Source organism: Danio aesculapii, chromosome 2, assembly GCF_903798145.1.
Source record: "Danio aesculapii chromosome 2, fDanAes4.1, whole genome shotgun sequence".
NCBI classification, from domain to species: Eukaryota; Metazoa; Chordata; class Actinopteri; order Cypriniformes; family Danionidae; genus Danio; species Danio aesculapii.
Genome location: NC_079436.1, coordinates 37,136,799 through 37,203,877, shown reverse-complemented (window position 1 = coordinate 37,203,877; position 67,079 = coordinate 37,136,799). Strand labels below are relative to the sequence as shown.

At 35.8% G+C, this 67,079-nt stretch overlaps 2 protein-coding genes across 2 annotated transcripts in view; one reads left to right on the top strand and one right to left on the bottom strand.

Moving 5' to 3' along the window:
- phc3 (polyhomeotic homolog 3 (Drosophila)) overlaps positions 1-23,976 on the bottom strand; it is a 25,126-nt gene extending 1,150 nt beyond the window's left edge. Inside the window, exons 1-15 of the mRNA XM_056478535.1 lie at positions 23,914-23,976; positions 18,590-18,753; positions 18,286-18,450; positions 15,478-15,567; positions 13,254-13,409; positions 13,060-13,149; positions 8,701-8,932; positions 6,472-7,022; positions 5,470-5,635; positions 4,180-4,424; positions 3,764-3,902; positions 3,158-3,272; positions 2,315-2,453; positions 538-793; positions 1-5 (exon numbers count right to left, since the gene is read on the bottom strand). The exon at positions 1-5 is cut by the window's left edge and continues 1,150 nt beyond it. Of these exons, the coding sequence (XP_056334510.1) occupies positions 1-5; positions 538-793; positions 2,315-2,453; positions 3,158-3,272; positions 3,764-3,902; positions 4,180-4,424; positions 5,470-5,635; positions 6,472-7,022; positions 8,701-8,932; positions 13,060-13,149; positions 13,254-13,409; positions 15,478-15,567; positions 18,286-18,450; positions 18,590-18,733 (2,493 nt within the window). The 5' untranslated portion in view covers positions 18,734-18,753; positions 23,914-23,976. The remainder of the gene's footprint in view (positions 6-537; positions 794-2,314; positions 2,454-3,157; positions 3,273-3,763; positions 3,903-4,179; positions 4,425-5,469; positions 5,636-6,471; positions 7,023-8,700; positions 8,933-13,059; positions 13,150-13,253; positions 13,410-15,477; positions 15,568-18,285; positions 18,451-18,589; positions 18,754-23,913) is intronic.
- A 3,457-nt stretch (positions 23,977-27,433) lies between these two features.
- Positions 27,434-65,434, top strand: prkci (protein kinase C, iota). The gene is made up of 18 exons (XM_056478514.1): positions 27,434-27,776; positions 35,212-35,333; positions 38,283-38,372; positions 40,896-40,946; positions 41,090-41,175; positions 41,283-41,420; positions 43,492-43,549; positions 44,475-44,530; positions 45,469-45,645; positions 51,922-52,019; positions 53,726-53,812; positions 53,924-54,059; positions 55,242-55,329; positions 55,794-55,919; positions 56,004-56,083; positions 56,487-56,576; positions 61,756-61,871; positions 63,846-65,434. The coding sequence occupies exons 1-18, from the start codon at positions 27,697-27,699 to the stop codon at positions 63,931-63,933; spliced, it is 1,767 nt and encodes a 588-aa protein (XP_056334489.1). The 5' UTR covers positions 27,434-27,696; the 3' UTR covers positions 63,934-65,434.
- The last annotated feature ends 1,645 nt before the right edge of the window (positions 65,435-67,079 follow it).

The following is a 67,079-nucleotide window of genomic DNA, read 5'->3' as shown; positions in this document are numbered from 1 at the left end:
ACAACCTGAGGACAAACAGAGAAACGCAGAGATAAGCAATATTTTACATATTATTAATACATTACAGGTTTTCATCTTTCTTCAAACTATCTTCAAACTATACAAACACTCGTGCTCAGGTATACCAATCTACTCATAAATACCACAACAATGGTGGAGCTGAGAGACGAAAAGTTCTATAAACATTTACTCTGCTACTTGACTCCCCATTTTGTTCATGTTGTTGTTGTTCTCCTGTCTGACTTTCATGCAATAAGAAACGAAATGGGAGCTAAGTAAACACACTCTAAAGAAGGCGGATATCCAGAACATATTCACCGATGGCATAAACGCAATGGACCAATAGTAGCTCAAAGGTGTTTTGGAGTCAAAATGCAATCACCCCAAACGTTTGCTTTGATGAACAGATTCGAACAGCTAAAACGAACTTTGTTTTGGCCATATTTCGTTAAAAATTACGTAATTAGTTTGTAGTATACTGGAGCCTTGAGTTTAAAGGGCTCTCCTCAGCACTATCTAGGGTACTGCGCTTGAGACCTGGTAAAGAGCTGATGAAGGAGCACACTTGCTCCACACTCCACTGTGAAGGACTGGAGTCCAGAAGAAGCTCAGAGCCACTGCTGCTCTCCACTCGGCTCTGCTCTCGTTCTCTGTCCTGCTCCTTCTCTCTTTCAGCTTGTAAACGCAGTCTTGTTGTCATCGGACCTGGTGGATCTTCCTCCTCCTCTCTCTCCATCCACACTGAATTGGACACCATCTGGTTGTCACTGGTTTGATGGGAGCCTTGGAGCTGCTGAAATAATGCATCACAGTAAGTCACGAGATTTTATTAATTATGAGATTTCATTGGTTTGTAGAGCTCGGTTAAAAAGATAGTTCACCCAAAAAGGAAAAGTCTGGCATCATTTACCCAACCACCTCTACCTGCTCCAAACCTGTTTGAGTTTCTTTTTTCTGTTTGACACAAAATAAGATATTCTGAGGAAAGTTGGAAGCAGTGGTGTAAAGTAACAAATTACAAATACTCAAAACTACTGTAATTGAGTAGTTTTTCTCAGGAACTGTAATTTACTAAGTAGTTTAGTTTTAAAGATGTGTACTTTTACTTTCCCTTGACTACATTTTTAGTGCAGTATTGGTAATTTTACTCCACTACGTTCCTTTAACCTGCAGTCACTGCTTTTTTTTTTCTTCAGTCCTGTAATTCCTGTCCAATCAATTCGCACATAGAAGGTAAATCGCATCATAATGAACTACCTCAAGACATGGGCCATTTGTAACTGCAGCAAACTGTTTGGAAGCATTAAAAGTTTCCAAGTAGATGTCCAAAATCTTTACACAGATTGACCCAGCGACTGTTTAGATGCATGTCACTGATGAGAAGATGACGGATGTTTACTGTATGAAGACAGAAATGGCCTTAAATACCCAGCAGACACAAGACATCAACATGATGTCAGATTGAACTAGTACCCCATTGTCGTGGGGACGTTGCATTTTGTTTGGAAATGAAAATCGGGTTGACGTCAGAACTCAATGTCAGGCCGATGTCACTGTCCAATGTCTAACCTAAAATCAACCAAATATCAATGTGTAAGAATACAGCTTGACGTGTGGGCGTTACCATTATGACGTCAATATGCAATATACGTTGGATATTGGTTGCTATACTTGACAAATAAATGTCAGTGTTTCACGTCAATATGACGATGGTCACCTTTTAACACAACCTAAAATTAATCAAACATCAACGTAATTTGACATCGTTATTGGACATCAAAATAACGTCTGTGACATGGTGGCGCAGCAGGTAATGCGGTTGCCTCACAGTAAGTAGGTCGCTGGTTCGAGCCTCGGCTGGGTCAGTTGGCCTTTCTGTGTGGAGTTTGCATGTTCTCCCCACGTTCACGTGGGTTTACTCCAGGTGCTCCAGTTTCCCCCACAAGTCCAAAGACATGCAATTGGTGAATTGAGTAAGCTTAAATTGTCTGTTGTGTATGTGTGAATTAGAGTGTATGGGTGTTCCCCAGTGATGGGTTGCAGCTGGAAGGGCATCCGTTGCGTAAAACATATGCTGGATAAGCTGGCGGTTCATTCCGCTGTGGCGACCCCAGATTAATGAAGGGACTAAGCCGAAAAGAAAATGAATGAATAACATTGTCCTTAGACGCTGACTAGACATTGAATTTTGGTCACCTGACATCACAACCTAAATCTAACCTAATATTAACGTCTTATGAGGTGGTGTGTTTGCTGGGCAATAACTAAATGTACTACAGATTGCATCTCTTTAAAGTGATTAGTTTTTACTGACCGGCCTGGGCAAGTGTTCTCTAGCACTGCCGTTTAAGCATCTGGATAGTCTTCCTCGCTTTCCCATGGGTCTGTGGGGCCAATAGGCGACCTTTTCTTCTCTCAAGCGGTTTAGGCGCTTTTTACATCTCAGGTTGAATCTGTGAGAGAGGAATAGGGCTGTGTTTGCAACAGTATAGTTTTATGAAATTGCTGAATTAACATAATTATATTAAAACAAACAATAAGTCTACACGAAATTTGATTAACAAAAAGGGAATATCCCTAAGGTGTTTAGGAGTTTAAATCTTTGTATCTATTTCATATGAGCTTGTAAAAAGTCTGGACTCAGTAATAATTATTTCAGATTAATTATGTTTATCTAAAGTTTCTATTAATCAAATAACATATCAGGGGATTGTTTTTTTTTAGACAAATACCTTGCTGGTTTTTTTTGCCTTTATTGTGACAGTACAGTAGTTAGACAGGAGGTGAAGTTGGAGGGGGGACTGGACAGTTACATGTCTATGTACTGCCCATAAGGTTATCAGCGCAGATGTATAAAAAAATATATATATTTTTAAACATAATTATATCATTTATTTTTATTAAACATAATTATGTTAATTGAGCAGCAAATTATCATTTTATAATGATCACAGAAAACTAGAGAAATGGCTAACAATCAGCTTTTCAGTCACAGAATACATTTTCTTTTAAAACATTCAGAAATCGGCTGTTTTACGTTGTAAAACTGTTTCACGGTATTACTGTTTTTTATTTTTTATATATATATCAGTGCACCTTCTGTGACAATAATAGACTTCAAAAACATATTTAAAAACACTTAACCACAGCTCTTTACCTTCTGGCGCATGTCATGGAGCAGAAGCGTTTGGATCTGAGGAAAGCCTGAGCCAAGCCTCTTTTCCCACAGAACTCACATTCCAGGACATCAGACAGCTTTTCAACTGTCTGTTCTGAAAGCAAAAGAGGTCCGGATAGAAAGATATTTACTAAATAAATTAGCTGTACGTAATTTTTTTTGTCTGTATACTTTTTTATGATGACCAAAAAATATGCAATTGAAACAAATTTTTGGGTATGCTCTGCGTATGCACTAGACACTTTCTTATCAACATGTTTCTGAAAACATTGTGCAATTCCCAGTGTACTTCACGCAGGTGAGTGGGCTTGATAAGCCACCTGTAGGTGACGCATGATCTTTTCCTCTCCGTATGCACCAGACACCTTTGTATAAGCACCCTGAAAATTCTGTGTGTGCTCCACACTCAGTAAAATAGATTTCTCCTCTCCGTATGCTTGAATAAATAAATAAATAAATAACCTAGACTTGCCATAGCATGTATAAACTGCAACTCTCTTATGATTTGAAACACGTTTACCTCACTTGTAAGCTGCTTTGGATAAAAGTGTCTGCTACGTGAGTAAATGTAAACGTTAAGCCTACCATCTTCTGCTGGTGGGTCATCAATGTCGGAGTCACTGGAGTTGTCTGGATGGTCCGCATCTATCAGGGCGGATTCTCCGTCTTCTCTGTGTTCTGGCAGTGTGGCCTGCAGGTTCATCTCTGAGGAAGCACGTCTCACCTATGAAAAACACCAGTACATCAATAATGGGCTCACCAGACAAGCTTTTTGTGTTTCGACTTCTGAAAGAGTGAAGCACTTTACAACCGGTCCCAAAGGTGATTTTAATAACTGGTTGATCAGCATGTTTGGCCACAGACCCTCACCGTCCATCCTAATCTCTTCTGTCAGAGATTGAGATCTTTGAGCTCATGGCTCAAATCTATTAGAGAACCACGGGCGTCATTAGGGCTTCATGGCAGCTGTGAATTGCTACATGGTCAACCAATGGACATACCGGGAACGGCTCCAGGCCCTCTCGGATGACGAAGCCCTCAATGAGGTGTGTGAGGATGTGAGGTCTACTGATGGCCTGTGAGGGCTGACCCTCAGGGCTCTCTGGAAGGCTGGCCGAGGGGAGCCTGCTGGAGCTTCTTACCGCAGAGGAGAGGAGGGGTGGGGGAGAGCTGGTGGCATGTGTGGGCTCCTCCGGTGACCGGATCGCTGATCTGCTCGATGATACACATGGCTGCTCCTGATCAGCTGTAGACAGAGGAAGTTCAGGTTAGACCAGTTGTTCCCAATTGTTTTTCCAGGAGACCCCTTTATGTTATCCTACACCACAAAACCAGCCATGAGTGTCAATTTTATGAAATTGAGATGCATCACATGAAAGCGAAATAAATAATCTTTCCATTGATGTACAGTATGTTGAGATTGGACCAGCCAATATTTGGCGAAGACACAACTATTTGAAAATCTGGAATCTAAAGGTTCAAAACATTTCTTTTGAAATATGTCACTGCCAAAAGCTTAGTGGTTAAGTGCATCAACATATAGCACTGAGGTGCCCCATACATTCCTGCGTACTCTCTACTGTCCTATACAGTAATGCTAAAAATAATTATACAAAGAAAAATACTAAGACCACTGCCTTTAGGTTTGTCTAAATGAAGCGCTTGGCAATCCAAATTACTAATCAGAAATGAATCAAAGTTTTGATATTTACAGTAGGAAATTTACTAAATATATACATGCAACATGAGCATTAATTAATATTTTAATCATATTTGGCATAAAAAAATCTATAATTTTGACCTATACAATGTATTTTTTTTAATTTTGCCACAGTTATTTATGTGCAACATGCATGTTTTGTGGTCTAGGGTCACAATTTGGCATTCAAAATCAACCCCTCACCCCAGAAAGAATCTGAGAAGAGAAAAAATGACCAAACATCAATTACAAAATTATATTTAAAAAATGATAAAACATTCTTTTATCTTCAAATGATCATTTGTTTACATTTTCATAATGCAGAATGTATTTATTTTCATTTAATGTTTGCAATAATCTCTGACAATAGGTGGTGTCTGGAGCTGGCAGAAATAGAGCTTTCTTAATATCCTTCAGGTTGGGACCACAAGGTTAGCGTACTGAAAAAGATAATTAAGGGTCTGATACATTTGTGAACTGAACTGAAAGGCAATCTGGTGTGATTAAACCAGGTGAACTTTTGGAAAAGCATGTAGCATATACTGTGGCCTTTATGAGCATTTTGTCAGGCTTCAATGTATGTTCAGAGTACCTGTCAAGTTTTCTGGTTGATCGGTTACATCATCAGAGCTTCTCTGTGGTTCGTCTGGTTGGGAGAGTGTTGGAGAAGAGGACGTTCTGCTATTCTGAGGAGGACTCACATGTTCTGCATCTGTCACCAGAGTCAGGTTTTCACTCTCCAACAATGGCGTCACCTGCTTAATGTCACAATAACTATGAGGATAGAAGTACTATACTATATTCACATGAATAGTTCAACCAAAATATTGTCATTATTTACTTATCCTCTAGTTCTAGAGTTTTTTTGATCAACTATTTTAATGGAATGTAATAATATTACATAATAATGTTGTTTCTAAAGAATAAGTTGCTCTTTTCCATTCAATAAAAACACAGTAACACAATTACTTTGATTAAAAATAAAAATGCTTTCTATACTTGTCAATTGTATAATTGTTATATCACAGCTAAATTTCAGAATCATTATAATCTTCATTGTAGCATGATCCTTCAGAACTATTCAATTACACTGATTTGGTGCTCAGTATACATTTTTTAATACTTTTATCAATTTTGAAGTCTTCGTGTTTTCTGGAAACAATGACAACGTTTTAAACCTTAATTAACTTTTAGATTAATTTGTTCCACGTTTGTTTTATTTGTTTGCATTAAAAATTCAATCTTGCAGACTCCATATATTTGAAAAGCAAAAAACTACAATAAATATCGTAAATGTCTAATAAATACTACGAGTATATTACTGTATAATATACTACTATATATTACGAGTCTATAGACTATAATTTTAATACTCTATGCTTGGACATTTTTAAATCATTCATCATGTTTGAATGTTGTTCGATGGAAAGAGCAGCCTGAACACTCAGATTTATATCTCCTTTTGTATTTTACCATCAATAGAAAGTGTGGTTTTAAATGAAAAGTAGCTACAACACGGTGATAGAATTTTCATTTCTGACCGAATTATGCTAGATTCCAGTTAAGCTGCATTAATAATTCAACTAGGACTAACCATTGCTTCAGGTTGTGTTGTCGGCTGCACCTTTAGATCCACAGCCACAGTCTGTGGTGGTGGCAGACTCTGAAAGGGCAGCTCCTCTTCAGACAGCAGCATGTGGTCCGACTGCACCTCTACAGTCTGAACTGAGCGCAGAGCCAGTCTCTGTGGCTGGACCAGCCTGAGAGGAGGTGGGCATGACAAAGGGGTATACTGGGATACCGGCTCCAGCACCGGGCCCAGATGAAGAGGTGGAGGATCGGGCAGCACTGCTGGCGGAACTGTGGATTTAGTCTGATTGGCTGGTTGGTTTGTGGAGGAGGGCACTGAGAGGAGTTCAGTGTGCTGGGATTGGACGGTGGCTGTCGTGGGTGTGGTTCTGGTGTGCAGGGTAAAGGGTGTAGGAGAGCCATCCTGGGCTGTGACCCTCAGAGTGATGGGATGGACCTGTCTGTGAGTGCTGGAGCTCTGCTGGATGATCAGGTGCTGCGGTGCCACCCTCGGGCCGCATGGGCAGTGCAGCTGGTGTCTGATCAGTGGATGAGACTGGACGGGTGTGAATGTTGCTGCAGTAGAGACAGACAGGAACAAACAGAAGGTCAATTTGAACTGTTCAGAACTGTCTAAATAGAGAAACATCAGTGGATCTCAACATTTCTTTAATCACATGCTACACTGAAAAAAATGGTTCATTGCAAATTGTTGCAAACAAGCTGAATTTTAACAAACAAATTAAGTTGAACATTAATATCGCACTGCTACGAGTGTGATATTGCATTTATACAACAGTTCGACGGCATAAACGTGTATATAAAAAAGAAAATCAAACATGTAGAGTCTCAAAACACTTTTGTTAGAGGAACTACTTTCTTCCGCCATTCCTTCTCATCTACAGGTGACGTCAGAACAGCAAAAACAGTTGCTCATTCACCAACGTCACTTTAGAGCTAGTGTTTGAATGATTCTCTAGTCTAGCGTAATGTCTAAAGTGATGACAAAACAGGTGATATTGCTTATAAGGCTGAACGACATGAAATGCCATCAATCTACAGAGATTTCTCAGTATTTCTCTGTTGCATTTGAGAGATCTCAATATTACTATGGTAGAAATACAGCACTACAACATACAAAAGAGAGAGATCGACTTAGAAAGTCATTTACCAATTTAATAATGATTTGATCAGCTGGAAAATGAAATTACACAGTTTTTCTCTTAGGGCTTATTATGCGGCCTCTGTCTCCATCTTTTGGATTAACATCGTCTCTCAGAAATTATGAATATTTTAAAATAGGCACTATCCTACATTCTCGCCTAAAAAGTACATTATGTTGCCCAACAGCAGCAATATTGGTCAAACTGTAGAGTGTCCTCTGCTTGTTTATTTATTGGCATCGATGTTGAAGAATCTCTCGCATACATGGAACCTTTTCACAGTATGAATTATAAAATCGCAATCAAGGTGGTCGACTGTTAGTTTGTGTAATACATGCTTCAGTAAATCATGCATTTACTTTTAATTACATCTAGTTTACTAATAAAATGCATTTAAGTTTTGAGGGATATTTAGTGTATTCTGACCTACAGTGTTCTCTGATCAGCTATTTCAGATGTTACTGTAGGTTAAACTACAAACTATCCATCTTATTTGATTTTATTTTCAGGCTAAATATAGATGCAAACACCTATTTTACGAGAAAACTAAGTCTTGTGAACACGATGTCTATTGGTGCTCTAGATCTGCCGCTTTCAGACTTTTTTCTGATTGGCGCTATTATGCATTAACATTGGAATGAACCGTTTTAGGGGTGGTCGAATGTATATTTGTATTATCTATTATTTTAATTATTATTTAAAATACGGATCAGAGTGAAATATTTCCCAGTATTAAAGAACTAACCCCCCATACATGTTTTGACCTCCTTCAGGGGGATCAAGCGTTAATTAGGGGGGGTCAATCCCCCCAAAATGCTCCTGTAATTTACACCCTGTCTGTTCATTCAACAAAAGGGTTTTTTTTAACTGGATAAAGGCAACTACTCACTTAATTGTGGAATGTAAAATATTTCTTTGAAGACATCACTGCAAAAACACTTTTGGAAACTTTTAAGAGTGTGGCTTAAATAAGATTAAATATTTAACAATTGAAATGATCCTGGCATCTTCAAGAGCTGATATCTACTACATTACTTCATCCTGCATGGAAAAACAATGAAAATAGATAGAAAAATGATTTTGTGACTTACAAGGAGGAATGGCTGGTTGGGCTGATGGTGGCTGAGCCATGTTGCTCAACAGTGACACACTTCTAGATGTTTCTACCAGGTTCTGGGGCAGCTGTGTGGACTTGAGTGGGCAAATGGACATCTTGGGAGGGGGAGACACCAGAGTCTGACCCTGGAGAGGAGGCTTGATCTGGATGTTCTGTGGAGTGGTGAGAGCTCCAGGAAGATGTGTGCGGAGAGACAAACTTTGAACCTTGCAGAGGACAAAACATACGGTATGAACCTGGAGCATTTTTAATCTTTTTATTGATACTGTAGATAGAGGGGCGTTCTTTGTGTCCATGACTCAGTACTGATATAAAGAGAGCTGGAGTTCCATCAGTTTGTGTTAAAGCGCTGTGGGAAATGAGTGATTGAAAAGACAAATTTCAGGTAAAATATGCGAAAATTTTAAAAGATTTGGACTTGTGGGGAATAGAGTTAAAGGAAACGCATATGCCATATGCGACTAATCATCTGTTTATGTTGATGGTGCCTACTGTTGGTTACTAGTTACAAATTTTTTTGACAGCAAGAACGAAAATAGAAGTGTTGTCTGATTGACAAGCAGCACCAACATGTGTTCAAAAGAATCTAAGGCCCCGTTTACACTAATACGTTTTAGTTTTAAAAAGCATAAGTTTTGCTACGGTTACACCATCCATCCACACTACGCCGGAGTTTTCGAGCGCTGAAAACGGAGCGTTTTGGAACACTCTTTAAACAGGTTTAAACGTATTCGTGTAAACGGGGCCTAAGTCGCCAAATGGGACGAATTTATGCCACATTTTCAAAAGTAAGCATTTTCAACGCGTTTACGGGCATTACATATTTGATCATGTACATATTACTGTAACACATTTTATTCAAGAACATTTGAGCTGGTTTCAGTTCTTAGTTCATTCATTTTCATTTTATTCAAAATATCAAACAGTCAAATTGCATGTTAATTTGCTATGCGAAGAAAAGGAAATAATTTATTTTTGGCATGCTGATTTATGTGAAGTCATGAATATATAGTCAGTTCATAAGATCAGTTCAAAGTTTTATGAAGTTTTTAAAATAAAATCAATTGTTTACTGTATAAAAATACAACATTTTGAAATATTTCTATTAATTGGCCGAAAAATCCATATCGGTGCATCCCTACTTTTTTTGCGAACTTGGATTAGCTTCAGGACTGCATGGTGGCTCAGTGGTTAGCATTGTTGCCTCACAGCAAGAATGTCACTGCTTCGAGTCCTGACTGGACCAGTTGGCATTTCTATGTGGAGTTTATTTGTTCTCCCTGTTTTCGCGTGAGTTTCCTCTGGATGCTCCGATTTCCCCTACAGTTCAAAGACACGTGCTATAAGTGAATTGGGTAAACAAAATTGGCCTTAGGGGATGAGTGTGTGTAAATGTGAGAGTGTGTGGGTGTTTCCCAGTGCTAGGTTGTGGCTGGAAAGACATCCACTGTATGAAACATATGCTGAAATAGTTGGTGGTTCATTTCGCTGTGGCAACCCCTGATTAATAAGGGACTAAGCTGAAGGAAAATGAATGAGGATGAACAATTAGCTTCATCTTAGGATGGAAACCTGGCTAATAAGTTATTTATTTTTTTTTTTTTGGCTTTAGTTAACAAGATAAATACTAAAGAATTAAATAATCTTAGGATTAACACAAACAACAAAAAACTGTAATAATGTATAAAGATTTGTTTTATAATTATTTTCTCAGAGCTTTCACCTTTAATGGATAGGAAAGTGTAGAGTATTGACAGGAAAGCATGGGGAGCAAAGAGAAGGATCAGCACAGGACCACGAGGCGGGAATCGAACTCGGGTCGCAGTGAGCATCAGAGTGCACATGTCAACCACTACACCACTGGCGCCGACTAATGTATAAAGATTTACTATTTAATAGACCTGATATTATAATAAACTAATAATGAGCTTAGAGATTTACTGTGATGTAAATTTTGGCTGAAAACTAATAAGCCTTCATATTTGGAAGCTGATTCCCAATATATAGACTGATAAATCTAATAAGTAAAATGTATTACATTATTTATATTTAACATTTATTTTATTTGATAAGTAAAATTTTCTTCTAAAATGAGCATTTTTCTCAACTTTCTACGTTTATGTTCAATTATTTCACTTTAAAGGGAATAAAAAGAACCTATCCATTGCCATTACAGTGAAATTACTGAAACTACACACAAGAGCCTGATGAAAATGCTCATTTTAGAAGAATGTTTCACATGGAAATTCTGAACTCTTTAATTCTTGATATAATTGTTTTCTAATGGCCCGTTTTCACTGAGTGGTACAGTTCAGTTTGGTACGCTTTTAAGGCCGTTTCCACTGTCAAAAGGTACACAAAAGTAAAACGTACCGTACCACTTTTTGGGTACACCTAGCAAAACAAAATGGTACCAAAAGGTGGAGCAAGACGCGCAGCTGAACACTATTGGTTTACAGAGATACCTCACTTGCTCGTGCAACAAGTGAGAATGAAAACAAAGGAACTGCCATTTTTAAAAACACAGTTGAGACATTACACCATAATAATATATACATATAATAACAAGCCATGGTCGACCCAAGCTCAAACAAACCTTGTCGTCGTCTTGATGAACAGTCCCAAAGCCAAGAAGAACAGCAGAATCTACCTTGTGCCTTCTAGTTTGTTTACAAGGCCATGTAAAGAGAGAATGGTTTCGCTTTCTGACTTGCGTTTGCCGCACGTCTATATTTTTAAATAGCGAACTTCTTGAATTGATAATAATCTGCATGAGAATATTTAAGTGCTTCTGACATCCTTTCAGAAAGGGACAAACACGAGACTGACGCATGAAAAAACAAAGGAGAAGCCGGAAAAAACAAAGGAGCAAATGATACTTTCAGCAACCTAAAACATGAACAAACTGCCATGTTTAACTATTATCCATCGCCTTTTGGACTATTATGAACTCGGAATGATGGAATTACTCTCTAACAAGAGGCTACATGTGCTACTGAAGAAAAAAGATAAAGATGAGAGGTTTGCACTGACTGGGCTATATGTTGCATGTTGTTTTTGAACCCAAATAAGGACTAAATGTATGCTGTGTGTAATTTGTCTGTAACTGATGACATATTGGGGGACTGTAAGGGTCTGTGTGTGTTCATATACAGTTGAGATCAGAATTATTAGCTTTGAATTTGTTTTTCTTTTTTAAATATTTCCCAAATGATGTTTAACAGAGCAAGGAAATTTTCACAGTATGTCTGATAATATTTTTTTCCTTTGGAGAAAGTCTTATTTGTAATATTTTGGATTTTATTTATTTTTTAATCCATTTTAAGGTCAAAATTTTTAGCCCCTTTAATCTTTATATTTTTGATAGTCGACACAACAAACCACTGTTATACAGTAACTTGCCTATTTACCCTAACCTGTCTAGTTAACCTAATTAACCTAGTTAAGTCTTTAAATGTCACTTTAAGCTGTATAGAAGTGTCTTGAAAAATATCTAGTTAAATATTATTTACTGTCATCATGGCAAAGATGAAATAAATCAGTTATTAGAGATGAGTTATTAAAACTATTATGTTTAGAAATGTGTTGAAAAAAAATATTTCCGTTAAAAAGAAATTGGGATAAAAAATAAACAGGGGACTAATAATTCAAGGGGGCTAATAATTCTGACTTCAACTGTACATTGCATTTATTTATTTATTTTATATAATTGCAGACGTTACATTAGGCTATTTCGCACTGTCATTGATCTGCAGTTATAATCAAATCATTTTCATAGAAAGGTTAGTAATGAATATTTATACACAAGTATTTATGTGTATAAAGCATCTGTTTTGTGAGAAGTGCTCGACTGAAACTTTTTGTCGTACACCACGCCCACCAAAAGGGTACCATTGGTACCTTTTTAGCAGTGGAAACGCAAGCCTGATAAAGGTGACCTGGTCCGACCCGTACTGTACTGTACCACTCAGTGGAAACGGGCCATAAATACATTGGACAACTGATTTCATTCTAAAAACTGCAACAAATAAAAGAAAACATGGAAATTGCAAGGAAGCCTTTAGATTTTCTTATCTCAAAAGCATTAGCAAATTGTGCATAATCCATAATTTATTATCTTTTTTTCCCCCATATTTTATTTATACAATTCAATGTTTATGTAATTCATAATCAAATACGTAATATCATTATTTCCAATATACATCAGCAACCCTGTTAAATGCACAAAATACTATGCATAAATAAATGCAACAGAAACATCGTTTATTAGACTATCATTCAATCCCAAATATATCTCCATGTGTATTTATACAGTAGATACTCTTTTTCTTACCTGTGATGATGCTGATTGAGAAGAGATTGAGCTCACAACAGTCAGATCAGGCTGGACGGCAGCTACAGTGGCAGCAGGAGTAAGAATCAGCTACAGGTTAAGAGACAATGACACAACATCTAGTCAAGTCACTGGAGACTTGAGAACACCAAAGGACTCAAATAGCACAATGCTTTGCGTAAACAGTTGCTTGCCATCTGAGTGCGCAGGTACATCTGGGCCTGGCTGCCTGTGGGAGAGCTGTTTCCTAGAAGCATGGCCTGCTGGGAAATGGCCCCTCCTGTAGTACTGGAGCTAGTGACCTGAATGCGACCCATTTGCTGAGTTACAGGAGAGGTTGGGATGGTGATCTAGAGGAGGAAAGAGATTTTCCTTCATTCACAGACAAAATGCTTAAATGTTTGGTTTTCCTTTTATTTGTTTTTAGAATAAAACAGATTTGTTGGACAGTAAAACATGCTGGGATGTTGTAACCCAATGTTGGGTGACTTGGGTCAAATATGAACAAACCCAACCATTGAGTTTTAGACTCTGCATCTATGACAATGGCATCACATGTCAGTTCATAGTTCTTTTGCTTCTGGAGCATTTCAACTCATTTAAAGCCTGCTGTCCATGATACTGGACACTTTTCATCAATGTAGATTGTGTCAAAGCAGCTTCACATACATAGATTTTCTAGTAAATTGAAACTGTTAGCCCAGCTTTCAGAGTAGAAGTTCAGTTTACTTGAGTGTGGTTGAATTTTCACTGCTGAAAGTCCAAACACAGAAGAGCAAATCCATCGACTTGCAGCTCCACTAGTCCCAAATCAAGCAAGATAGTGGCGAGGAACAAACTTCACCAATTGACGAAAGTGAAGGGGGGAAAAAAAACTTGAGAAAAACCAGGCTCAGTTGGGCACGAACATTTCTCCTCTGGCTAACTTCATTTAATATCCACTAAACTAAGATTTGTTTTTAAATACCGTCTATAAAGTATAAATATATAAATTTAAATGTTACAATTTTCAGGTTTGTAATGTCTAGAAGACCAACAATGTGTATCTTTTCATTTTTAATTTCATGTTGGTAAAATGTTTTAGCAGAAATGTATTCTTAACTGATAAAAGCCAATTTAACCGAATGTTTTGAACTCATTTTGAACCCATTTATTAGTGTATGTTTATCATAGAGTGTAAGAAGCGTATGCCAAATTAAATTGTGGGTCTGTTTAGACTTGTTGTTTTTTTAATCTAATGGTCGATGCTAAATACATGGTATGAAATCTTTGAGCTTGTATCTTTGAGCAAGGCAGTCAAAAAGATATTAATCTGGATTGCTTTCAAGCTGTATAAGCTTGCGATTTAATGTGTTCAAAGAGTCAACTAGACTCTAAAAATTCTGAGTTGTTTTAATTCCATTAATCCAAAAAGTCCAAACAGTAAAGAGCAAATCCATCGATGCACAGGTCCACTAGTCCCAAACCAAGCAATACAGTAGCGACAGTGACGAGGAACAAACTTCACAAACTGACAGAAGTGAAGAAAAAAAACCTCATGAGAAACCAGGCTCAGATGGGCACGACCATTTCTCATCCAGCCAAACTTCTTTTAGTATCCACTAAACTCATTTGTTTTTTAATACAGTCTATAAAAACTTCAAATGTTACAATTTTAGGTTTGTAATTTCTAGAAGAAACTTCAAGTAAAGACCAACAATGTGTATCCCAAATTAAATTGTGGCCCTGTTAAGACTTTAGGTTTTTGTTGATCTAATGACCAATGCTAAATACACGGTATGAAATCTTTGAGCTTTTCCATTTTTGACTACAGTTTTTAGAGGTAGTAAAAAAGAAATTCATCTGGATTGCTTTCAAGATGTATAAGCTTGTGGTTTAATCTGTTCAAACAGCCACCTACACTCTAAAAAAAAGTTGTTTTAACCAAGTGATTGGGTCAAACATGGACAAACACAATGTTGGGTTTTTCAATTTCACTTTTTAACTGAATGGTTGGGTTTGTCCATATTTGACCCAGTGTTGGGTTAAAACAATCCTGCTTTTTTTTAGAATAATTATTTCACCTTTTGACATGTTGCTGAAGCACACAGGCAACACAGGATTTAAGCTTTTATTTCTGAAATTGTAACTTTCTTTTGAAAACAAAACTAACATAAAAAGCACATTCTTTAACCCTTCATGATTTTAACACAAACTAGTTTTGCTGCTTTAAGAGCAGAAATGAAAGCTTTTGCTCTCCTTATTCCATTGTTGCATTTCACATTTATATGCAAATTGCATGAGTCTATTATGTAATATTTGATTTAAAAAAACAAATTTAAAAAGGGGGCCATATACATAGACCTGTTCATGGACCCTCCCCACATATATATCTCATATAACATAAAAGTACATGCTAAAATAAATGAAAGCACTTACTGATGTTTGGGACACACTAGCCAACTGAGGCCCATTTCCATTGGATGATGGAGGGGACGAGGTGAACTGCCTGCCATTAGTCTGTGCAGCCTGAGAAGCAGTAGTAATGATTATTATATTATATTATATTATATTATATTATATTATATTATATTATATTATATTATATTATATTATATTATATTATATTATATTATATTATATTATATTATATCTAATCAGCCAATCACATGGGACCAGCTGAATTCATTTAGGCATGTAGTGGTTAAGGTGGTTAAAACAATCTAAAGAACAGTCTTGTCAGAATGGGGAACAAAACTCAGATGGGCATAAACAGCAAAAGCATGCCATTCATCCACCTAATTATTAAGGACAGCCTGTCAAATGTACCTACAGAATCAGTAGAGACCCAGCTGTTCTTTTAAACTTAATTGGAATTTAATCTTGAAAGATTGTTGAAAAATATAAATATGCAAATCTGATAGCCAATCACACTATTAGGCATTTCCTTCTCAGTCTACTAATCTACCACATCTATGTAACTTGTATACGGAGAGCAGAAGCAGCGTGCAGGCGTTTGCCTTTCACACCGTCTGCAGCGCATCAGCAGCTGCTGCACAGATCAATCTAGCTCTGTCTATTATATCTAGTTACCTATGTATCTTCAAATACACTTTTTTTTGTTTCCATAACCTGCAAGTCTTTATTTTATGAATTATATAGATCCTAAAGAACTGAATGCTTCTCACGCTCTGAGGAGTGTCATTATGTCTTTTCTGGTGAACAATCGCCTGTGAAATCATGTCATTTTGTTTTTAATTGTCAGGATAATGTAGGCCTATAGTTATAATAATATTTATATGATATAGTTATAATGATATTTATGCATGATCAAACTAGTGTGCAACTTACTAAGCAAAACTGATACTAAAATTGGTTTTGTAGTTCGGGCCCAAATAAATATTAGTTGCTGTTTTTAATCGCTTAAGTTAATTTGATTGAATATATAAAAATTAGTGGATATTATCGATGCATTTATTGGGTAAAATTGCTACCTTTTAATGTCATTCAATGTGTCTTTGGTCATTATCAATGCACTGTCACTTTAATTGAGCGTGAGAAGCACGGCAAAAATAGACCCAGCCCCGAAACTATCACAGCACTGCTGCTTTAGTGACGCTCACGCCTCGCGCTTATGAAAGCTCTAATCTGTTAACATGGACCCCGAAATAAACACGCGCTGCTCATGCTCTGCTCACACTTGTGGTGTGAAACAGGCTTAATAGACATCGAAGGCTTGGCTAAAACAAGTTTGAATTTGGGATGTCATTAAAAATCGAATAGATGCACTAAAAATAATAATGGGGGGGGGGGGGGGGGGGCTTCAATAGTGTTATGTTCAATCCACTTAAATTTGTTAAGAAAACTTAATCAATGTGGGTTGGGACAACATGAATGAATTGTGTGGAACCCAGCATTTTTACAGCGTGTCTAAGGCTAGCTCAACATTAGACAGGAATGAATGACTTGACATGAAGTTTGTCTAATCTGTCCATTTGATAGTCCAGTTCTGGACTATTCATAGATATCTATTAGATTTTCACTGACAACCCAAATTTGGGCCTGTTTTAGTCAAGACATCCATGTTTAGATGTCTATTTAACGCAAAATACCTTGGTGGGCTTCTATATTTTGGCGAATTGCAATTTTTGACATACAGAATAAAAAAAGGCCAGTTAATGATTCATTTAACAATAATAATAATAATAATAATAATAATAATAATAATAATACATTTTATTTGTATAGCACTTTTCCTACATGCATGCAACTCAAAGTGCTTCACAAACAACGAACAAGCATTAAAATAAACCACATAAAAATGTATAGACAAATAAAGCATAATAAACAACAAATATATACTCAGATAAAAGCATATATGTACACGCATATATGCATATATCCACACAATAACACACACAATAGTCCTCACATTTGCATCCACACACACCATACATGCATACACCTACACAATATACATGCATTATACACTTCACAAATGATTGTATTCATACGCAATTTTAAAAAGATGCGTCTTAACAAGCTTTTTAAAAACATGAATGCTGGGGGATTCTTTCACTTCATTTGGGAGACAATTTTTTTTCTTTCACTTCATTTGGGAGACAATTTTTTGGAGCATAGTGACTAAAAGAAGTGCCGCCAGGTCGCATTAGGTTTACAGAGTGAAATTCGAAAAGTCCAGCGCTGGAAGAGCGTAGCAAACGGTTTGGATTATATTTTGATAAGCAGTCGGAAATGTAAGAAGGTGTCATGTTGTGTAGTGCCTTATAAACTAATAAAAGAATCTTAAAATCTATCCTTTGGTGCACTGGTAACCAGTGTAATTCTATTAATGCTGGTGTGATATGTTCTCGTTTCTTCAATTTCATTAAAACTCTGGCTGCTGCATTTTGTATCAGTTGCAACTTCCTTATAGAACCCTTAGGTAAACCAGTATAAATAGCTGAGAGAAAACAAAAGCATGAATTAATTTCTTAGCATCATCAAAAGATAAGAAAGAACGAATTCTGGCAATATTTCTCCGATGATAAAAACATGTTTTTGTAACTTGATAAATATGAGATTTAAAATTAAGATCACAATCGAAAATAACACCCAGGTTCTTTCATTCTTTTTTGGATTTAAGGGATTTCTGAAGGATAAAGATAGTTCAGTTTGCTACTAGAAAGGAGGCCAGTGAGTGTATGCTATATTATGTTGCACATACTGTCATGTATATCCCCATACCGTATCTGTAGTGGTCAGGATCTGCGTAGAGGTGAGGTTTTGTTGATGCTGCTGCTGTTGTAGCGCTGCTGTCTGCAGCAGGATGTGTTGTTGTTGAGCTGCATACATCTGTTGCAGGTACTGAGCTGTCATGCTTTGTGGTCTGTGCAATGTCTGCTGGATTACCTAACAAAACATCACATCGTAAGTCTCATAAGTACTAGAGGAAATCGACTGTTTCTCAACCACAACAAAGAGATGGCAGCAACGTTCAGACAGTATCAAATAGCTTTTTTTCTGTTTATTCTTAATGTCAAATTAAGACCTGGACTGCCTGTCTGTCTGACGAGACGTTTCCCAGAGGAATGGAGGTGCCTGTGGGGGTGCTGGAAGTGGTGGTGGTGGAGGCTGTTGTCACACCGCTGTCTCCCTCCAGCTCCTCCTGACTCGGTTTATCTGCATCACCCATTAGAGTGGTGTTTTAGCCAACTGAGAAAAGACAATGAAGAAAAGAAATCTTAGGGGAAATTATTTTTTTAATGCTCTATTGAGTGATTAAATGATTCACTTTTATTCTTCGTGAACTGAATGGTTACTGACTGATTAACAATGATTTGATTACATATTATAATTACATTTTCATTACATGTACACTACATAATACTACTACTAATATTAATATTAATAATAATAATAATGGTAACACTACAATCAGGTGGTATCAGTTAATGTTGGTTCATGTTTTTACCAGTGATGGACAAAAATACATTGAAATGTATTTTAAAATAGAATACAAAATACCTCAATTTTATGTGTATCAAAATAAACTACAAATTACAGCAGCCACAAAAATATCAAAATAAAATACTGTATTTTGTAATTTGAAAATACTACAAAATACTTTCATAAGGGAGCATGATATTTCTTCACAAACCTTCTATCAACAGGCCTATTTGATCAATCCTCTTACCATTAAACTGACTTAGTAAAGTAAACAATGATTGACAGCAACAGCATTTCTCTGAGCAAGTTTAAGTCCGCTTCTCTGCCAACTCATTCACCTCTACTGTACATGAATAGGTGTTCATAAACGTTTGTTTCTCTTTGACTTTAGTATAAATTTTGTACAAATTTCTTACATGAAGGTCTGTCTTGAAGATGATAAAAACTCACTGTAAAAACCATCTAATGCAGATAATGAGTTGGAACAGTACTATATCTCTTCATTGTCTTGTTATCTATTGCGTGGCCAGTGAAATTTCCACCATCTCTTAACACTCTTATATTTTAAAAGGGTGATATATGAACAGGTTATTTTAATTTTCATTCATTTTTTTGGCTTAGTCCCTTATTTATGAGAGGTCAACGGCAGAATGAACTATTCCAGCATATGTTCTTACACAACGGATGCCCTTCCAGCCACAAGTACTGGGAAACACCCATACACACTCATTCACACACACACACACACGCACACACTCATACACTATGGTCAACTTAGTTTATTCAATTCACCTATAGCGCATGTCTTTGGACTGTGGGGGAAACCGGAGCACCAGGAGGAAATCCACGCCAACACGGGGTGAACACGCAAACTCCACACAGAAATGCCAACTGACCCAGCTGGGACTTAAATCAGCGACCATCTTGCTGTGAGGTGACAGTGCTAACCACTGAGCCACCATACCGCCCTCATTTAATTTTTTTGTTCACATATTTTTTTTTTTATTAAATCAATTTTTTTTTTGCAAATAAAATCTTTCATACTTCTGAAAACTACTAACATCTCCAGTTTTAGTCATTTCCATAAATCATGTTTTTTTGCAATTTAACTCTTCAATGCACAACATAAAACACGTTATCTCTAAAAAATTGAGTAATCAGTTTTTGTAAATAAACTCTTCATATACATCCTGCTGCTGTGTTTTTGACCAGTCTATATAGACTGGAGAATTATTAAATATTTGTGTCTCGTATACTGCATTGTGCGACTTTAACATCTTTCCTCTTTATTAGCTGTAAAGAGCACCTGCAGATCAGCTACTGGCATTTGAAACAGCCTATAAAGTATTGTAGGTATCGCCACTGTAGGACTTATTTGCATGTTGTTTGTCTTATTTTCTTGGCATCTACATCAGCAATCCATCCAAAACTACTATTATTTGTGCAGTTTACTCATTCTGCCAAGATGTTTTCAGCTCTTCTTAAACTGGAGAAGTCTCAGTTTACTTCCTTTGTGAACACCAGTACACTATCTTTAGATGTTTTATTATTCTAAATTTCCTCTTCATTTCCATCTGTAGCCTTGAGGCTGACACTGAGGATGTTCTGAAACTACTCATCCTGTTCTTAAGGACTGATATTTTATTCTATCTCATTTCTGAAGCAAAGATGCTGATGCAAAATTGTCCACTACACTGCCATTACATATTAGCATTGACCACCTGCTTAATTTTCTGTTTTGATCTCAGGCCTAGGCAAATAACTGAGAAAGCACCAATTTGAGGCTGTGTTTTTATGATGTCATCATGTAGACTTCATACAAATCTTTTAGAGTATTTTTAAAATACAAAATACAAGACACTAAAGTATTTTAATACAAAATATTTAGCCATTTTCATAAACCCCATAAAATACTAATTACAAAATACTATTTTGTATTTAAAATACATGTATCATAAATACTGCCTATGCCTGGCGTTTATTAACATGAACAAATAATGAGCAATACATTTATTACAGAATTCACGGTGCGTTAAACAATGTTAACAAGCATGAATCCGGATGTTAATAATGCATTAGTAAATGCTGAACTATGATTAAGTGATAAATGCTGTACAACTATTGTTCATAATTAGTTCATGTTGGTAAATACATTAACTAATGAAACCTGATTGTAAATTGACCATTATAATAATGTAAGAGGTAACACTTTACTTGAAAGGGGCATTCATACGACTGTTATGAGACCTTTATAATCATGACATAGCACGTGATGAATATGAAAGAGATTTTAAGCATGCTTATGACATTAATTGTCAAAAGGTCAGTTCTCATTTTTTATGCAAAGCAGGAATTGTTTGAGATGTCTTTACGACAACTTGACATAAACAATGACAGATTTATGACAAGTTTTATTGTCTTGATAATGTTAAGTTTTCATGGCAAAGACGTGTTGTGATACATTTGTTTATGTCAAGTTTTCATTACAAAGACATCTTTTCATTTAAAATGACATGACTGTATTCATTCATCCATTTTCTTTCCGGCTTAGTCCCGTTATTAATCTGGGGTTGCCACAGTGGAATGAACCGCCAACTTATCCAGCGTATGTTTCACACAGCGTATGCCGTTCCAGCTGCAACCCTTCACTGGGAAAACATATTTTTTAACCAGAATTATGTTTAAATGTCAAATTAATTAGGCATTATTACATTTAATTTAAGTTTATTTTAAGTTTTCAAAATTTCAAAAGCATAAAATGTTATTAAAAAAAAAACTATTAAACAATTGATAAAAATGTACAATCTAACTATATCTTCAGTTCATTTTCATTTCATAATTTAAAAACTTTTTCTTTCATTCATTCATTCATTTTCTTGTCAGCTTAGTCCCTTTATTAATCCGGGGTTGCAACAGCGGAATGAACCGCCAACTCAGCCGCAACCCATCTCTGGGAAACATCCACACACACTCATTCACACTTATACACTACGGACAATTTAGCCTACCCAATTCCCCTGTACCGCATGTCTTTGGATATGTGGGGGAAACTGGAGCACATGGAGAAAACCCACACGAATGCAGGGAGAACATGCAAACTCCACACAGAAATGCCAACTGACCCAGCCGAGGCTCGAACCAGCGACCTCGATTTCAATTTGGATTTAACAGAATGTACATACTGTATGGCTCTTTTATTCTATTTAAAATAAGAAAGGCATATTTATTTCTTCTGGAGAGTTTTTATATTACAAAGATTTAAATTCTGTTCTCATTCGGATTAGGCTACATATCTGTATAAACTTCATATCTAAACAGTAGCCATATAGTTCATATTATCACAATTTGTCAAAAGGTTGGGAATATAATTAATTACTTTACTGGCTCGTAGCCAGGGGGTATTCGGGTGGTTCGAAGCACCCACTCCCCAAGGACAAAGGTCCAAAATTTGCCCCAAACATGAGCTCATTTGTCCTATTTTGATTGCTAAGTCATCATAAATTGTGAAAATACCTCATCAAAGACCAAGCGGAATCTGACGTAAGGGAAGTCATCTTTGGCTACTGTATTGTTGTTAAATTTTTAAAAAAATTTACAAGAAACTTTTATTTTAAATCTTGGACCTTATTCTTGAAAGAAAAAATTACCAAATTTGAATACAAATTAGGCTATTGTTGTTATCCATCAATTTTTAAATGTACTTTTCACGAGAGGCTATAAAAATTGTCAAGCTCTACATAATTATTCACATGTTTTGATTGTTCAATATTCAATTGGCCAAATTCTGACTGAGGAAAGTTGAATGAGCTGCTCAATTTGTTATTTGCCTAATAAATAACAACAGGTTACAGTTTTTAATTTAAAACTTTATTTCATAAAGGTATTATTTATGAAATAAAAAACTCTTTCATTTTTAATAATGATATATGATGTTATAGATTTGTATTTTAAAAATAAGTACTTTTTTCTGCATATTTCTTTATTCTAAATCTTCAGGAAATATGTTCTAGTAGGCTACATTAAAAAGTGTGGTTATAATGATCATCCGACTAGCTAATCCTCCATAAAATAGTGCCTAAAATGTCACTAAATGCAGTATTTAAACTTTATAATAAAATAGAAAATGAAGCGAATAACTGCAAAAAGGTCCACTTTTTAAGAAAAAAAAGGCCTAAGGACCTGCTTTAAATAAAATAATGAAAGCAGCTGCGTGATCTCCGTTTTTCCAGTGAGGTTATTTCTGTTAAATGACTAAGGCTAGTTTTCATTTCTAAATTTTATTCTTTTGTATTCACACAAGCTACGAAATTGGAAATAGTTAATTCGGCTACATAAGCGATTCTAAACATCCCTTTCTCTTTTTGTAGCCTGCAACCATAATTGTTCGCAAAATAAATAAATAAATAAATAAATAAATAAACAAACACGTATTTTAACAGTTATGCCAAATTAAATTACCAAGTAGCCTATGACAAACCAATTAAACTTGGAATAATACACAATTTATTTAAAGGCAAATGTAGCCTATATATATATATATATATATATATATATATATATATATATATATATATATATATATATATATATATGTGTGTTAGTGTGTGTGTGTGTGTGTGTGTGTGTGTGTGTGTGTGTGTGTGTGTGTGTGTGTGTGTGTGTGTGTGTGTGTGTGTGTGTTTTATGCTATTGTTATAGAATAGTAGCCAGAACAGAAATGAGAAAGATATCTAATAATAAGAATAATTTAGGGGGTATTTTGTATTAAAAATCAATATAATTGTGTTTCCTTTCCATAACGACACAGGCAAAAAAAATGGTTAATTAACGTGTTATTATGAAATTTATAAAAACATCTCTAAACTTTAGAGAATCATTTTTATCGAAATTAAATCAGAAACACTTAATAAAACAACGAAAACTTACGAAATGCGCTGTGGAATATTTGGTCAGGCCGATGGTTCATGCTGCCTCAGTCAGTCATCATCTAGTGGTTCATCTCAAAGTGCTTCTAATAACCCAGTGACAGAGAAACGCCCACCTTTGACAGCTTCTCGCGGGACACTGATTTATCCTAAAACCCGATTTGACGGGAATCTTGTTCAACATATGTTTTTATTATTATTAAGTGTGTACGTCTCCAGCTTTGGCCGATGATGCGATCATGACGCGTGTGTGTACTGCATGCAGTGTTAAAGGCACATCAGCGGGGGTGTGTGCGCACCTGCCTGGTCATATGAGAGCTGCGCGCTGCTGCTGCTGTCTGTGTGATTCAGTCATGCTGTACTGCGACATGGAAAAGATGGAGATAAAAACACAACTCTACACACACTCAGACATTTCTGAGCCAGCAGCACCACTTGCTGTGTAGGAGGACTTCGTGCAGCGCTTCATAACCAAAAGTGTATATAACAGTATAAATGGCCTTATGAAAATGTTTTTTTTATTAGCTAATCTTTATTTTGAATATGTGACCCTCGCAACCGGGGGGATACATATATAACTATTACATACAGGTCATTAAGAATGTAAACTTTTGGATTTCATACAATTTTTTGAATATTACAAAATTGCATGCTTCATGGAGATATTTTCTGAATTTACTACTGTAATTAAATGAAAACACACTTTTTATTAGTCATCTGGATTGCACTTCTTTTAGTCAACTTCTATTCCTCAGTAGGCCTTTATTTTCTTTTTGAGCCCTCAAATATTAGATTTTCAAATCGTATCTTTGCGAAATATTGTTTAATCACAACAAAGTCTATATGGAAAAGTTTATTTATTCAGCATTCATGTGATGCATAAATCTCAATCAGTGGTGTAAAATAACAAATTACAAATACTCAAATTACTGTAATCGAGTAGCTTTTCTCTGTACTTTTAAAGATGTGCACTTTTACTTTGAATTGAATACATTTTTACTGCAGTATTGGTACTTTTACTCTACTACTTTCCTTCAACCTGCAGTCTCTACTTTATTATTTCCTGTCTGTGGGGATTAGAAAAATCAGTTCTGTGATTCCTGTCCAATCAAATCGCACATAAGTCGCATCATACTGAACTACCTCAAGACATGCAGCAAACTCTTTGGAAGCATTAAGTGTCCAAGAAGACAATTTACACGCAATTACCCAGAGTCTGTTTAGACTGAATGTCACTGATGAGAAGATGACGGATGTTTACCGAAATGACCTTCAGCAATCACTAAATGCAATACATTTACACACAAACGCACAAATGATGTAAAAGCATCAACCTTTCCCAGCATAATACTCACTACTTACTTCTCTTGAATACTTTAAATTTACTTTTCACATATTTGCGTAATATTTACAACAGATACTTTAACTCACTTGCACTACATTTTTGGGCAAGTGGTATTTTTACTTGAGTATGATTTTTCAGTACTCCACTGATCTCAATTTCCATATATTGACACTTAATTATGACTGGCTTTGTCATCAAGATCTTTGAAAACTGTTAGGATGCTCTTAAGTAAAATGCTGTGATGATTAATTAGCGACATGTCCTGTCTATACAGGGTAAACAATGTCTTTATAAATCTGCATTTGCATAGAACTAATTGAATTAAACTGAATTAAACTTCAAGAGTGACATTTGCTACACTGAACTGAATCGATTTCATTTTAACTGCGACTCCACCAGCATTCACTGCTCTCCTGCCTGCCTGATTTGCTGGAATGTTCTAGAAACTGAAATACAGCTATGGTTTTATACGGTTTTCTTCATCTATGTTAAGCTGCTTTGTTTGGTACAATCTATAACTTCGGATCGCCGACTATTCCGATGGCAGCTGGTGAAAAGTCTCTGATTGGTACTGGACACAGAGACATCCTCCTCCCCTCATATAATGTTGGCAGGTATGATATATGAAGTTTTTAAAAAAAAATTTATTGCAATAACAACAGGCAATTACAACAGAAATACAAACAGATAGAAGTATAGTACACGCAATACAAATTTTTTTGCAACAAGAGAAATGTGACAATTTTAAAGAAATATTATAAAAGTAAAGCAAAAGAAAGACAACGAGAAAGAAAAAGAAACAATAAATAAATAAATGAGGGCACATGAAAAAATAATACAAAATAATGCAGAATGTTAAATAAAGCACATGTTTTATAAGTTTTTAGAAGCGATCCGATAGTACCAAACAACTGAGGACCGGGGGAAGGCGGTGAAATTCTGGTCGTTTTCCGGGAGAAATGACAAAACGGGAGATGGGTCTGAAATACGGGAGACTCCCGGGGAAAAACCCGGAGTGTTGGCAGGTATGTCAAAGCCATGTAAAAACGAGTTTTGACTAATCGTGACACTGTTACAATAGCAGTGATTTCGCCACTAGAAGGCGTCTTACACTGGAGTGTGGCACTGCAAAACGATTCTGGGGAACAGAAGATTCGATTCACAAACAATTGACTCTTATGAGCCGGTTCTTTTATACCTAATCTTTTTTATTATTATTTTTATATCAAGCCCATAAACAGTGTATACAATATAAGCATATACATACAACAACAAAAAGGCTAAATAATTATCTTTAACAATGAAGAAAAATAAATGTAAAAACAAATAAAACATAAAGAAACAGCTAAACACAAGGGGTATAAAAATAGATATTGATAAAGCACAAATTACTAATTTAACATATGAAAAGAGCTGCCGACAGATAAAGATTTTAGAGCCTTTTTGTTATGGGAAAATTGGATCAATAATAGGTATTGTTTAAATTCGTTCAGAAAAACAAACAAACATAGGTCTGGAGTTTGAAAATTTTGACTGATGAATTTGAAATGCGAGCAGCAAAACTAAGTTCACCATATACAATTGTCAATACTCAACAAAGCCCAACCAACCTCTTTCTGATACAAACTATATCCAATCTTGAGTGTGTGATTTTATGAGACATGTGTTGAGGGAATAAATTTTAAAGTAGACTGCTTGAATTTATTTGCCTGTGTTTATGAGTTAAACTGAATCAAGAGCTGTCAGTGTTGTGACAGTACACAGTTTAAGACACTGGACTTAATTAAAAGGCTGAAGTCTTTGCGGTTGGATTTTTTTCTCTCTGGAAGTAGAAGGTCAGAACCAAACAGAAGCGTTCATTTGCTTATTAATCGCATCCCTACAATTGTTCAGAGACCCACAAAAAGCAGTACAATGTACTTCCTATAAAAGCTGCTCTTCTCCACCCTCTTCAATTTCTGTGTGGTATAATCGGAATGTTACCAGACTCTCCCATTCAACTGAACCTATTGAACCATATTGCCACAATACACCATCATCAGTAATATAGCAGATGCTTAATATTTGAACCTTTTTAAAACTATCTTTTCAAATTTTTTTGTGTGACACAATCAGTCGCTGTTACTGTTTAATATTTTTTCTTCTGGAAATCCCCTCTCATCCTCCCCCTCCACATTCCGCTGTTTGGATCAGTCCGTCTCGAGGCCTGCGCGACAGAAGAAGGGAGTGTTTCCCCGTCAGACAGAACTTCTAGTAGTCCGCTTAATTTCCGTCTGAACTTTACTAATTATATTTCAGTCAGGCTGTTTAATCTACCGGGGACAGCACTATTGTTGTCCAAGGAATACATTCAGTTTTAAAACTCCGGTAGTTTTTCCTCGTCAGACGATAGCTGGCTAGCATCATTAGCTAAGCTAGCGGGAATACGGAGAGTCCATAATGCCCACGCTGCGGGACAGCACCATGTCCCACCCCGGAGAAAACCCGCACCAAGTCCGGGTAAAAGCCTACTACAGAGGGTAAGTAGCCAGCGAGACCATTTTATATATAATTGCATTCTTACTCATTCTTAACAGTGCGAATTTTCAGAAATTATTGAAAAGCCAGCTAGCAAGCTGTGTTAGCTAAGCTCAAAACAAAACTCTGACAAAGTTGTCAACTGAAACCAACCATAACAAATGAGCTGTATCTTCATTACTCTTTCTGTTGCTTGTCTTTCCTCTTCACCTATAGTTGTTCACTAAACACACTTATATATTGTTAAGATAATAATGGTTTATATGATGTGTTGTTTTACCTTGGAGCTTTCCCTGTCACTGAACCGATTTGCAATCTGTCACATTTAGAAGATTCTGTATAACAGTGAAAATTAGGGAAATATGAAGTGACCTTTAGGAAAAAATATTTTTATTTCTTTTGAATTAAAAAGCACAATTATGTATAACTGATTTTCAGTCAGCTATTTCTTTGTGGTGACGCTTCTTCTTGTCATGCACCTGAAAAACTTGTATGACAAGTATCTTTTGTCAGACCTGTTGGAGACTGATTGCTCTTTATACTCTTCATGAATTCTATAGTATATGTGCATTTGTCTTGACTCTCGTCAGTTTCTGTTTCAGGTGAATTTGTTGATTAGAGATTATTTACTATTAGGCATGGGCAGGTATAAGATTCTGACGGTATGATAACCTTGGATAAAAATTTCACTGTATCACGGTATTGTGTTTACTGCACTAAAATATATTCCTTTAAAACGTCTGGGTAAAAACAAAAACTTCTTCCCCTTTGAAAACAATAGATTTTATTTTTTGAAAGATTTATAATATTTTGGAGAAGTCAACATGTCAGGCTAAATAATTCAAATGAATCATTGACTTCTGCTGTCTTGATTGTTTTCAAAAACACAGATTTATTTACAATTTTAAATGGCATCTTCAGATATTTTTTTCTGCTGAAGATACTGTTGTCCAAAAAAAACGTAAATAAAAAATCTTTTTTTTAGGGGTTTTCACCTTTATGTTGACAGGACAGTAGAGAGAATTGACAGGAAAGTGTAGAGAGCAGAGAGAGGGGAAGGATCGGCATAGGACCTCGAGGCGGGAATCGAACCCGGGTCGCCACGAGTCTTGCATGTGTCGGTGCACTTTCCATAGGTACCGACCTTTTTGCCTTTATTAGATAGGACAGTATTGTGACAGGAAGCAGTTGGAGAGAGAGGGGGTAGGGTAAGGAAATGTCCTTCAGCCGCGATTCGAACTCGGGACGCTCTGATGTGCTACTGCACCATATGTTGGCGAGCTAACCACTAGGCTATTGCGCAGACGATTTAAGACTTTTTAATACCTTTTAAGGGCCTTAATTTTCTCATAATTGATTTTTTTATGACCCCGTGGACACCCTGAATAAAGAAAAAGCCTTTAGGATATGTAATCCTTTCGAAAACTCTGGAGTGAGCATGAATTGATGGTCTATGCCGTATAAAAATAGACGCTCAATTTCAGGGTGTGGACTATCTTGAAACCCACCATTTGTGTCTGAATATGTGTTTTCTCTGGTTTCTGTTGTTTTTCAATGGGTCATTTTAGACAATCTTTGAACCAGTTTCAACCCCCCTTTCTGTATAAACTTCTGCTGTGGACGTGATTGAGGCGATCAGGGGTTGTGTGGAGGCCTTAATGGCAGGTTTCTGCCTGAATGCAGTAGAGCAGTGGTTCTCAAACTTTTTTCACCAAGTACCACCTCAGAAAATAATTGTCCCTCCTAGCACCACCATTATGACCAGTATTAAAATACAGTCGCATAGCAGGCCTAATTAAGCAGCTACAGCTCTGCACAGTTCAAAAACGAGGCAGATTAATTCCTTTTATTATGAATATTTATTATTGTCAGCCACGTTAAACATTATAAATAGTTTGGACATTAACACTGCACTGTGCTTACATATAAAATAAATAATGTTTAAATTAAATGTGCTTTTAAAAGTTAATTAAAAATGGCATTTTTCTTAAAGTAAAAAGAAAATTGTTGTATTAAAATGTAAAGTATTAACATATAGTAGCCTCTGCATCAAAACCTGGAAATGTTCTTTGGACCTCTTAAATATAGGTTATATGTAGGCCCACGCATAATCGGCACGCTCAGAATTCCGCAGATTTTTAGGCCATCATTAATTCTGTTTATTTACTTGAGTAAATGTGTGTAAATCTATATTTATTCAGTTTTTAAAATTAATTTCAGTAGTATTATTTACTAATATGAAAATGTTCATCTGATTTATGTACAATGCAGTTTTCTGTCTTTTAGTAGATATATTATATGAGAGACTTGCTTTGTTTACCAAATAAAATGAATCTAATTGGATTTGCATTATAAACATTAAATAAAAGTTAAAAAGATATTATTTTTTATTTTACTTATTAAGGTTTTAGTTATGATATTGCCAAAATAATTCCACAGAAATCTGCAGATTTCTATCAAAATTATCCGCAGAAATACCAAAAAATGTCCGCAGATTCTGTTTGGCCCTAGTTATATGTCATCATATTCATGTATAAACTCTTTTTCATAAATTATGAAATGTATGTTACGTGTATTTGTATATCTTTGAAATCAAAACATTATATATATATATATATATATGTATGTATGTGTATATGTGTATATATATATATATATATATATATATATATATATATATATATATATATATATATATATATATATATATATATATATATATATGTATATATGTATATATATATATATATATATATATATATATATATATATATATATATATATATATATATGTATGTATGTGTATATGTATATATATATATATATATATATATATATATATATATATATATATATATATATATATATATATATATATATATATATATATGTATGTATGTATGTATGTATGTGTGTGTGTGTGTGTGTGTGTGTGTGTGTATGTGTATATATGTGTGTGTGTGTATTTATGTATATATGTTTTTTTTTTTAATATGATTTCGATTTACAAATTTAAATTAGCAGTTAGATCTACTTACTGCGTGTTAGAGTAGGCTTTGTGGTCAGAAAAGCAAGTCAACATTGGGATATAAAAATATGGGATACGCAACTGTTACAAATATGGGGAGAAGTTTAGCTTCAAATGATAGAATCCATAACAAACATGAGAAAATTAAAAATAAAATAAAAGGTTTCGCTTATTAAAACCAATTTACTTATTTCATCTGTGTTATTGTATGCGTCAAAGGGTTAAAAGTGTGTTCTTTTTTAACTAATTATTCAGCGATTGCTCTGTTTACCACTCGAAGAAAGCCTGCGTACCACTAGTGGTAAGCGTAGCACACTTTGAGAACCACAGCAGTAGATCACTGAATAAAGTGAAGGACATGTTACTCTCTGCACCTTTTATATTCTGATTAAAAATCCCTGAAGCCTGGCGAAGATGAATTTCTGTCTTTATTCTCTTCCTCAGTCCTCAGTTCTTCCTTTTATTCATTTATTGCTCTTTCTATCACTCATGCATGATCCTTTTTTGTTCTCTCAGTCACATGTATGTCTGTAATAAGCATTTCAGATTTGACCTATATTGCAACTATTAGGCTAAAAAATTTTTAACAGTAGTGATGTGCTTAGCTCGTGGGCCCTTCTCTGTCTGTTTGCAATGGTTTAAAATTGTCACTTAAAATAATTGTTTAAAATCTTTTTCTTGATTTTTCATATGCATTAACAATGTCTAATTTGTGAGGACACTAAACTGTTAATATTAATTTTAATAATTCCAATTTTAATATGTTTATGGTAACAATTTACAATTAAAGTTTCATTTGTTCATGTAATTAACATTAAGTAATTTAGTATCATTTATAGCAAAATATCCATGTTGCGTGAGTGAGTGAAAAAAAATGCAAATGTTAATCATTGAGCAACTCGCATGACCTGCGAAGTAATAACTTTTTTTCAACTTGTATGTTAATTCGACATTTATTACAACTGCAGAGAGATCACCTCCTGCGTCATTCAAATCATGTGTATGAAAGCATTTTGGCTTTTGGTAAAATATAATGATTACAGAAAATTTGAAGTACTGGGATAACGGTTTATATTTCAGATATAAACACTCATGTTTATGGTAAAGGCTGAAATCACTGTTTAATGGAACTTGACGCTAGTGAGTGTTGTAGCAATTTCATTGTGCAACCACTGAGTGGCAACAACCAATCATCAAAATGATGTCATTGATTAGGTTTTCAAAAATAATACGTTTTATGTGTGAATTGCTGAATTATTAAAAATAAATATGATATGTTGTACAAGATGTTAGATTTCTACATTTAGCATAATCAGAAACAGTAGCAAAGATAATTTTTTTCGTATTGAATATTTTTCTTTTTTATTCTTATAACATTAGTTTCTAAGTTCTGTTTGTTAAAACCAATGGTTTTGCAGTAATTTTTTGTGTAAACGGAAAGAAATTGACATTTGTCTCCTTTTTTTCTGATCCGAAAAATTGTCCAATCTGTGACTCAAAAAACTAGTCTTGATGTGCTGCAAATAATTGTTTTTATTTATAGTGATGATGTTGCCAGGTATAGTTCAATACCAGAGTCGAATGCACTGCAAGTTCTCAGTGTAATTTTAAAGACCCAGTTAGTTTACAGCAGTTGGCATTGGTGAAAAGTAAAAAAAAAAGTTTGAATGTGTTGTTATTTTTAAAAAATTGTGGTGTCATATAATGATCATCAACTCCCAATCATAACTCTCTTGTATCTGATGTCCCGCCCCCTTCAAGACGCTTCTCATTTGCTTTTCATTTGATGCGCTTGAGCTCAACCACTCTCACTGGCAGAGCGGTGATAAAACAAAACACTATTGGCTGTTTTTTAAAAAAGGGGATGAGCTACAATATCCCACCCTCTCTTCTTGTTTCGGTTGAGATTACATCAAACATTGATCAAAAATGCATATTTCAAAGCACTTCACGGGACTTTTAAAATGTAGTGTCACCTGATGTTTTATAAGCTCCTCAGAACTAAGAACTAAACAATGTTTGAAGCTAAAACATAGTATTAACTAAGCTAGTATGAAAGCACCTTAAATGATGACATAATTTCAGCGAACCATCCCTTTAATACACCTACTGTTTGCTTTAAAGGAATGATCATATTTCCTTGTGTACTATTCCTAGTATTCTCCTTGACTAAAGTCCCTGTATGCTTCCTTACAAATTCACACTCAGAAAATCGTGTTTGAGTTTGTTGTAAGTCCTATTTGACCATGGCATTGAGTGTTTGCTCATCATGCTTGTTGCAAAAGCAGTGTGTACTGATCCACGTAGGCCCTACAGAGGAATGTCGCTTCACTGCTTCCTTTCAGAGATGCTGAGCTTTCACAGGGTGCATCTCTTACAACTGAGATAGTGGGCACAAAACCTTTAGTTATACGCCAGAATCATGTTATATCATTTATGCAATGATAAGAGGAAATTTCTCTCTCTGTAAAGATGAACTAAGACACTAGTTTTGTAGTGCTGACTGAGCTATTATAATCTCACAGATATTCATCACAGGACACGCATAACTGCCTTTTATGTCTCATACCGTAGCTTGATCATAATAGTCCTGGATCAGATAAAAGCATTTTGTTTTTGTTCGTCATAAGGTGGTGTGTGGGATAGTCTCAGTGGCCGCTCGTAGGCATGTGTGGGTCAGTGCACGGCTCGTAGACAGGAAAGACTCCCTGCTGTTAATAATTAACCAAAACAGTGTGAGCTCGGTAGACAACAGAGAGTAAGAAGCTGCTGTGTGCCTCCTACTATGGGAATATGCTAGTACTACAGCTTCCTAGAAACTCGCCGTCTCCTATACTCCCTCTACGGTGTTTTTTTCTTTTAAAATATACTGATGTAGTATTTAGATTTCTTTAATTACCACATTTAAAATGATTTATAATATTTTTAACAGGGCTGTGCATTATGATGTAAATGTATCAAATGGTTATAAAATAAAAATATTATGCTCTATTGTTTATTTCTTGGTGTAATAAAATATATTGTTTACAATAATACTTTTTTCATAATTTTTTTGAGCACAATATTACATTTTTACAGGGCAGAAAATTTTTCACAGTATGTCTGATAATCTTTTTTCTTCTGGAGAAAGTCTTATTTGTTTTATTTCAGCTAGAATAAAAGCAGTTTGTAATTTTTTAAAAACCATCTTAAAGTCAAAATTATTAGCCCCTTAAAGCTATATTTTTTCGATAGTCTACAGAACAAACCATCATTATACAATAACTTGCCTAATTACCCTATCCCGCCTAGTTAACCTAATTAACCAAGTTAAGCCTTTAAATGTCACTTTAAGCTGTATAGAAGTGTCTTGAAAAATATCTAGTAAAATATTATTTACTGTCATCATGGCAAAGATAAAATAAACCAGTTATTAGAAATGATTCTGATGCTTCAAGATTTATATTTACTTTAACATTGCATCAAGCACATTTTCCCTCTAAGTACGATACTTAAGTGGAGCTTGCTCCTTTCCCATAGAATAAATGAAGGATGTTGCATATAATCCCTTAAACACGTCTGTTATAACCATTTAGTGCAGACAAGTCATGGTCAGAAACAGTTTTACAGAAAGTAATAGATTAAACAGATTAAAAATTTGGTAAGAAAATGACTGACAATGCAATTTGGAAACATTGCAAATGATGGAAGAATAATTCAACATGCCTCAATGAAGAAAAAGCTTGGAGTGCATTTTTGATGCATAGGAATTTAAATGGATCTTCCTCTGCTTGTAAACCCGTAAACTAACACTTACGATCGGTGCATGTGATAGGCCAGATAAGCGAGTACCGATCGATTCTGATCTCCAGCCGATCGATCAGAGCACCCCTAATATATATTAGGGAACAATTAATTGATTGAATTTACAGAAATGTACTATATCCTAACATATTTTGATGACTTTTATTTTTATATTTTTGATTATTTTTATTTTGAAGATTTGTCATATCGCCCTGCACTAATTTTTCAGAAAATATTGTAAGGCTGCACAATATATCATTGTAGCATCGATATTGAAATGTGTGCATCCGCAATAGTGAGATTGCAGGATCTGCAATGTTGAATTTGTGATTATAGTTGACCATGAGGCACAGTCATTGAAGATTTCTTCCATAATGAAGCAAAAGTTTGATAATTACATGTGTTTTTCAGGCCTGTGATTTTTACAGCATATCAATGAAGTCTGCAGTGCTATTTTGCATTTGATTAATTTCTGTATATGAATTCTTACCAAATCGAGGTATTCAAGTCATCTAGTGAAATTATCTACATATCACAGAAAAACAAAACTGCATTTTCAGCTTTTTCCATTATCGTGCAGCACTAAAATGTAGGATTTTAATGAATGTGACTTTTTTCTGTTTTAGGGACATCATGATCACACATTTTGAGCCTTCGATCTCCTATGAGGGGCTCTGCAATGAGGTGCGGGATATGTGTTCCATGGACAATGACCAGCTCTTCACCATGAAGTGGATTGATGAGGAAGGTTCGTTGTTTCTTTTGTGTCTCTCTGGTCTTTATTCACAGCAGGTGTTAGCATCTGTCTCAGGTGATCTGATCTCAGTCAGTCGAGACAGATTGACATTTATACCTGGTTAACATGCATCTCCTGTGTTCTCTTGTGATCAGATTTCCCTGAAAAAAGACCCTCTCTTGTTAAACCAAAAATAGCGATTACTTGTTAAAACTGAATTTTGGCTATTGCAGTTAATTGACCCATTTTTCTAAATGAGCTGTTTTATAGGATAAAAGTTGCTTGAGTATGAGGGTCACTTCATGAATAGTTTAATTTTTACTTTACAGTTTAGCAATATAATGCACTTTTCGATGTAATACTAATGCTGAACGGCCATATTATTGCCAGAATTAATTCAAGACATGATTTTGATTGCTCCTAGTTGATTCAATTTAGGTATTAAATATAACAATACTCAGATAGGCTGTGGTGTTGACACGATGCTCAATTGGTACTAATGGGCCCAAAGTGTGCCAAGAAAATATCATCCACACCATTACACCACCACCACTAGCCTAAACCGTTGATACAAGGCAGGATGGATCCATGCTTTTATGCTGTTGATGCCAAATTCTGACCCTACCATGCAAATCTCGCAGCAGAAATTGAGACTCATCTGACCAGGCAATGTTTTTCCAATATTGTCCAATTTTGGTGAGCCTGTGCGAATTGTAGCCTCAGTTTCCTGTTCTTAGCTGACAGGATTGGCACCCGGTGCGGTCTTCTGCTGCTGTAGCCCATCCACCTCAAGGTTGGACGTGTTGTGCGTTCTCAATGCTCTTCTGCATACCTCGGGTGTAATGAGCTGTTATTTGAGTTACTGTTGCCTTTCTATCAGCTTGAACCAGTCTGGCCATTCTCCTCTCACTTCTGCAATCAACATGGGAATTGCACCAACAGAACTGCCGCTCACTGGATATTTTCTCTTTTTCGGGCCATTTTCTCTAAACCCTAGAGATGGTTGTGCGCAAAAAATCCCAGTAGATCATGTCAGAATTAATTTAAGACATGATTTTGATTGATCCTAGTTAATTCAATATAGGCATTAAACTTAATGATATGTTGTTTATTCGTTCATTAATTTCGTCGCCACAGCGGAATGAACCGGCAACTTATCCAGCATATGTTTTACGCAGCGGATGCCCTTCCAGCTGCAACCCATCACTGGGAAACATCCATAAACCCTCAACCTAGACTCCCACACCGCAAGAAATATGGTTGGGTCCCACGGCTCCCATCGTACAGCTGTGGGAATGCAGACCTCTACTCTGGTGATCCTTATTTGTGAATCACACTTGTGGTCTTCAGGGTCAAAAACGGACGACTGCCTGTAAAGTACACTCTGATTTTTTAATTTTATTTATTTATTTATTTTTTGTAAAATCAGGTGAATTTATTTTTGTTTAATAATATTTTTCTATTTAAAATTTTATTTTGAGAGGGCTTTGTTGGAAGAATTAATATTTATGCAATAAGTAACATCCATTTCCCCCGATCCAGTTTAAAAACAATGTAAAAAAAATATATAATAATTTTTTTTTACCATATACCAACGAAGTAGTAGTCAAGAAGTTTTAGACCATTCCTATGATTACATAATTTTTAAAAATTCATTCATCCATCCATTTTCTTTTCGGCTTAGTCCCTTTATTAATCTGGGAAACACCCATACACTTCCATTCACACACATACACTATGGACAATTTAGCTTACCCAGTTTACCTATACTGCATGTCTTTGGGCTTGTGGGGGAAGCCGGAGCACCCGGAGGAAACCTACACAAACACGGGGAGAACATGCAAACTCCACACAGAAATGCCAACTGACCCAGCTGGGCCTCAAACTAGCGACCTTCTTGCTGTGAGGCGATTGTGCTCCCCACTGCACCACTGTGCTGCCTTTTGTTGTTTATATGATATTTTAATATGTTATTACATCTTATGCAATGTGTAATTTTGTGTTATATGTCCTGGACGCATCTGCATTGATGATATAAATATAAAGTGTGTTGTTTAACTACCCACAAATGGGATTTGAGTGATCACAACATCTTTTGCACTTGATTTGAACCTGCATTTAGTGCTGTCCGCTTGATCAAATCCCTAGAGACAGATGTTAATGCCAGGTGTAAATGTGGCCTTTCCTTCTGTTTCTTTAACTGTCGCCGTAGCAACAAGCTTCCTCCTGCCATTCTGCTGAAGCGTCTGCCTCATTTGCACCAGCACTTTATATATTACAAATGAAGCCACTTTTGGCAGATTGCATTAGAGTCTCCGAATTACCCTGGACTCCACTGGCAGAACTAAAATAGATGGCTTTTACATGAGGAATAATGTGAATCTGAATGCAACACACAGCAGGGAGTGGGGTTTTATGCTGGAAAGATTGACTGCGCGCGATGATTAACTGCTGCATTAGTCATGCGAGATGGGAAATGGAGATGGAAGAAAATTCATTTAAATACCAAAATCTTCACCATGCCATGCTGAGCCCAGAGTCACGCTGCTCATTAGCATAGCTGATCTGAACGGGCCGTCATGGCGAGAAGTTAATCCCGTCTGTCTGCGCAAGCCTTGGCAGCGATGCCCGCCGTCTCTCATTGCCTTCTCTGTGATGTTTGATTGAGGGCCGTGTGTGTCTGTGAAAGCAGAAGCAGTCAGTGCCACAGGCTACTTTTCAGACAACAGCATTGACGTCAGCTTCGTACAACACCACGGGCCATGTTACGGCTTTATGATGTCAAACGAACAGATTTTTGCTTTACGCTCGATATGATCATAGCGTTCGGTTTCTTTTCTCTTTCTCAGGCCTGCTTAAATTCTCCCTCGCTCGCACCGTTTGTCTCTTTACAGTGTCAGTTATGCTGATGTCTTTGGTGGAGAGGTCTGATTTGAGCGTTCTCTGTGCTTGTCATTGCAGGGGATCCGTGCACCGTTTCTTCTCAGCTGGAGCTGGAGGAGGCCTTGCGTCTATATGAACTCAACAAAGACTCGGAGCTCATTATTCATGGTATGCTGGGATTTGGCTTTTGATGTGGGTTAGCTAGAGTGCGTGTGCTTTTGTGCTCTCAATTCTTGAAAGAATTATGAGGGATGAAGTTTTACACCAGGTCTTAAGGCCCCGATGTACTCGCAGAAAAGTTCTTTTTTTTTGTTCTGGAAAAAGTTTAAAATGCCCAGAGCAGCGGTGAGCTAAGCAGAGAACATCCCGAACATATCGCAATGTGAGCATCCGCAATAGTCACATCGCATGATATGCAATGTTGATTCTGGATTATAATTCATAATTTGGATTCATTTTTGAGGCCTGTGACTGTTAAAGGGATTTAAAAGCATTCAGGCATAAGATTTTGCACCAATTGTAACTTAAAATACCAATTAATTTTATTGTATTACTTGTACAACAAAGACTATGCTGTATTATTTTATATTCAATTACTGTTCCTGATTACTGTTCTGCTGTTCGTCTGATCTTGATGAATTGAACAGAAGAAATGAACCAAAGACTTCCACATCAAAGAGGACGCACCTGAGCCACACCCACCTATTGTGTAATTGAAACAATAGACCCTTTTCACATTTCCTGGTTTCTCAGTAGCGGAAGTTATCATAGTTGGGAAAACTTTAAGCGCAGTGAATAGGAGAATACAACAACAACAAAATTTATGCTCCTATTTGCTGATTCCTTTCACCTTTTTTGGTAAACAAATAGCTGACATGCAATCTTTTAAATGAAAACGGATAAAAATTGTGTAATTTTTCTTCGTATATAATGTTTATAATCACTATACTGATTTGTTTTCATGAGTCATCATAACACATGTTCTTTCAAGCATGTCAAGACCCTAGTGATGAGCTCAGATGAAGCTCCACATTTGGATGTTATGGCTCGGGTACATGTGTTTATTTATTTATAACAACCCCTACAGCATCATACAGGTCCTTAGATGCTTAATGGACAAGAGAGAAAGGTTTCAGGCAATGTTTGACAGCAGAGCTGCTCATTATATTGAAAAATTATTGTTATCATGATATTAGTATGTGCAATATCCGTATTGCACAGAGGTGCGATTTAGATTCTATTTATTTTATGTTCCAAGCATTTGTGTTGCAAGCATAGGTTATTTATATAGGGTTTATTATTTTTTTTAATACCTAATTATTTTTGTATTCATGTCAAAAGGTGACTCTAGTGCCTCAGAGCAGAGATTTGAATACTAATATCAGGAGCAGGGAAAAGAGAATAGGAATCAGAATATCTGCTTGGGTTTTCAGTCATTCACAGTGGTTTCAAGTCTAAATGTTCATTGCCATGAATTAAAATTTTATTAATCAAACCTGTTTATTTTAGTAGATTAGATTCAACTTTATTGTCATTACACATGTACAAGGGAACTAAATGAAGTTTAGGTCTATCCAGGGGTGTAATATCAGCAATTGCAGGATATAGGTATAAGTGCAATTATAGAAAACTATGGGTAATATTTACACATGGATGCACTATAAATATAATATACAAGTCATATTACTGTAAACAGAGATTTATAACTAGATGAACATCCTGTACAGGTTGCTTTTAATAATTAAGTAAATGCAAATAGATATAAACGTAATATAGGAGCCATATTACTTTTCATTTAATTATAATGTTTATTTGTATGCTGATTAGTTTGGGTTTCACGGTGACGTTTGATGTTTTTAGTCACGTGGGCCTACCTGGCTCCTGCTAGAGCAAATAAACCGCGTGCACAATCACACCTGTGTTAGGAGGACAGAATAAGAGTGGGGTAGCTGTACTTTTTGTTGACCGCCACAGCACACGCAACAACGCCACGGCACACGCAACCACCCTATATCACTACAATGCAATAATCAGCTCCATACACAACAGGTATTTAACCCACAAATTGCTGTTTTGTTTGTCATGTTTCAACTATATAAAAAATTTTGCAAATAACATATTGGGCTCAGCGTGTCTGTCTCAGCCATCAGCACGTCACAAATTCAAAGGACCCTCACTGCCTCTCTAGCGACTTAAGGACAAATCAGGAAGTCGCAATACGTAATATACAGATAGTTATTTGCTATAAACAGGAAATGAAAATAGATTAGTAGTATGATATTTACATAATTTTAAACAATAGCTAATAAAAATATAATTTCTCTTGGTAAATGTTAGATCACAAGAAATATCGTTATTGCAAAGCTCAACAACATTATCGCATTTTTCAAAGTATCATGCAAGCCTAATTGACAGAGATGCATTGTTCTGCCTGCTGGGTGAGTTCATTAGTCATGCTGAGGAGACGACGGCTGGTCACAAGGGCTTTCAGAAAAACACCCCCACCGACTGTCCATCAATAGACACTGTCCACACCGGCTGACCTTGTAGGCCTGGACAGACTCTGTTTGTTGACCCAAAGTCCTTATCCGCTGTCAGATGAGGAGAGGTCACAGAAAGGTCATGCAGGAGCTCTTTTTTTCACAATATTTCTCTCTCTCTCTCTCTCTCTCTCTCTCTCTCTCTCCACAGTGTTTCCTTGTGTCCCTGAAAAACCTGGCATGCCCTGTCCTGGAGAAGACAGTATGTGTGATTTCTGATATTTTTTTATCATATTTAGATCATGTATTTTTTTTATTTAACTCTTTATAGTGCTGAAGAACAATGGATTTTGGCTGTATTGATTCTGTGTAAATGGTGAATAGATTTTATTGATTTGTACTCAGAGTCTATATACCGGCGGGGAGCTCGACGTTGGAGGAAACTCTACTATGCCACTGGACATGCGTTTCAGGCCAAACGCTTTAACAGGGTATATGCTCTTATTGTTTTTTTTTGTAGTTTTTTTCCATTCAACTGTTAATTTCTCTGTAGTATGCTCTGTTTGCTTTATTGTGCCTGTTCCTTTGTTTTGTACAGCGTGCTCATTGTGCCATCTGCACAGATCGTATCTGGGGTCTGGGCAGGCAGGGATACAAGTGTATCAACTGTAAGCTTCTGGTGCATAAGAAATGCCATAAACTGGTCACAGTGGAGTGTGGTCGACAGGTAATACAGGTGAGGCATTCACACAGTCAGACGTTTGCTTTTCTAATAATTTGCACTATTTGCCTTCTTTGTTGATTTCCATGGAGCTTTTTGATTATTATCTTATCAGTTATGTCAAATCTTTCAATTACTCATTGTAATACTCTTTGAAAAAATAAGTGGAATGTTACTGGGGTTAACTTTTGAGGCTTAAAATTAAAACTATAATGCAGTCAAAATCAACGAAGTTACCATTTATGGTTTTTATGGTTAAACATGTTAGCAATTAAAAACGAACAATAAAAAATGTTCAACAAACTGTTTAATAGAATTGTAAATAATTAAAAAGCAGCAAGCTCAAATCATTACTGTTGTAATAACAATGTTTATCAGTAAAGTACATATAAAACTATTATTCTGTCAGTTTATTTAGACCAGTGGTAGGGAACCTATGGCTCGCGAGCCACATGTGATTCTTTGACTAAAAATATGTGGCTCTCCAGCTGTCTTTCTTCAATAATATTTTGCAGTTTAAAAAATAAAAACCGTCACTAGAAATCCAAAAGTTTCCTATTGAAAATACAATCACAATTTTCTTTTTAGTGTATTTTTATAGCAAAATGAATAAGAACTTTACTAACAATAAAAAGACATTTCGATCAATGTGTGTGTTAGGCACTAGGATAAACTTAAATCGTGACACCAATAAAGGGCAAACAACTTGCATTTCTATGGTAGCCTTGTGTACGTAAATTCAAACAACATTCATGAGTGGGCATGGCGGAAAGAAAAAAAATGATAATAAATTGCCCTTTCTTCATTCATAGACTTATATTTGTTTATTTTTGAGTTGTGCATGGACATAAATAAAGGTTTTGTTTAAACCTGTATTATTTATAGTAGTAATATATATGTATATCTCAATGGCTCTTCAAAAAATGCATTTGCTAAAAAAAATCTGAAAAGGCTCTTAAACAGGTTCCTGACCCCTGATTTAGCCAAACATGTAAGTGAAACAAACTTATGTGGTTGGTTATAAGACTCAGGATTGCAACAAAAGAAATCACAAGGTTTACAGATTAAAATGTAATTTCAGTTTTTTTTCCACATTTCAGTGTTTCCTCTAGGATTTTTCCAGCTATGTGGCGGCAAGCCTTTTACACAGATCTACCAGTGACCCATGGCGTTATTTCAATGACAAATGTTGTAAGCAGTTTTACAAGTCAAGAGGGCGTTTAAGTAATACGAGCATGCAAATTCCCGATTTCTTCTGTTCATGCACAAAACTTCCACGCCTCCTCAGAAATACGCTGATTTAGTGTGTTTATGTAACGAGTATGTCTCCATAATGTATTAGATTGGCTAGGAATATTTATGAATGTCTCCTATAGACCTACAGAGCGGCATTAATGCTTCAGGCTATAAACTTCAGCAAGATAAAGTCATTGTATGTAGAGCCATAGATCTTTATCTAAAAAGTATGATTATGGAAACATGTTCATCTTAACTGAAAGCTACGCTGTGTTTGCTAGCCTTACGCATCACGCACCAATCAGCATGTAAACTTAAAGGGTTAAACAAATAATGCACAGCACTACTACGGTTACAGGAAAGTTTGCGCTGTTATAATTCACTTGCCTTTTAATACATTTTGGTGCGATTTATAATCTTCTATATCAAAAAAACAACCACGACTGAATGTTTTGAATAAGAAGCTGTAATGTAGCCGTGGCGGGAGTGAATTTTGGTGTGGAGCCCCGCCATGGAAGAATAAATGTAGCAGAAGCCATGAATTTTACTTTGATTGTAAAAAATAGTTCATCCAAAATCTAAATTTGGTGTTCATTTGCTTTATCTATGTGTCTTTTTTTCTTCATTAAAGCAGATTTTTAGCTGAAATTATTTACAACATTATTACCTTTTAAAATATAGAGCTAAAAGTAATCCATTATTCATGTTAGATTAAACACTTTCTAAACAGAGCCTATTCACATTTCACATTCTCTTTCTGGTTCAAGACTTTTACATTAGATGCTATTACTGCTAATAATACTATGAATCTCAGTCTAATCTGTCCTTGACCTTCTTGCTATTCTTCTAGGACCCGATGATTGGAAGAATTGATCCAGGGTCGACTCAACCAGAGCACCCAGATCAAGGTATGACATGCTCTCATCCATATTTGCCCTTGTCATGTATGAATTCTATAGCATGTCTATCAGTTTGTTCTTACCTATTTAAACAAGAGTAGCAGACTAATCTGATTTTTATGAAAGAATGCCTTTTTGAGATTTTATATTTATCTCACAAACAGTTCTATCTATTCTGCCACAGGTCATAGTATAATCCGCTTCCTGTGCCTTGCATTGCTTGTTAATATATCTGATAAAATAATGTATTTATTTGATTACCTTTTACATTGTTTAGTAATTTAAACAGTTCAGTATTATTTTTTGTTTTGCAACTTAAGTTCGATCTGGTAAACTTTCCTGAAATTAAATTGTAAAATGTACATATTCTGATTGCAACTTGGAACAATCAGTCCTCAATAACTGGATAAACGTTTTGCCCACAGATCTGTTTGTAAACATACAAAGTCAATCAGAGTTAGTTTTATTGTCAGCAATGTGACTAACTAAAAAGAAGCTTGTAATGCAGAGGTGTTAAACAATGTTCATCTGAGTTATTGCATTCATTAAGTGGCTAAATTGATTGACTAAGATCTATAGTGGCTCATTGACGCCACTGATTTTCATCTTGAGGGATTTGAAATGACTGGGTGGGTTAAGCTGATGTTTCCTCTTAGTAATTAGGTGTGCTTGCACTCAAACAGAGTGATGCATTGAGCAGCCCACGGGCGCGAGTCTTCTCACTAGATTAAGCTTGTTTGTTGGAATTAATGACGGGAACAGGCTCATGGCTTTAGTTACAGTGCTGGTCAGATACATTTCAATTCCTTGTATTTATTAAATTTTTTTTCAAAGTACCCTGTTTGGTTTAGAGGCTTGCGAATAATTGTGTATAAATGAATGTCCCCAGGCCATTGAGCGATGACTTTTCTTGTTTCTCTTTGTTGTGTTTCAGTTCTGGGCAAAAAGAACTCAACAGAAAGCATCAATCATGAGGGAGAGGAGCATGAGGTAAGACATGCTTTGCTCCTAGTATCTACATCATCTCTCAAATGCAGTACTATAAGTGTTAAATGGTAATTAAATGGTAATTAAGTAACTGAATAGAGGCTAAATATTTTCCAAATAATACCCATTTATAATACACTTAAAATGGGGGGTTCCTCGCATGAGATTGTTCAAACTTGGGGTCTGTAGACTGTAAAAGATGTAATTTAGATATATAAAAGGTCGACTTATATGTATATTTGTATAGGCAACACCAACCAGTCTTCAATGCTTTCATTTGCATAAAGATTTATTGGAAAATATATCATTAAAAAAAAAGTTTTTTAGAAAATATAATGCTTGTATAAATATTAGTATTGGAAGAAAACAGTTTTTATTAGAATCAAGACGTTTTTATAGTTTTTTAGTTGGATGTTTATAATTGAAACCATTATAAAATAATAATAGCAATAGTTGTTGATGTTGACTTAAAATTGTATTTTTTTGTCTTTAAATGATTGCTTACTTAATGTGTTTAAATACGGTTTGGACAATTCGATATGTTTTTAACACTCTCCACCTGCTGATGAAATCAGTCTAAATAAATGTTAGTTGCAGGTGTATATGTGGCCATTATGACCGGTGTGTGTGTGTGATCAGATGAGCTTTCAGCAGTCACTCTCAGACTGATTATTAGGCTGGACTTGTCACTCATGCAGTGGGATGGGGGTGTGCACAAGGTCCATTCGGCTCTATTGATTTCCTTTCGTACAGCTAATAAAGTAACCTTCTATCAGGGTCATTAGCATCTGATTAAGAGCCTGGGCTCTGTGGCAGTCATAGGAAATCAAGCGGCTCAAGGGAAAAACAAGGAAAGAGGACAAAGAAGAACATCTAAACCAGGAAGCAGAAATGTGTGATTGTATGATGCTAGTTTAATACTCTTTTCATGCATCCTCCAGGCTGTGGGCAGTCGGGAATCAGGAAAAGCAGTGTCCAGTTTGGGTCTTATAGACTTTGACCTGCTGCGAGTGATTGGCAGGGGCAGCTACGCCAAAGTTCTGCTGGTGCGTCTCAAAAAGACAGAACGCATCTATGCCATGAAGGTGGTGAAGAAGGAGCTGGTCAACGATGACGAGGTGATATTTCATATTTCATAAAACCAGGAACTTGCAAACAATGCTGCTACTATATCATTAGCATGATTTTGGATAATGAGTGACACCTGACCTTTAAAAGCAAGCATTAGAGAACTTGTGAACTACCTGTATGGTGGGTTTTTTCTTTTCTTGTCATAGCAGTGTGCATAATACACAACACAACATTGGCATTTGTGGTGCTTTTCCACTGCACGTTATGCCACAGTTTGGTTTGCTACAGCTCACTTATCACTTCTTTATGTGAAATGTCTGTCCGTGTATTTTGAATCTGGCCATGTTAGGTGAAGTGTGCGAGGCGAGATGAAAAGACTCCAGCACTTAGGCCAATCCCAATTCTACCCCTTAGCCCTTCTCTTTAGCTTGAAGGCGTAGGGCTAAGTGGAAGGACTATAGCCTTTGAAACAGAGATTTTCCAGGACCACATTCAAAACCAAGGGGTAAGGAAATTTCCAAGAATACGCCAGCTACAACAGCAGCATGGCTGCACACGGAAATCAGAAGATTGAATTGAATTGAATTTTTATTTGACAGATTTTAGTATCCCACACATTTTGAAATAAAACTCACAGTAAAAAAATCACAGTAAAGCCCTGGGGTTGTTTCCATTGTGGCCCTCGCTGGTAAATAAAACAAAGTATGGCTTCAAAATACAGTTGATGAAACGTAAAACAAACAGTACCTCCACATTTTAAAACAGGAACAAGATTATTCACAAATACATTTATTCCTTCATTCATTTTCCTTTCGGCTTAGTCCCTATCCATCACAGCTCCGTTGTATTCTTTTACTTCTGTTTTTCTTAGTACACAGAACTGCCCACGAATGAGATATAAACGACTCGTGAACAATCTTCACGCCCGTACCAAAACGTCTCTTCACCAAAATGTAAAATTGGGCTCCTTAACTGGATAAAGCAAACTATAAAACGCAGTGATAAGTAGCTTTGTGTGCACGCTCCATTTGCAAGCCGCCATCTTGGTTCCTGGCTTAATTAATTGAAAATGCACAAATGAGTGTGTTTTTGTATTAAAAAAAGGTGTTTTAATACATTCATAATGGGATTCATGTTTTATGATCATGTTTTTAATAAATAAACAATAAAAAAATGATACATTTCGCTATCTATTATCCATAATTATAACTCATGTATAGTCGTCCCATAACATAGTTTCACATGTGTCACTCGATAACAATTGAATCCCCTGTCTGAAAAGTTCAGTGGCTGGGAATGAGCTTTTTACAGTGTCTGGTAGAATGGTAATGTTGATTTCTTTTGCATAGATGAAAATGGCCATGGTGTAAATGCACAGTACAGTTACGAGCTTATTGCCACATTATATCGTCATGATAACATGATATAATTGCCTTCGGTGATTTCCTGAAGATAAATACCAAAATCTATTGCCACTGGAATAACAACAACAGTCGCGATCGCTGATGTCATATAAAGTAAGAGCTCGGGATGACATATGATGACGTGTGCTGGTGTTGTAGTGCTGTCCCATTTTTAGGGGGTAAATCTAAAGCCCTTTCCCTTCACACTGTGTATCAAGAGCCAAAGGGTAGGGGTACACAAATAGAGTTGGATTGGGCTTTAATAACAGTCCTACATACCTTTATAATCCTAAAATACACATACATGTCAAACTACATGAAAATGTAAAGACAACAAACAGCGGAAAAATCAAGTGGTGATTTCTGCACAAGATGAAAGCTTTCTCTCTTTTTTCGCTCGCACACAAGAGGAACTCGGTGTGTTTGCACAATAATGACATGCAATGTAAAATTGAAAGTAATGATTGTAATAGCGTCATAAATGAGTACCTCTCAGAGCTCAATGGGCTGATTCAGAATGTCATGGCAATGCAGTTCAGACAACACAGCTATGACGATAGTTTTGTAATCCCACCAATTAAACCGATACTAAACTGCAGTGAAAAAGAAAAGCGAGAAAAGATTCAAGCCGCACGGAACCGAACAGAACCAGGCTGAGCCAAGATGTACCATGCAGTGGAAAAACGCATTTGGTGAAAAAGCAGTCCCAGCCAACTGTCAAAAAAAAAGATCCCCCATATATTCATGAGAGAAATCTACGCTTTCCTCCTTTAGCTGCAATCTGAAGGTTTTTGTCACAGAACTTGGAAATCTGTCTGTGTCTGCAAAATCAAGCCAAAGTTGGATCAAACCAAAGGCCTTAACATGCCAAGAGAGCATTCATGCACAAGAAGCACTAACATTTGCAGCTTCACAAGGATTAATTGTTTTTAATTTATACAGTGATGACTATGCAGTATTTTATTAGCATTTGATTAATTAATTTTAGCATGGTCAGACTACACAGGAGGAAAACCGAACCAGAAAAGCAGTGTTTATTTCTTTTGCCATTTTGATCTTTTGCATTTATCTTTACTGGTAATTTATTTGTTATATTTTAAGCAAATACACTCCTATTTAATTCTAAATTAATTGCTTATCTTTAGTCATCTGGTGAAGTTATATATGAGCAATATCACGAGTAGCAGTATGATGTGGCTTTATATCGGCACTGGTGGGAGGCGTGTGCCTTAGTGTCCCACCAGTGACAATGTACAGCCACATTGCACTGCTACAAGTGTGATGTTGCGCTCATACAACAGTTCGATGGTATGATTGTGTATATAAAAAAGAAAATCAAACCCTTATGTAAGAGGAACTACTTTCTTCCGCCATTCATTCACATCTGCAGCTGACATCAGAACAGCAGAAACCGTTATTCATTCACTAATGTCACTTTAGAGCTAGTGTTTGAATGATTCTATTTGTAATGTCTAAAGTGATGACAAAACAGGTAATTTTGCTGACATTTTAAGATTATAAGGCTGAACGGTATGAAATTTACAGAGATTTCCCAGTATTTCTCTGTTGCAATCTGGAGCTCACAATATTACTGTGGTATAAATACAGCACTACAACATACAAAAGAGGGAGATTGATTTAGAAAGTAATTTACCAGTTTAATAATGATTTGATCAGCTGTAGTTTAAAATCACACTGTTTTTCTATTAGGGCTTATGCGGTCTGTTGCCACCTTGTGGATGAACATGGTCAACTGTCTTTACTCAAAGACAGGCCAATGGCCGCCGTTGTGCTGTCTTTCAGACATTATAAATATTTAAAATAGGCCCTATCCTTGTAAATAAACTGCATATTTGCAATCTAAACAACTACATTCTTGACTAAAAAAGCTTCAAAAGTACATTGTTGCCCAACAGCAGAAATATTTGTCAGACTGTAGTGTCCTCTGCTTGTCGCTGTATGTGGGCAGAGTAATACACAAGGGTGAAGGGTAAAGAGGCTAGACGAGTGCGGTTACTGGCAGAACATCGCACAGCTATCAGCCAATCAGATTCAAGAACCAGACAGAACTAATGTATAAATGCAAGTAAATGTGTGCATATATATATATATATATATATATATATATATATATATATATATATATATATATATATATATATATTAGTGTGACCTTGACTTTAGTTGTCATGTCAAAACTGCATAGTTGGCAGAAGAAAATATGAAATGTTTTGTGTATTCTAGTTCCACTCAATCCACAACAGATCCATTTCAGAACAGAAAAATGAATGAAAACTAAAGCTATTAAAGACACTGAATACTATAATGGCTTTCATCATGCACAACATTTATTATAAACATCTAAAGTGAAACTAAAGCTGTTCTTTGTCTGCCTTTTGCACCAAATCAAATATGACTACTTTTTTCCCACATGTTCATTAATTGCAATATACACATCAGTTTGGAATAAGTGTTGCTCTACATTACTGGTAAAAGATGACTTTCATACAAGTTGTCAGATTGCATTCATAGCTATTGTGAACATGGGTGTAAATCCCGTCGGAGACAGAAGGGACATGTCCCCCGCCATCCGAAGGTTGTCCCCCCAAAAAAATAATTAAGAATCTTTCTCTATTGTGAAAAATATTTGTATACATACAGGGCTTGGCATTATCACCCACCAAATGCGGGTAAATTTCAGCGGTGGCTGGTAAGACAGACACTCCCACTTGCCACTTTGGCTGGTTGAAAATAATTTTCCCGGATAATAATTCTTAAAAGCAGGGTTCGACAATAAGTATGGTCCAATATGCATGCAAAGGCGATCTTAGAATTGAGATGCAACACGACTGACAAAAAAAATTGCGAGCAAGGGGAGCACCGAATGAGATAATCACTCGTGCTAACAGCTGAGATGATGCGTGCGACTGTTTAAAACGCGTTCGCGCTCCCGTTTCCTTGCGAGAAGCAACTGTGTCTAGAAACACTACTGATGTGATCGGTTCTCTTTCAGATAGACTAGACACAAAGTGATGAACATGCACCCACAGTCTTGCTGCTTTCAAGAGCTCTAAATGAGTCTTTGTAAGCAGCACCGGTTGCTTTCACTTTAACCATTCTTTGAACAGATTATTTATGGGTCTAAAGTTAACCGTGTGTGTTTGATCATCCTTTCATTATCACAAGGTATATTTTTTTACCTGCTTTCTTGTGCGTCAATATGGTTTAATTATTGATTTTTTACAATAACATTGTTTTAATGGGAGATTAACTCCCCATTTCTGTGTAGTTAACTGGTGATCTGGGACCTTTAGCCAGGACAGATTACTGTGCATATGTTTTGTTAAATAAAAAGTATCGTAAACAGCTATATTTTGCTTCTTTTGACACATTTAAAATTTGTGGCTAAGAAATAAGTAATTGTTTAAGTTTGGTGTGGTCAGAGATAAATTTGGTAAATTCTTTATTTTGAACTCTGAAAATTATGTGAAATAAAATCTAATTGTAATACTATGAAACTATGACCCATTTGCTCATGATTGAACAAGCTCATACACGACACACAAAAAGTGAATTGAATGAGAAGGCATGTGGAGATAACACAAAATCTAAATCAAGTTATTTTAGCATGTCAAAGTCATATTTATGTGTATAAAATATATTTTCCCAACATTAAAACTGTGGCTAGTGAAAATGGCGAGTGGCTAGTGATGTTGGAAAATTACTAGCCACAGTGGCTGGTGATCAAAAAAGTTAATGTCTAGCCCTGTATGTATACCTAAAATAGTGTAACGAGAAAAGAAACAAACACAAAAAATGTGTTTAGAAACAGTTTAGTTCCCCCTCCCCTTGCTCACAGTGGTTTGGCCCACTGCTTACTTTTTTCAGTTCATCTAACCTACTTTACACACACGAGTCAGGTTTGTGGCTGCGGCTCATTTCATGTTGAACTCCAGTAAGTAGGGTATTTTATTCACTTTAAATTAAAGTGATTCTCTTTAATGAAGTTGATGCAGACTAATTCATAACTTAGTTGCGGCAAAAATGATGATTACTGATGTAATTTTCCATGAATCCGCCGTCTTAATGATTAAAATATTACTTCTCTAGTTAACATCATCTTTTTTAAAATAGCTTGTTGAGTAGTGCACTGCAACTAACATGCATTGTTTTATTTGTGACGACCTTGTCATAATGTTAACATTAAGGCCACAATTTGCATATTGTTTAGTTAGAGAAATTGTATATTTATTGTTCCCCCCTACCGTTAAATGAAATTTACGCCCCTGATTGTTAATCGTAATTGGTTCAAATAAACCACATCCTACACAGTCCTCATGAAACTTACAGCATACAATGTTTTTCCTGTCAAAAACAAAATAAGTCATGACTTGCAGAATTTATCAAGCAAAGAAGCGTCGATGGATGTAATATTTCCAGAATGTGTTGAAGTGCACACAAACAGACGAGGTCTTGATGAAGTGACCATTTAACAATGATTAGCCGCAGTTAAGGCTCGTGTGATGAACTGACAGCAGAAGCCGATGGTCAATAATGGCAGCTGTGCTCTACTGGCCCCTCGGTGCTTCTTTAAGCAAGTCTCATAGTCAGAGGGATTTTTACCAAGCTGTCAATGAAAGGTCTTGTATCTGTATCTGTCCATTATGAGTCTCCTCACATACTAGAGCAGCTCCTCAGGAAGACCTGGTGCCCCCGTCTTTAAAACCTTTATCAGTTTTCAGCCTTGCGAGGAGCCTCTGCTCAATACTGTCCTGAATGTCCTTCCAAATGTTTCCCCTACTGACTGAAAGAATGCTCTGCTTTTCAATGGGAGATTGATTTTGTGTGTTTGTGTTTGTGTGTGTGTGTGTGTGTGTGTGTGTGTGTGTGGTGTTTGTTCTTCTCTTTCTTGTTTTTCAGGATATTGACTGGGTTCAGACTGAAAAGCATGTGTTTGAGCAGGCTTCAAACCATCCCTTCCTTGTGGGACTTCACTCCTGCTTCCAGACGGAGAGCAGGTCTGTCCATCTCTGCTCTTGCTTTTAGATAAATCAAATCAAATATAAAATCATGTTATTCACGATTATTTTATACATGAATTTATTTTTTATATTTATTTATTCTTCAGTTTGTGCAGTTAAGCTCTGTTGTTTTCTTTTACTAAATTATCAGCTCTTTAACCATAGCTAAAAATTAATTGATTTATAAATACTTTGTTTACAAAACGAGATGCTATATACTTGAATTATGAACTAGTTTATATTATGTTTTAGTTAGATTGTTTTATCCGCCTTCGTATTTTTCAAAGTAATATAACGTATTTTACTATAATTTGTGTATTTGTATTTACAGATGTTTTGAGATATTTCATTTCATATTATATTATAACATTAAATTAATTTAATACATTTGTAAACAATATTTTTTTTCTAGATTGTCATCGTAAAAATGAATTAATATTGTGAATATTACTTAATTAGCTAAATATTATTTTATTCACATTAATTTACAGATTTATACTTACGAAAAGTCTTATTATAATATTTTTGACAAACATATTTTATTCCTAAAGATGTCAGGTGATCACACTCTTATTTCAACCAATGTTTAATAAAACGGTTTTGTCTAAATGTGCCAAAATATATCGTCTAAAATCACTGAGACATGGATTTAAAAATCATTTTGGAAGGGGGTGCAGTCCTTCAGTGGTCATTAAATTAATAATTAGCTATAGTTAATTAAAGGTGTTTCATAAAAAAGAGCTAATTTAGTAAAATTTTGTTTGTTTAGAATAAGTTTATATTATTAATTAAATTTATATTTATTATATTTTACAGTTTATGCAGGTAATGTCTCATTTGTTTTTTTTATAGTTAAGTTATTTGATCTTTCTTTATAGAACACCTTTAATTAACTATTTCTAATTATTAATTGATTTATAAACACTTTTTTAAACAAGATGCTATATTCACTACTTACTTGTACTTGTATTTTTTTAAAATATATTTATTATCTGTTTTTTGTCCTGCCTCTGTAATGCTGTTGCACTGTAGAAGCTCTGTCACGAAAACATATTCCTCGTATGTGTGAACATACCTGGCAATAAAACTCTTTCTGATTCTGATATACTTTTCAAATTTGGTATCGCTCAATTATTATAATTTTTTAAGGAAATGACTACTTTTTGGCAAGGATACAGTGTATTGATCAAAACTGACAGTGATGACATTTATGGTTGTAAAAGTTCATCACAGATTTCTCTAAAATATTAAGCAACAAAACTGTTTTCAATGTTGTAAATAAGAAATGCGCTTGTACAGCACCATAGGATATGCTTCAGCATAATAGGATTATTTCTGAAATGTCATGTGACGCTTACTGGATTTAATGGCTGATGAAAATTATGCATTGTCATCATAGGAATTAAAAGGCATTTTAAAATGCATTAAAGCTGAAAAAATACTATTACTATAACTGAAATAAATACAGCCTAGATGAGTGTACTTTTTTGCCACATCAATGTTCATTTAGTCATCATTAAAATACATGTACAAAAAGTGTAAGATGTAGTGAGAATGGAAAAAAAGGTAAAAGTGACTTCTACACCCAAAGTTCAATAAAAGCACCCCTAAGGCCATTTATTGTTGAGCTTTTCAGTTAAGTGTGAACTGTGTCTTTGTCTGATAATGAGGGCTAATGCTTATTTAATGGTGTTCTTTCACAGACTGTTTTTTGTAATCGAGTATGTGAATGGAGGAGATCTCATGTTCCACATGCAGCGGCAGAGGAAACTTCCGGAAGAGCATGCCAGGTATGAGGACGTCCAATGTGTAACACTTTTAACGTTGTCTGAATGCCTCGCCACAGGAACAGAAACACAAATGAGGTCACTTACTGTGTGTCTTGTTCTTTCCGCTCGCAGGTTTTACTCTGCGGAGATCAGTCTTGCCTTGAACTACCTCCATGAACGTGGCATTATTTACAGGGACCTGAAACTGGACAATGTTCTGCTGGATTCAGAGGGACACATCAAACTCACTGATTACGGCATGTGTAAGGCAAGTCTGAATGTGGTCATTGGTTAAATATTCTACTTGCTTCAAACCGGTATGGCTTTCTTGCTTCTACTTAACACAGAAAGTATTTGTGAAAAATGTTGGTTACCACACTGTTGATGGTAACCATTAAATGAGTACATCCCATTCAAAAATGAATTTCATACATGGTTAGTGAATAGAGATGATATATTTTGAGCATTTAAACAAAATAGTTGTGTTAAATATTCATTTAGAAATAAAAAGATAATGCATTTAAATTCAAATGAGATGTTGTCAAAAATGTGACAAACTATAAAATTTCAACACAATTTTATATATATATTTTTTTAACGGTTCTCTTGAATTTTTTTTCTTTATTAAGGCTTTATTTAGTATTTTTCCTAACAAATTCATTAGGACATGGCTCGAAATTGCGACCATTTTGGTCACATATGCGCCTGAAATTATCTCTATGCGAAATTTTATCTATTGCATTTGTGCAAGTGCATTAAATTGTTGTCGTGCGAGCAGTTTTCACTGCAAAATGTTCCCCATGTGCGCAGATTTAGGGCAAATTCCCGCTGAATGCATCTTTGCACCAAAAACGCCAAACGCAGCACTCAGGAATGGTTTAAAAACAGTTGATGTCAACTTGCTGCAGTAAAAAAAATCCTGCATTGCTTGCCCCGCCTTCAAGCTCTTCTTGTTGGCCCACTGCTCTAGAACAGGACGCCAATTGATTGATTAATTTCAGCTGTCAATCACTCAGTTCAGCTGACAGGGAGCTACAGCTGTGTGAATGTAAAGGTCTGGATACCAGAGAATGAAAATAACACTGACAGATTTAGTTTTAGAAACCACCTTAAGTTACAAATAATGACACCTTTTATTAGTGATCATGTGGAGGAAAAAAAGAATGACCAAAACAACATTTCAGATGTTTTACATTGTGCTCCGCCTGCTGGTTTATGCTCGCACATTTTTATCATCACATGAACTCTTATAACAAAATTACATGACCTTTTTTTTAATGCACATACTGGAATTTGTTCGGTAAAAGTGTTTCCGTCAGAGTTTATGCGCATATTTCTTATCTATCTTTTTTTATGCACATATACAAAGTGCGCATAAAAACAGGTGGATGGAAACATAGCTTATGTATTAGAAGTTTCTTTGGTTTCCTTATGGTTATCTGTTACGCAGGAGGGACTGAGACCAGGAGACACAACCAGCACTTTCTGTGGAACTCCCAATTACATTGCACCAGAGATTCTGAGAGGAGAAGACTACGGTAAACTCAACTCTCATACAGCAGAGACTCTTTATGAAGATTTTCAGATAGCAACTATGTGCGCTAACACTGTAATCACACATTTGCTAATGCATAAAGGTGCTGCTTGTAAGTTTATGGCTTTTCTAAATCTTAAAAATACCAAAATATGTTATATATGCAGACATTTATGAGACATGCTTAATGAACATATTTGTTTATCTGAAAAATGATGCTACAGTCAGTTATTCTCCTTGAAAAATGTGAGTTTTGTTTCAGAATGTCTGTCTTAGTTTTGGTCTCTGTAACTTCTCTCACTCCCTGTTTACCGAATTGTACTTTGGCTCTACGGGCTGCCAAAACATGTCGTACAGTTGAAGTCAGAATTATTAGCCCCCCTTAAAATTTTTCCCAAATTTTCCCCTCTGCCGATTAAATTTATGCCAGTATTAAGCCTCAGAATGATACATGTTATTTGTGTCCAGGTTTTAGTGTGGACTGGTGGGCTCTGGGCGTCCTGATGTTTGAGATGATGGCTGGAAGATCTCCCTTCGACATAGTCGGCAGCTCTGATAACCCTGACCAAAACACAGAGGATTATCTTTTCCAAGGTACACGATCGGCAGCATGAATATTTCAGAAATGCTTTGTCTCTCTGTGCGTATCTCATGTTTTCCTTTACACTTCTTCTGCAGTCATTTTGGAGAAGCAGATCAGAATTCCCAGATCGTTATCGGTTAAAGCCGCAAGCGTGCTGAAGGGATTTCTCAGCAAGGTGAAGCAAACCAGACAGATCAATGCTAATGTCCTTCCGTCAGATGAGCTTGTTATAGTGCCGTCATAATCATTCTTTACTCTACTACCTTCTGTTGTGTTTTAATCATTCTGTGTGTATCTGTTCATCTCTTTGCATTTACACTTTAGTAGATGGTTTTTACTAAAGTAACTCACAGATGAGGTAAATCGAAGCAAGTTGAATCATTAGAAAAGCAACAATATGTAGATACTCTCTTTTAGTCTAATATTGTACATAATACAGTTTCGGTTTTGATCAAACAACCAGATGAATATCTAATTAGACAGTTAGCAAGCAATTAGAATGGCAATTAGAGCAAGCAAGAATTATAAATGTATCTTGTTTCTTCTCACTGAAGATTTGTCCTTTATTTTTTTTGTAGGAGCCGAAGGAACGTCTGGGATGTCATCCTCAGACAGGCTTTGCAGACATCATGGCCCATCCTTTTTTCCGAAATGTAGACTGGGATCTTGTGAGTCATTGTTATCTCTGTTTCCTTTATCTGTCGTCTTGGATGTTTTGACTCGAGACGCAGAGGAAGCAATGAGTCATTCTCTGTAGCCTGACATTAGTGAAACTAAACAGAGGACTTACTGGAGCCCAAGAGCTGTTTACTGTTGTTTATGACCTTGAGGAATCCTTCATTTGATTAGTCATTCCTGTAATTTTGTCGTAAGCCCTTACCACTTCAAGTAGCATTTCAGGAGCGTCAGCTTTAAAAGTACAGCTCACCCAAAAATGAGTCACTATGAACACTTGTATTTATCAACACATCCTATTAGATTTGTGAGGGGTATATTTTACGATTAAATGCGTTAGATTTAAAAATCAAGAACTTATTTGTGGCGTCAAAATGAAAGGTTCAAGACACCCTGGAGTACTAGATTTGTGTGTGTTGAGCATCACTTAAAACAATGTTAGCACCTGTCGGCTTTAATTGTGGTGAAAACTGTATAATTTTGAGCTTTTGTCGGCTAATTTCATTTTCCGGGTTAAAATTATTTTTGTGGCAGGAGCAAAATCTGTGACGTAGCACGAATCTGCTAGTGGAGTGATGACGCATCGGTTTCTCATTATTATTCATAACAGAATTTTCTTATCCTGTGAGAAGACCCTGCTTCTTAATTATTCATGTGCGCACATGCTTTCCAAAGACAAGGCAGACCTGCTAAGCTATGAGACCCAATGACTGGGTGAGACGGTGTCTGCGAATGGCAGGGGTCGTATGTGTTTGTTTCCATTATCCACGGGATTTGTTGCATGTTTTTCCCCACGATACTGTCAGGGCCGAAATAGACAGGGTAAGAGACCTGGGTAGGGTTGCACCAGCTGATCATAAGTTCTTCCTTAAACTGTAACGTAAAGTCCACCCTGTAGGCTTAGTAACTACTAGCTAGTTTGTAACAAAATTTGTTCTCACTTCAGTTGAACCACATGCTCTAAAGGCAAACCATAATCAGTAGGTCGTAAGCTCTCCGTTAAGTCATGCATAGTCACACTGAATGACGTAACATCCAATAAAAAGCATTTAAATGGTTAAACTTCTTTAAAATTCTGCAACTAATGCACCTATATATAACCGTGAAAATGAAATTATAGGTTACATTTTTATAGCACATTAAATTACAGTCAGTCACTAATAACAGACGACGCACACGCATACATAGCGAGCCATGAATACAGCGAAAATTAAATGCACATGATGGAATCAAATTCAAAACATTAAACTTAAGTTATTTTATATCCTACACATGAAGGAAAAACAACAGGAAGAAAAACTCACTCATGAAGAAATTCTCATATTAATTAATGGATACAATAAACACAAAACACTTCTTGAAAGAAAATTTTACTTCTTTCATAAACCAAAAAAATGCGAGATTTGGGAGGAAATTAAGGCTGTGATTAGAGGAAGACCATTGTTCATTATGATCGCGAGCTCCTCAATGTAAATAAACTAGTCTCACAGTCCTCTCTTTTCTATCATACATGGGGGATGCTGCTGTAAATATTTAGTTGGAACGTATCGTTACGGTTAAACTAAGTCCAGTGGTGCAACACAAAAATGTGTAAATTGTAACTTAGTGTCCCTTTAAGTGACAACTAATCTACGTTTTAACTTACACACTGCTGGGGAAACCAGCCCTGTGAAAGTTTGTATTCAGACTTTTTTGTTTTATTCACACTGATGACATTTTTATCAAATTTAAAATACTTTTTTCTTTTTTTTTTTTTTTTTTTTTTTTTTTTTTTTTGCATTAAATAACAAAAATTGCATGTTTTCAGATGTGATTATATTAATCTTTAACGACACAATACCAATGTTTTAACTGTAGAAGAGTCAAGAGATCAGTATATGGCAGAACAACCCTGGATATCCGTCACAACAAATAAAAATGTTTATCAAAGAGACAAAATAAAAATATGAATATATGTGTCATTTTATCAGACCTTTTTAGAATAAAACAAATATTAATGTTTTACTTTAACTAATTGGTAATAAATCCAGCAAATTCTCCAGCGGTTTATAATTCTTTTTCTGATTTCTGTAGATTGTCCATACTAATACATATTGGTATAATATATCTGAATCTGTAGAATATAAAAAAGCCTGAGTGTTTTATTTTATTGTGGTTGTATCATGATCACATGTAAGGCCAGTGATATAATGAAGGTGATAAGGTGTCATGTTATTGATTTTTCTGCTCTGAGGGTGAGCTGATGGTGAGCTGTATCATGTGATGCCGGTTTAAATGATGTCAAACCACCAGACCAGACTCAGACGAACAGTGACCTCTTGTCCCTGTTTGGTCTGGGCAACACATACACACAGACAGCTGTAGCGGTCAGACAGTTTGAACGATCAGATTACACTTTCCTCTCAGACAGACTGTGTTGTTTGTGGTGGCCTGCAGGGGGAGCCCATCCTGACCTTACAGCAAGGGCAGAGTCAGAGCTAGACCAAGCAGCCCTGGAAACTATTAAGTACTTGCTTAAAGTAAAAAAATGTCAGAGAATTATCATCACTCATTTTTATTCTTCTCCAAAAAGATTTATGTGAAACACAACTGAAAAATGTCTGTGTTTTATTTTAGCATAACCAGACAAAATGAAAATGCTTATTTTCTGAAAATGCTTGTTATAGATTTTCTCATGTATTACACTAAAACATGTGCATATGTCATTTGAGGAGTTACATTTAAAGCATAATATCCCTACAAATGATTTCTTTAAATTTCTGCAGATAAGACTTTTCGTTCATACTAGACATGGCAGTCTTACCCTGAATAGCTCTGATTTGTTTTTGGATAGATTCTTTCTTAAAAGTACTGAAGTTAAGCGCTTTATTTCCTAATTTTACTCCTTGATAATCCAGTATAAAGCAGACAATCTGATTTAGTTGCAGAAGACATGAAGTAAGAACTTAAAATGCGACATTGACGAAAATGTGCCGTATGATATCATCAGACTACCCTTGATTATTTCAGTCTGCAAAAGATTTAAAGAAATGCAATTTAGTATTGTACATAGAGCTTCTATATGCCCAAATAAATATAGTAATATGAATAACACTGTTTCACCTCAATGTCCAAAATGCAATAATAGTATCGGCACGTTCTTTCATTGTTTTTAGGAATGTCCTTTGATTTGCTGATTTTTGAAATGATGTTTGTGACAAACTGTTCATAATACATAAACAGAATGTTACAGCCTTTCAGATATCTTTAAACCTCTACTGATGCTGGGGAGGAATGTAATTATGAATAAATGGTTTGGGACTGTAAAAGATATGGACGTAGTATCCGTGACATCACCCATAGGTTTCTGAAGAGCGCAAATGAAGCTACAAGTGGGCGTGACCAACCGGCGCCATTTTGCTCGCGATACATCGCTCCAACTGGGGATAACCAAATAAGGGCAAAGAGGCGGAGCGTGAGCAGAGCTACAGACGCATGCTAGCATTCTTCTTAGATGAGCTTTTCTTTGGGAGAAACGCTTAATACTCCATTACCTGCGACTCGTTTGTGTTCTGACCACATGTGCTTGGTTGTATACCTTATCAATAAAGTGTTTAGACTTTTAAAAACACTGTTGTAATACATTGAGCCACTAAGCATTGCCACTAAGCTCTTATGAGGTTTTTCTACAGGAGGAAAACGCAAATTACTTCCAAACACTTCAAATATAGTGTGTGTTAGTAAATGCAAGACTATTTATGAAATCCAGCATAACACTGTTTGATAACGCTTCAGATGACTGTTCTAGAGCCTACAGCTAATCAATTTGTCAGATTCTGGCATACATTACAGTTCTAAAGAAAATTTTAAATGATAATTTATCTTAAATAAAACAAATACATTTATAGAGATGGTATAAGTATATAATTTCACCCACCTGTGAAATGAAGGCCATGTGAATGGTTTGTAAGCACAATTAAGTGCAGAGCATGCCATATCATCTGATAATTGTAAGAAATAATTTCAAAAAGCAACTGAGTGTGTAAAGCCACATAAAACAAAACAAAAATACGATGTATATGCCAAGTTCAGCGGCTAATCAGCCGGAATCAGCTGAGGTGAGGTGACGGCGACCAGCGAGACCTAGCTTTCACTCAAGTGGCCACGCCTTTAATTATGCAGACTTGATATAACTTAATATAAAGGAAATAGATGAGTTATGAAAAAATTCACTCCCCTCACAGTTGTCATGAAGGGTAATATTAGCTAAATCAAATTCATTCTTTGTAACAGGCTGTAAACACCTTTTTTTTCTGCTGTAAAGTTGGCCATTTTAACAGTGGGGTCAATAGAAATTTGCTCTATTATGGAGCCAGGACTAGCGGAATTTCGATGAATTGCAGTTTCGGTTACTTCTGTATTAGCTAAACGAGGCTTCTTGGTTGGGACAGAACCCCCTCTTGTCAATGACTGGATAATCCTAATTAAAGAAACCATAATTATGAAAAAGATTGGACATATATTAAAAGAAAAATCCAAGTCATTTCAGAAGCTTTGGGAAATTCCTTTGACCTGTCTTGGCATTGATTATAAGTCTACTATTTGTCCTTCACTGTGCGCATCGTGATATTGTAATACTGTTTTGAATTTGACCACACTGCTGGTTTTTTTTTCTTCTTTCCTTTTCCCTTAAAAGTATTGTATACTGTTTATGTTCTATTTATTGCTGTGTATACAACTCATTCCTAAAATTCTATAAAAAATAATAATAAAAAAAAAGACATTTGTTAAATGAAAGAATAAATTGAACATATTACATTGTATTGTATTAAATAAAAAAAAATAACCGACAAAAGGGTAAAATATAGTGCTCTGAAGGATAATGGCAAAGTATAAAGTATCAAAAGTAGTATTTTGGGGCTGAACCTTTTAATATGTTATCCAGTGATTCTTGTTCTAAAAATGACAAGATTTTTTAGGTGTATAAACTACTGCTACCCTGAAAGACATTATCGTGATGGTCTTCTGTAAATCATGGTTAAAATATGGCTCAGACACATTGGAATGTACATGTGGAATTTTTGCTTCCTTTACTGAAACATCTGTTTTTAATGGTTAATTATCTTTAAGAAGTAAGCTCATTAGGTTGAGTATGTTTCAGTCATTATTTGACTCATGTTACCTGTATTTCAGATGGAGCAGAAGCAAGTGGTTCCACCGTTCAAACCTAACATTTCGGGCGAGTTTGGTTTGGATAACTTTGATGCCCAGTTCACCAACGAGCCCATTCAGCTCACGCCTGACGATGAGTGAGTGTCTGTTCATGTACATCTGTCTACGTCACACCTCACACTTTCTGAATCACAGGCTCAGACGCCACTGATCTACTTCACATCTTCACCACAGCAATGCAGCTTTCATCAGGAAGTAATATTGCTTTTTACGATGCCTGATGACACATTACAGTGAACTGGATTCACTCATTTCCACATACCCGGGAAGATTTTCCTGATAGATATTTTACAGCCTGTTTTCTCTGTTTGAGAAAGCAGTTAACTCGTTGATGCGTACGATCCCACCAGTGTGATTAAAATGGTCAGTGTGTCACATGATGAGCTGCTGGATTCAGATAAAGAATAAATCTAATGTCATAAATCTAACATTGTTGGTGTTTTCAAACAAATTACATTTATTTTAGATTTCAGACATTTAGATTAGGGCTGCATGATATTGGAAAAATCTGACATTGCAATATTTATTTTTACTGAGATATATATTGCGATATGAATATAATTTTACCAAATGATTTGAATAGCTCTATTTGGAAACATTTCAGTATTTTAGATCAACTAGGATGATTCTATACAGTGATTCTACATAAATTACAATAAACTACAAGCAAAAACAAATAAATAAATAGTTCTTTATGTTTTTTTGTTAAGTCTAACAGTGTAAATGTAAAGAAATCGAACAATCAAATGTAAAATAACATGGTCATCATTACATAAATATTTTTATTTATTTATTTTTATTAATCATCAGTGACATATTATTTTAATACACATGCACATACAAATACAGTCTCAACTATACAGTAGGAAATATACAAACAAGTAAACAAATTATTACAAGCAGGCTAGGGCCTAAAAATGCACAATGGAATAAAAAATCACATGAAAATATTAATGTAGTGCTATAATTGCCAAAAATCATAAGAATTTTGATTTAAATCATTTTTTAAAATAATAATATTTAACAATATCCTTATCTTTTACACTTTAATAAATGATCTAATCCTGCAATGTGACTATTGCAGATACACACATTGCGATATTGATGATCAAATGATGTTGTTCAGCCATAATTTAAATACTCATGTTATGTTAGCAAAACATAGCGTTTAATGGTTTGTAAAACGTCATGCTGAAGTTCATGATAGTGTGCGTCAGCGTTGGCGTCAGCCACGGCAAAGACTATGCAACTGTGTGAAGGACCATACGCATGTGCTTGCTGCAGAAGTATAAATCAGCCATTATCAGATACACACTGTTTATATTACTAGAACATTTACTCTATTTCTCGGTTAAACAGCAAATTACTTTCATGTAATTTGGGAGAATTTGATGAATTCACATTTTAAATCCAGCAGCTCTGACCCTTCCTATGGAGCTGCCCATCACCCATCATGCATAAATAATATGATCATTTTTAAGATGTTTAAACAAAGTCTATGTGCTTACACACATTTCAGTATCATAGTATTGCATATTTCACAAAATGGTTAGGATGTTTGTCAATATTTGCAGAAAAGAGAAAAAAGAAACAAAAAAAGGTATATACATGAATCTTTAGGAATGAGGTATGTCATGTGATTAACTTGAGTCGCCGTGGAACCTTTGAAGCGAAGCATTCTAAATAATAGTCACATAAAAAAATAACTCATGCAGGGGGCGTCATCGAGAATATTTAGACTTTACATGCAAAAGTGATATTTTAAATAGACATTGTCAGACCAAGTCCCAAAACATGCTTAAAGCCAATCAGCACAGAGGGATGTGTGTCTATAGGAACTATAGTGGAGATGTGCTTTCAGATATCAACATTGTTTGGCCTCTTTAAACCTCACCTAAGAATTTTTATTTAAATTCTGTTCCTGACACCACTCCAAGCTGATTTTGAGGTTTTAATTTTAATAATAACCAATAGACCAAAGGTCAAGCAGACAGTTGCGATGCCTGTTAAAGGGTTAAGACTGATTGATTATGTGTTTGCCTTTCCCCCAGTGATGCTGTAAAGAAGATCGACCAGTCTGAGTTTGAAGGCTTCGAGTACATCAACCCTCTGCTGATGTCTGCGGAGGAGTGTGTGTGAACGGCCGCTTCGTCCCTCTGTTACATGCATATCATCGCTGCCTTTATTTGCATGGTCGCAAACAATCACACGAAAGGAAACAACAATAACAACCTGACTTCGCTTGGTTGGGGCCAGATGAAACATTAACTTTGCCAAATGTCTTTCACTTTCTGCCATTTGTAACCACTAGTCCTTAAGTCTCTATTTTTTCTCGATTATTTTTGTATCATGTTAATCAGCAGCACTGATGAAAGGACATTTATCAGTGCCTTCGACCAACAGTTTTAGCTTTCCGGACTCTGCAAACTAAAGGAAAAAAGAATGACCGTGATGGTATGCAGGACCTCCCAATGCTAAAGATAGGCATTTTATTTTGTAAATATGAAAGAGAATCGTTTGAGCATATATAGTAAGCCATTTTAAAACTCTATACCACATGGGATATTCTTGAAGAAAGTTTCTGATTATCTGTTATCTGTAGTGTGAGGATGAGAACACTTTGTTTTATTACTATTTTTTTATTTAAGAGTACTGTCATCTATATAGAATGTGCACAATGTGTTGAATCAGAGTTTTCCAGAAGTTGTTTTAAGACGGTTGGACTTGTTTCCTCGTTTTAGATTGAAGATTGAACTGAGCAGGGAACATTATTGAACACTGTTGTAGATGCTGACAACTGTGAATGGAGGAGAAGTTTTCTGTAGAGAGAGGTGAAAACACAACAGCTTTCTTCAATGCAGGACCAAAATAAGACACTAAAATGAGTGTTCCTGTCGGCGGTCTCCAAACAGACGAGGTAAACGCATGTTACTATAAGTGCAGCATGTATAAACTATTTCTCACTTGTTCGATTTCTTGCTCTTTTTCTTGTGTTAAATGTTATATATTGCCTATCTGGTTATGATATTCCGTTGATGTACTTTTGCATTGAACAGACTGACCGTCGTGAGCATTGTTTCTCGGTACAGTCACCAAAAAGTGGCTTCTTTCATCCATTTGGGGGATTTCAAGCCTGATCAGATGCTTGATGGGGTTTGTGTTTACTCCACATGGCGCCCAGTTCTTGGGGTGGTGCGTTATGGAAACAGATCATGTCTGGACACGTCTTTTGTTTGTGGACTAAACTGAAAGGACCTTTGATAACAATGACCAAATGATGACATTAAACAGGCTACTCGTATGCTGCATCACCCTCTCTCATTCCTCTCCATGCACGTTTCAACTCGCTTACTATTTCACAGATGTTCACACTGGTTTGGAGCTGCGAGGATCTCGTTAGCAACCCGGCGTTAGAAATGATTGAATCGCTTAAGGCCCTCGATGCTTTCCCAGAAAAAAGAAAATTATGTGCTAATATGCTTTAAAGAAGCATTGGGGGTTGAATTGGACCTGTTTTTTTCTCCTCTCTGTATGTTCTGTGTATTAATATGCACATTGAAAAACACGATCAACTGACTGGAATAATAAACTGTACCACTTATTTTGTTAACACCTCATTAAAGTATTTAAGGAAATCTCATTCTCTTTCAAGCGTGAAAGCAGTTTGTTTTGATCTGATTGGACAGTTCACACCTGACTTGTTACTTGTAATTAATTTCCATCTCAAAAGGACTGCATAAAACTAATAATTGCTCTTGGCAGCGTTATGCATATTTAATTCGGTGAAACATCTCTAAATGATTCAAAAGAAAATGTATGCTTTTTGCATTTTTAACTCCAGTGTCAGATTAGCTAACAGCATCGCAGTGATGAAAGAAACTGAACATTTGTCTTATCTTGAACTACACTGTAAAATGCTGGCTTCTGCACAATTTCTTCAGTTTTTACAAACTTAAGTGGCTTGAACCAGAGTCCCTTTAAGGCAAGTCATTTCACTCGACGGCCATCTTTGAAACACCTCTCGGGCATTCTGTTTGAATGGGGAAACATCAAATTTTCTAAAATTGCTTGCCAAGCTTACAACTAAATTTCCTATGAGGAATCACCAATAAAATTAGACAACGACTGTCTCTTTATACTAGAAATGCCCAACGTAGGGCCTGCAGGACAAAGTTGGCCCATCGTAACCTTTGATTTGGCCCACCATCCCAACTGAGAGGAGTGAAAATGATGGAGTGGGTTGGGGCGAATTCTTTTAACATTCATTAATTCTAATTTAACGTGAAAATAATTTGTTTGTACGAGGTCTCTTTCATCACGGCTTGCAGCTTTACTTTGTTTTATTGCTGAGATACAAAAAAAACTGAAATCAAATGTTTCAATTAAACGTTGTAAAGGAATCAGATTTTTTAAAATTAAATACATTCACTTGACGGACTATGCAGAAGACATTGGCAAGCAAATCAAGGCAAAAACTACTGTAAGTCTGTTATAAATGAGATTTTTACTGTAATAAGTTCATTGTGAAATGTAAAAAAAAAAATACCATAATAGTTGATATAAAACAATGTATTCTAGTCATTTTAAATATTATTAAAGAAATTAGGAAATTAGCCATGGCTTCTATATTTACCTTCAGCCCACTAGCCTCAATCAAGTTTGATTTTTGGCCCTTCATAAGAAAAAGTTTGGGCACCCCTGCTTTAGATTAATTTTTAAATGTTCAAATCACATAGATATGCAGAAACTCACGTCTGGTCCAAACCCCTTCCCTGGAGAATCATCGATCTATAGCGATCAATGATAACTTTTCTTGAGATCTTTTAAGATCTTAGAAGAGATGATGCCAAGCATAAAGGACTTCTAGAAGTCTCCATAATCTTGGACCAGGCCGGATCTTGAGCAAATTCTGTGGCGGTCATGGAGGAGTGGAGAGCATGAGATGATTTTTTGTCTTTCAGAAGATTTCTGAAAGACAGCAGTGAACACCTGAACACGAGCTACTTACACCTGCCTCTTTTGCATGATGGACGTCCAGCGTTCTTTAGTCTCCAAGACTGCAGCTCTGCACAGGATATTTGGCCAGAGGAGAAATGGTTGTGCCCAACTAAGCCTGGTTTCTGTTTTTTTTTTTTTTTGGCTTGCTTGATTTGGGACTAGTGAAGCTGCACAGCGATGGATTTGTTCTTCAGTGTTTGGACTTTCAGCAGTGAAAATTAAACCACACTGAACTAAACTGAACTTCAACTCTAAAAACTGGACTGGAACACCATTTCAATTTCCTA

Coding starts and splice junctions, on each gene's coding strand:
- prkci (XM_056478514.1), top strand. CDS start 27,697: ATGCCCACGCTGCGGGACAGCACCATGTCCCACCCCGGAGAAAACCCG. Junction 43,550..44,474: donor ACCAGAGCACCCAGATCAAG/GTATGACATGCT, acceptor GTTGTGTTTCAG/TTCTGGGCAAAAAGAACTCA. Junction 55,920..56,003: donor AGAGGATTATCTTTTCCAAG/GTACACGATCGG, acceptor CTTCTTCTGCAG/TCATTTTGGAGAAGCAGATC.